This window comes from Pholcus phalangioides, unplaced genomic scaffold (assembly GCF_987345545.1).
Source record: "Pholcus phalangioides strain wild (caught in Gottingen) unplaced genomic scaffold, Ppha-v1.0 ptg000024l_1, whole genome shotgun sequence".
Taxonomy (NCBI): domain Eukaryota; kingdom Metazoa; phylum Arthropoda; class Arachnida; order Araneae; family Pholcidae; genus Pholcus; species Pholcus phalangioides.
The window spans coordinates 31951725-32020717 of NW_028301616.1; the positions used below are offsets into that span (position 1 = coordinate 31951725).

General features: G+C 37.8%; 4 protein-coding genes across 4 annotated transcripts in view; 1 reads left to right on the top strand and 3 right to left on the bottom strand.

The window, feature by feature from the left end:
* Positions 1-3675, bottom strand: part of bug (thioredoxin domain-containing protein bug) — a 10970-nt gene extending 7295 nt beyond the window's left edge. The window contains exons 1-2 of the mRNA XM_089250722.1: positions 3583-3675; positions 1874-1984 (exon numbers count right to left, since the gene is read on the bottom strand). Of these exons, the coding sequence (XP_089106848.1) occupies positions 1874-1922 (49 nt within the window). The 5' untranslated portion in view covers positions 1923-1984; positions 3583-3675. The remainder of the gene's footprint in view (positions 1-1873; positions 1985-3582) is intronic.
* A 16169-nt stretch (positions 3676-19844) lies between these two features.
* On the top strand, positions 19845-34657 carry LOC149069233 (uncharacterized). The gene is made up of 2 exons (XM_089250723.1): positions 19845-19966; positions 28402-34657. Exons 1-2 carry the CDS (start codon positions 19946-19948, stop codon positions 30865-30867), a joined length of 2487 nt encoding a protein of 828 aa, XP_089106849.1. The 5' UTR covers positions 19845-19945; the 3' UTR covers positions 30868-34657.
* A 7700-nt stretch (positions 34658-42357) lies between these two features.
* On the bottom strand, positions 42358-60109 carry LOC149069234 (uncharacterized). Its single transcript, XM_089250761.1, has 5 exons — positions 59858-60109; positions 48075-48631; positions 47155-47607; positions 44361-44675; positions 42358-44261 (listed from the first exon to the last, which is right to left on the bottom strand). The coding sequence occupies exons 2-5, from the start codon at positions 48611-48613 to the stop codon at positions 44093-44095; spliced, it is 1476 nt and encodes a 491-aa protein (XP_089106887.1). The 5' UTR covers positions 48614-48631; positions 59858-60109; the 3' UTR covers positions 42358-44092.
* A 6462-nt stretch (positions 60110-66571) lies between these two features.
* Positions 66572-68757, bottom strand: LOC149069235 (uncharacterized). Its single transcript, XM_089251017.1, has 2 exons — positions 68665-68757; positions 66572-68054 (listed from the first exon to the last, which is right to left on the bottom strand). Exon 2 carries the CDS (start codon positions 68048-68050, stop codon positions 66647-66649), a length of 1404 nt encoding a protein of 467 aa, XP_089107143.1. The 5' UTR covers positions 68051-68054; positions 68665-68757; the 3' UTR covers positions 66572-66646.
* Between the last annotated feature and the right edge of the window lie 236 nt (positions 68758-68993).

The window sequence follows — 68993 nt, forward strand, 5'->3', positions numbered from 1 at the left end:
TACCCCTTCCACTGGTAAATTTGATGATTTTATAATAGAGGTTTTTTTTGTTCCCTTAAAATTGACCAACCAGGGCAGTTGACCTTAGTAGCCATCTAGTTCCGGACATGGACAAAGTACCATATTTTCCTGCAGGAAATTCCCGTATTTCCAAAATGTTTTCAACTCCTACAACCTCTTCAGTCACATGACTTGCAACACTTCTAACACACATCACACGACTCTATGACATTATAAAATACATTACAAATACACATACATGTGGCATTTCCCAGCATGCCCAATTTGTTGAAAATCGACACAGGAATGAGGAGTAGGAATTACCCGAGTTTTTACATGAAGCTCGCATTGAGCATTAGAGCACGGGTCTATAACACTTCCAACACCCTCGAATTTATACAAATACAGGCACAACAGGCAAAATGCCCAACACGGTGGGCCCTTCACTTAAACTGAGGTTTTAGATTCTAGCACCATGCACAAATCAGTGACATGGAAATGAAATATCAAATAAAAAATATGAAATGAGAAATTAATTCTCAAGTTGAATCTTGTCAAAAATAACTATTGGATATATTACTGCAAAATCCCGAAGTTAGCCTCTTCGCAAACTGGCCGCCCCAGTGAACCTGGCTAATGTCCAAAATTCGGGCTTTGGCCAGCCCCTATACATTGATCCTTATATATCCCTACATATATCGATCCCTATGGTTTGGGGTCATTGCCAAGTTGGAAAACTTTTTGTGATAATTATGGCCATTTATAATTAGCCATAGCTAACCATAATAATTATGATTAGCTATGGCAACCCCTACAAACTAGAATGTTTTGCATTGATCTGCAATGAACCCTCGGCTGACTGGAAATGTGCTGACAGTAAAAATTCCCATAAGTGTTTCTTCACATTTCTTAAAATTCTTCCAGATTGTTCTGTGGTAGCACTGATTGCCCTGTGACATACGTCTCAGATTTTGACATATTCTGCTCGCAATCACACCTGAAAGTTGGGAAACACAGAAAAACAACTTCAGCCAACCACCACTGTGGTGGCAGTGGAGTTCGAACTCTGGACCTCGCGATGCGAGTCTGTCACTATGGCCACTTGACCGACCTGATCGACTAAGCCGGCCAGTTTGCAAAGTGGCCAACTTCTACTAAACCAGACACAAGTACCTTGTCTATATTCCTCTGCGAAACTTCTAACAAATTGGTAGCTGTTGGAATGTGTGTGTGTACATATAGTGAACCTTCCATGAAGTTTGTTTCTGTGTAATGCTTGTTATATGTAGTGCTGCCATCTGCAGTCAATTTTTTTAAACTATAAGTTTTTTCTCAACTCATAGTAGTGGCCAAATTCTGGCTTTGGCAGTCCTAAAGGACAAATAATTCTCTAAACATTCACTGACATTTCCAAATAAAATGTTAGCTAACTCTCTACAGTTTGCCGCAGAAAATGTTAGCAAACTCTGCAATGCTAAATAAATTGCTAAGGAGCTATATAATGTCACCTAATGTTGAATTATTCTAATATACATTCCCTTCAGACAAATATATAAGAAGAAAAAAGATTTGTGGGGAAGAAGCATGGTTTTTTATTCACTCCCAGAAAAGGTTCATAGGGTTACTTTGTTTTCTCAAATCAGCGCACTCTCTCCACATGATGGCAATGATGCAACAGTGTTTTGTATTTCTTCCATAGAACTTCTAATGCAATATTACATCGACCATGTTGAATCGGTTAAATCATCTAGAAATAACTTCAAAGATAATAAACTAGTTTTAAAGTTTGTATAAATTATTTCACCTCTTTCTAATAAACTTATTCATTCACAACACATACATAAAAATGGAACAATAAAGGAATTATAGTAACCTATATGCCAAATAAGCGCCAAAGTAATCGCAGCAACAAGTAGCTTCATTTCTTTTCCCTTCTCAATAGTCAAACGTTTTTTCTTCCATCGATTCTGTAGTCTCAAGGAACCTGAACAAATGGGGAAAAAACAGTTCGTTTAACAATACCCAAAACCATAAAGCGTTCCTTACATGTTGTACTCGCAAAGAACTGATAAAAAAAATTAATGAACAATAGAATGTTTTACTAGTCCCTTAATTAACCCATTTTGCATCTGGAAGCAGAATGATCCACGAGTATATGAAATTTCACGATCGCATGCGTGTAATAATCCACATACAGTCAAAGGTGGATTTAGGGTTTGGTCACTTGTGGGCTTTTCAAATTTTGTTGTTTTTTACCGATGATATTCTAATCTTCATATGACCACCGATTCCTTAATTTTGCTGCCCCTCAGTACAGCCTACTTAGCCACCACCCCCTCCCCCCATAACATAATATGTCTCTATCATCTTTTTGTCATTCCGATACTTACACTCTCTAGGCTCCTCTTTTGCTTGCACAGCAATCTGGCCTTTTGCTCTGTGTCTTTTTTTTCTTTTTTTTTGTCACTCGCATACTTTCGGTCCTTTACTGACCAGGCCCTCATTTTCTTCACTGTTTTGGTCACTCTGATACTTACACACTCTCTAGGTCAAACTTTCGCGTGATCACTCATGTACCATTGAATCTTGTTACAGTTCCCCCCGATGTCCCACCAAGCCCGCTTCAGGTGAATGAATTTTCAGTGAATGAATGTCCCATTCCTAGGCTTGACATGTGTTAAACCGTGATTCAATATAATTCAGACTTGTTAGGGCGCTAGAATTTAGCGAAATAAATGGTGGCCTGGTCCAACCATACATATTACAAATGGGAAATATTAAACAGCGAATCAATCACAGCCCGGAAGTTGAAAAATACTGCTGTACTTTCCCTCTTGCACACTGACTTAATCCCTCACTCTCTAGGTCACTCACGTTCTTGTACACCATCTAGAGGTCAATCTTGTGATTATTCGTTAACCTGATCCCTCGCCTTTTTTAGAGGCCTATTGATGGTTTTGCTGCCCTACTCGCATTAAACTCTAACTTTCTTGCCCACTCATTCCTCAAATGTGCCCCCGCCATGAATTTTCGCCACCCTGGGCTATAACCCACTTAGCCCTCCCCCCCCCCCCCCGCACTAGATCCGCCTTCGTGCACAATTATAAAAAAAAATGTTTATTTACCGATACGTGGTGATGGTAGCAGGGACGTAGTGTACCTCCTCGTGGCCTCAGGACAAACTTTTCCTTGGGGAACTTCCATGGGCAGAGATGGGGGGGGGGGGGCAGCGTCAAAAGTGGAGTGGGCAGATGTGTATATATGAATTGACATCATCGTGCACCCCCCCCCCCCCAAACTTCCAAGTCTATCTCCGTCTATGAGAACTTCTTGAAATTATTATTATTATGCAAAACAAATGTAAACATTTGCGGGGGGCCCATTCTGCTCGGGACCAGTGGGGGGGGGCAGTGTCCCGGTTGCCTCAGCCTATTTACGGCCTTGAATACTTGACAACAAAATGATGAAATTAATGCCAGGCTTGCAAAAAAACCAATAATTTATTTTCCAACTTAAAGATATATATTCTTAGTTATAACTATAATTCCATTATAATTATCCTTCAATTATTGATTTACTCACTGATATTTATGAAATAGTTTGAGAGAACTGCAATATGTAATTCAACATCGATGAAAAACCACGGGAAAGAAGAAAATTGGGAAATAAACAATAAGCACCAGTCAAATCAGAAGGAGCAGTTAAAGAATGAAGCACTGAAAAAAAATATTTATATATATATATATAATATAAAAATGCTTCGAACGTTTTCAAAAGTCTTGCTTTTTCGTTAAAAACTGACTTAAATCGAAAATTACTCTTCAGTTTTCCTTTTCTTTTTTCTGATAATTGCGAAAACGGCAAGCTAGAAAAATCAACTATATATGTGCTGACGTCTATTGGCAGAAAGTAAAACTAAAATCAGATGATTTGTTTTTTCCTGTTTAATTGTAAGGTTTGTGCTGTCATCTGTGAAAAACAGTATGTAACTTCATGTTGTTTGAGTTTCAGTTTTTGCTAGTAGATGGCAATAGTGATATCGTATTTGAATAGAGAGCGCGAAGTTTAAACCTTTAATTTTTGATTGATTGAGAAGAAAAATGTGTGTGAGATTCTGTGTGCTAGCTTCTTTAGTTTCATCCATTAATTATGAATTTTCATAAACTCTGGAACTATTTCTTTCATAAGTTCTGTATTTTCATTGCTGCTGAATTAATTCTCTTATATTTATTCTCAATTTCCATCAGTTCTGAAAAAAATTATTTCTTTCATAAATTCTTCTTTTCTGAATTATTTCTTTCATTAATTCTGAATTTTCATAAGTGCTGCACATGGGCGCAGATACTAGCTTCAAAGGTGGAATCGACTGACGGTGTATATGTGTATGAATTGGCATCATGATCATTATCGTGCCCCTTCCAGACTGCCATGTCTATTTCCGCCTATGGTGCTGCAATTATTTCTTTCATTAATGGAACTATTTCTTTCATTAATGGAACTATTTCTTTCATTAATGGAACTATTTCTTTCATTAATGGAACTATTTCTTTCATTGATGGAACTATTTTTTTCATCAATTGAACTATTTCTTTCATTAGTGGAACTATTTCTTTCATTAATGGAACTATTTCTTTCATTAATGGAACTATTTCTTTCATTAATGGAACTATTTCTTTCATTAATGGAACTATTTCTTTCACCAATTGAACTATTTCTTTCATTAATGGAACTATTTCTTTCATTAATGGAACTATTTCTTTCACCAATTGAACTATTTCTTTCATTAACTCTGAATTTTCATAAGTACTGCAATTATTTCTTTCATTAATCGGAATTTTCATCAGTTCTTAAAGTATTTGACTCATAATTTGTGATATTTCATCAATTCTAGAATAATTTCTTTCATCAATTATGTAATGATTTATTTCTTTAATTATGTAATCAATTCTTTCGTTAACTATGTAATCAATTCTTTCGTTAAGTATGTAATTAATTCTTTCCTTAATTATGTAATTATTTCTCTCATCAATTCTGTAATTATTTCTTTCATTAGTTCTGGAATTATTTTTGTCATCAATTTTGGAACTACAGTTGTTTCCTTCATTCTGAATTTTCATTAACGCTCGACTTATTTGTTTTATCAATTCTGAATTTCCATCAATATTCTCGAATTATTTCTTTCACTAATTCGGAATTTTCATCATTTATGGAATTATTTTTTCCATCAATTTTGGAATCATTCGTCCAGGAATTTAATTCTGAAATTTTCCATCAATTCGAAATTTTCATTTTTTTTTGTGATAATTGACATTTAATTTCCACATTTTTGTCCAAATTTTTATGTATAGATATTTTTCAGCATTCTGTAACAATGCGTACTTTTTTGAATGGATTCCCTCCCCCATAAAATATATAAAATGGAGGCTAAGAGTTCTCGAAATTATCAGGAAGCCTCTGTGCCCGCTATTATTTTCGCACCGGGCCCTCCGTGTCTTATTAGGGCGGGTCTGAGTATGATCTTATTCGCGAAAAATAACTGGAAATTAGTCAGCCTGAGATTATGCAGCACAAAAAGTAAAATTTTTACTTTCAATCATTTATATTGGTTTTTAGTGTGGTCGGCAAAAGTTCAAAGAGATTATAAGAATATTCTCGAAACCTCTCTACTTCCAATCGGAGGGCCATCGTTTCAACAGGTCTCAGTGTCCCTATTCACATATTTATATCCACCAGTGTGTGATTTACTTCTAATAAGTGGCGTGAGTTTTAGATAGGTGAGTTTTGTAGCCAAACCAAAATCAAATAGTAATCCCTCGGGGTCTATTATCGTATCATATTTATACCCAATACCGCCAGTTTTCAAGAATTGCTGCACTGCAGCAGTAAATTAAGCGAAGTTGATTTTCTCTGAATTCCGTTTTTCTTATAAACCCAAGTGAGAAAAAGGGTCGAGTTCATACCCAAAACCCTTATGTGGCAAATGCTGTAATTTCTCAGCGTTGAGTATTTCAAACGATTCATGACAGTGGCGCAACTGTTAAACTGTGAATATTTAAATATGCTCATGTCTGTATACTTTAGAGACAAGCTGTTTGTGTGTTTCTTTTTTCGTTAATTTAGTTCTTGAGGAAAATTCTGTTAAACTACAGTGTAATAACAAGCATGGGATTCATCCATAAAAACATTTACCTTCATATCATATACAGTAAAAGTCCATTAGAACGGCAGTTCACAACCACGCGGAAAATTATTACAACAAAATTATTACTCGCTATGAGCGTATTTCCAATTTTTGCTCTTTTTGGTTATAAAATTGTCGAAAGTTGCTGCTTTATCCGCATTAAACGTCTTTAGATAATTTCGTTCTGATATTAACGAATTCACAGGACTCGTCATGAAATTTTTGTCTCACAGCTGTAGATTCTCAATTTTACATAGTTTTGTGTTATCAAAGAAATTTAGTGGAAAAACTAAACAATTGAAATTCTCAAGTATTTTGTTATCACTGTTTGTTTGTATATCACTGTTATTTATTGTTTTGTACAGGGTGGGCAGAAAGTCCGTACAAACTTTGAATATTCATAAAAAGAAGAAAAATAACCAAAATAAAAAATGGTTTGCAGGGTTCGCTAGGTCACGGAAATTTTTTGACAGGAAAAAAAATAACTAAAAAAACTCTAGAGAACGATAGGTGCCGCTGGTACGAGCGACTTCGATGGAAATATGCAAATGAGATGGTTATACGAACTTGCGCTCCTAATCCGCAACCAGTTCACTGTTGTAAACCGTGTATGTGGACCTGCTACACTCTGTCGTTGTTGGATTTGAGACTCGCCTGCAATATGTTACACGTTATACTCTGTGGTGGTCATGTGGCACACATACTGCTGTAATAAACGATTTGGAGGCATTCTGTTCGTTATTTGCTTATCTTTTCTTTGACTTGCGTAAGTCAGTGCCACCTATCGTCTGTTTTTTTAGGTTTTTTTTTCTGTCTTAGAAAAATTCCCGTGACCTAGCGATACTAACCCGGCAAACCGTTTTTTATTTCGGTTATTTTTCCGGTTTTTATGAATTTTTAAAGTTTCTACGGACTTTTTGCCCACTGTATGTCACTGCTCACTTGAATGACTTCATGAACTCGTCAACATTTTTCCTCTGATCGGAAAGTTTGAACAAGAGAACGTCTTTAAAATCGATGCTGGGTGTGGAGAGGCATTCACGTCCAAATGGGAGACAGTTTTTGTCGGACTAATTTCAAACGTTCATAAATTCATCAAAATTAGACATAGCACTGCCATCTTGGTCTCATTTTGAAGAGGAAAAAATTAAGTTTGTGCTAATAATTATTTTGATATTTGTGGTAGCCTGATGTCAGGTGCTGCGCACGCGCAAAGTGAGGCAACCATTATCGAGTTTTTAGATTTTACAAGTGTCTATAAACGGAATCATATCTCAGAAACTACTTATCCAATACCAGTGAACCAAGCGTTACTTTGAAGAGGATTATATGTACTATAACTCATTCGCAGGTTTGAGTTTGTGTCTTAAACACTCAGAAAGATACAAGACTGTAAACTTAAAATAGTAAAAATTTTGGATTTTTCCAAAATGTCATGATACATGAGTACAAAGTGCAACCAAAATAAAAAAAATCGGGTGCGAATGCATAGAACACAAAGTGACGAACATAACGACACCAAAAACTCCGGGCCCGAACCCAAAACCAACACGCAGTACTCCCGCGGCGAATATAGACAACGTAAGCGCACTCGGTCATATCCGGCGGCATGTAACGGAGCTGGATCAAGTATGGTTACTACTACTACTTAACCATACATGTATCTCGTACTCATTCCTGTACGTAATTTCTTTACACATGCCAGAATGTGCGCGTACGTGTTGTGAATCTAACGTGAAAATTGTTTCTGTGTAAATGCTTGTCATGTGTATAGTGCCAAGTGAAGAATCAAGTATGGCTGCGTAGATTTCGTTGCCGATGAAATGTACAGTGCAATGGAGGTCGGCCCAGTTCCCAGACCCATTGAACCCACTTGGCATTCCCAATGCGGTGGCCTGAAATCGGACTTGCACTGGGGCCACGACTACTTTAAAAAACATTCTTTGATGTTAAAATCGATGCCGGGTGTGGACATCGATGGTTATTTGAACTATAGTTATAAAAAATTACAATTCAAATTAACTATAAACGATTGACATTTTTTCACGAAAATATCTGCGGTAGTGTTCAACACTGCCTAACCTTTTTCAGCACATTTTCTTTCAGTTATTCGGAAACATCTTTCAAATTCTGGTCTCGTTGTCTCTTACCGAGAGAGACAAAAGTCGGATAGAATCATCACACATCCCATATGTATGGTGGGGAAGTCCTAAATAACAAGAGGGAATTTGACTTCTGTGTCTATTCTTTGTTAGAAGCAGCTGAGAGTGATTTTTACGAGGAGCATGTGCCGTATGATAAGAGTCATCATGTTCAATTCTTGAAAAGAGATAAGGAAAAAAATGGAATATTTTAGAACATTTAGGCATTATAGAGAATATGGCTTCCTAATTTTGAACTCGCTGTAACCAAAAGTTTTTTTTATCTTTTATATTAGCCATTTGACTGTTACTTGCAAATCACTCGTTATAGCGAGATTCTAGCTATAATACGTACTCCTTATAACGGAATTTTTACTGTATCATAGTGTGAGTCAAATTCATCGACAGAGTGACATAATGAGTGAGTGAATAAGCATGTGAGTGAGCCACACAGCAAGTGTGGTGCACCTACTAACTCGCTCATTCATTCGTTCGTTTGTTTACTTGATCACTTACTCACTGTGAGTAATTGAGCAAGTAAGCAAACGAACGAATGAATGAGCGAGTTAGTAGGTGAAAAAATGAGTGAGTTAGTAGGTGAGTAAATGAGCGAGTGAGATAGGTGAGCAAATGAGCGAGAGAGTTTGTAAGTGAGCAAATGAGCGAGAGAGTTTGTAAGTGAACAAAATGAGCAAGTGAGAAAGTGAGTGAGCAGGTGAGCGAGTCACTCATACGGTCACTCACTCGATAACTCGCTCACTCACTCGGTAACACTCCCCCCCCCTCTCTCTCTCTCTCACTCACTCAATCATTCAATCGAGAACTCACTCAATCATTCAATCGAGAACTCACTCGATCACTCATACAGTTACTCACCCACTCACTCGTTTACACATTCATTTACTTGTTCAACCACTCGGTCACTCACTCACTGGTGACGAACTGTTATCGGTGAATTTCGCGGCGGTGAATTGTTATCGATGAATTTTCCGTGAATCATACATCACACCAGCATTTCATGCATGAAATCTTTACCAGAATGAGATTCATGAATAAAAAGTTTGAGATCGAAAAGTGAAATGCTTAAAAATAAGCTATCTCTAATATAATTAATGTTTCTAGTCTACATATGTCTAAAAATAACTCTGAAAAATCAGAAGAAAAAAAAATCATTTAAATATATTTCCATTTCCAGAATAAAATATTAGACATGCTTCTACCTCTATAATAGAACTAATTATTATTCAAGCTTGTAGAAATATATGCATTAGAAGATTAAAAATTTCAGTACTTTATTTTTTAATATATATTTATAGTAAAAAAAATGTAGTAATAATAATAAATATCTGTGTTAGTAGAACATTTCGATGTCCTCCACTTTCTGAACATTGGCTCTCATTCAGGGGGGTCAAGTGTCAGCGTTAGAAAGCTGAGCTGCTTCAGGATTTTTATATTATACTATATACGAAAATCATTTTATTTTATTTTTTTCCCCTTCTGTTGCTTTTCGATGACCTCAATCTTGGTACACATGACCTTCGCTTGCCATTTCATTACCACTTTTCTTGCCTTTTTGGCCCTGGTTCAAGCGCTACTTTAACAAGATGAGAAAGACAACAGCAGTCCGAGTTCAAAGCGGAAAAAGCGAGTTGAACTTATTCTTTAATCGACGGGTCATCGAACTCTGATCATTTTCAAACTCTTATTTTAAATCTTTGATGAGATTCTGCGGCTTTATTCTAGAACGTAAGCGATTTACATTATTTCGATGGGTAATGAGTACGGCTAGGATTTTTATGCCCTAAAAACTTTTAAAAAATTCATTTATGAACTTAAAATACTATTAATATGCCCTTGAAATACTGTTAATATGCCCTATAAAGAATAAAATATGTACTAAAAAAAATGTTCATTCCTATCCCATCAGTTTTAGCAAAATAATATGATAATGATAATTGTTGATGTAGCCTAATCTATTTTGAACCATTACTTATTGTATGAACAAAAATTTTTTATTTTACTAACCACTACGAGTATCCGAGAATCAATGAAATGGCTTTCAATTTGTTTTTTAAATCTTTTTTTGCCGTTAATGTATCAAACACAGAAATTTAAATGCTTTCTAAAAAAAATTATCTATATGAAGAGAAAGAAAATGAAACAAAACAAAACAGAATTTTTCTTCAGTTTCTGTGAAGTCTGAAGGCTGAAATTGATCAATGTCGACAGAACCTGGGTGGTGTACTGTTTAAAAGTAAAAAAGTAAAGTATCGGTTAGTAGCCACTGTGGTGGTCGAGTGGCCAGAGTGACGGACTTGCATCGCGAGGATCCGGGTTCGAACCCCACCGTCGCCACAGTGGTGGTCGGCTGAAGTTGGTTTCCTGTGGTTCCCAACTTCGAGGCGCAAATGCGAGCAGATATCCCCGTTAAAAAGCAGAGAATATATGGACGAGGTGCATGTCTGGTTTAGAAGAAGTTGGCCACTTCACGAACTGGCCGGCTTAGTTGATCCGGCCGCAGCTATGGTGGTCGAGTGTCCATAATGACAGACTCACATCGCGAGGACCCGGGTTCGAACCCCACCGTCACCACAGTGGTGGTCGGCTGAAGTTGGTTTCCTGTGGTTCCCAACTTCGAGGCACAAATGCGAGCAAATCTCCCCATTAAAAAGTCTCGCCACAGAAAGCAACAGGCCTACAACAATAAATTATTCAATCACTACACTTCGCGCATAGTTAGAAAAACTGATGGCAGCACTACACATAACAAGCATTACACAGAAACAAACTTCACGCCAGGTGACAATACACGTACACGCACATTCCAACATACACCAATTCGTTAGAGGTTCCGCACAGGATTATGAACGAGGTGCATGTGTATGGTTTAGTAGTAGTATCGGTTAGTAAGGGACGATTCCAAGTTTGGGTGTCGCAGGGAGTTTTTTCTGCAATAGGGTTGTTAGCTTACCTCCGGGGATAATAAATGGAATAGCTTACTTATCTCCGGGAGTCGTGAATTCAAACACAATAGACATGTTTAAAAAGAAGTATGATAAACGTTGTAGGACATACCAGGAAGCTATCCATACTTAGATAAGACAACCATAATCTTTTTATATGGACAGTGTATTTATTATCTATTATTAATTATTAGTTTTTTCTTTCGTGATACATGCTTTTATATTGGGTTGCTGTATTTTTGTTTGCCTGTTGTGGTCTTTGTGTTCGTATTTGTAATTAATTTTAATTTAGCTCGATATCTTTACTAAGACCATTTGAATTACAGTCAGATCTTGACTTGAAAAAAAAAGAAGAATCATTAAAAACCATTTGAAGCTATTAAAAGTAAGAAACAAAGATTATACAATTTTTGAAGTTTGAAAGATTGAAATAACCTGTTGTATGCGGCAAAATGTACGGTAGTACATGTATATACAACAAGTAAGACGTTTATGGTGAAAAGAAACCATTTTTAGTTTCAATAAAAACTACCTATCAAAGAAAGGATGATCAGTTCAATCTCTGTCCTTTATGGCCGATGTCACAGCCCAGTACCAGGCCGGGCCGGATATTGATAGTAACTAATGGAAATATTAAGTTTGAGGCCCCCCTCTCTGTGCACCCCCAATATTTCGAATTACTTTACCCCTATGTCTACTGGCTACATTCCTGCTTCTTTTGGCTCTGCTGGAGTGTAGTTAGACATCTTAATTCCACTGACGTTTAATTGGGAAATTTCATGAATTGTTAGTATTTATCTGTTTCGATTGCACATCATCTATTCCACAATGTTCTACAAAAAAAAAAATTGTAATTGACACTATTCTTATCTTTCTCTCTGTAACTTCCTCATTAACTTTCTTATTTCACCACCAGGAGTTGTTGAAATCATTTTTAATAGATCCGGAATTTTCATGTTATCAATAGATAGTTTCTCCCCGACCCCCCAACGTTCATTTTCGAGGACTTCAACTGTAATGAATTTCATCGCTGATTTATTCCTCCATTTTTTTTTAATAACTATCAAAATTCTGCAGTCTAATTATATGTTTTATAAAGGTTTTGTAAACTTTGTTTTTAATTTTTTATAACTAATTTTCAATTTTATGAAATTTTTTTTCTTCAATTTTTGTAAATTTTGTTAATTACAGACTGTTGCAGACAATTTTTACCAGCACCTTTGTTTCCACAATTTTATAGTTCTTCATTTTGGCGTTGTGTTACTGGAGTTCAGCAAGTGTGTGCCATAAAATTTATATTTTATGATATAAAGTAGACTCTGGACTATCCGGCCTAATGTGCTGGAAGGGTGGGCCGGATAACAGAAAAGCCGGATAGGCCGAAGTTAGATAAATGCTCACTTCCTACCTAACACCATCCATACCATCAAAAAAATACCCTTTTTTATACCAAAATCCGCTCCTGTTCAAGTTTTTTGACCTCTAAGTACAGACGCGTAGTTAATAAATGTTTATCATGTACTGAACTATGTATATACAGGATTTAAAAATTTCTTACAAAATTACTGGTACAAGAATAAAAACATTGGGCACATTTCAGGTTTTAGGATAAATTCTTTTATGTCTATCTTGATTAGAGGAAACATGAGGAATCATCAACACTATACAAATATATTATGAACACATACTGTCGCTTTTGAAATAAACGAAACATTAACGTAAAACGTATGTTTAATTCTTAGAAAAATTATTTAAAGTTATTTCACTCTTCATTGATAAATAATAACGCAAATGTCAAAAGGTAGGCCTAAGATGAAATAGTCAAAAACTCAGTTTTTAGTTTTTAAATTCGATTCCCATTTTAACGAATATCGTTATAGTGAAAATCTCGTTTTAACGAAAACTTTTCTAATTCCCCGGATAAGTTTACATAGGAACAATGTATAATGAAATTTCGTTATCGCGAAGTGATTTGTCCGGTCTCTTGGAGTTCGTTATAACGGGAATTCGACTGTACCGACGTCACACAGCGCATTAATGGCGGATGATGAATTGTCTGGATTTATCCAGTGGCCGTATTGGTGGACAAAGCACTGTTGGTGAAGTTGTATCATCTCAGACAAGAATCGCCGTCTGAAGCTTTGCGAATGTTTCGGACACAGAAGAGACTGAAAAATGGTTCAGGTCCAGAATTTTGTTACCTTTTCTCCTACAGCCCCTTCTGTCAACAAAAATGTGAACTTTTTTTTCTGTTCCAAAAAATCCCCCCTGTTCGAGAATAATTCTTTCGCAAACCGCATTCAAATATCCTCTTCACACCTGAGACAAAACTGGTCACTAAATAAACTTTTTTTTTAATTCATTCGTGTTTACCGCACGTCAGAATGCTCTTAAATTAAACAATTTGGGTAGGAAAATTTTCACTAGGAAAATTTGAGTTAGGTATACATATGCGGTCTTGAGAAAGAGTCATAAAAAACAATTTAAAACCGTTTAAAAAAGCAGGTGCACATATGCGTACCTCCTGAGCGAAGAAGTTACACCAATTCCTTCAATTTTTATGAATTTTTAATCCATTTATGAATTTATAGGACACTGTTACAGCATTCGAAATCATTGGTGGTCCGCTGGTCCGAGACTAGTAATTAAACAATCGGACCACCGAGAAAAAAATTGTGGTGGTCCTCGAGACCAGTAACCAAAAAACGTCACCAGTCAGTTTGACAGTTGCAAATGTATTATTTTTTACTGAATATGCTAAAAAAACGCGTACATTCATGTGAAGCTATTTTGTTTTAATTATTTCGTAATCAATGTTGTTGCTGTTTGAATCTTATCAAAAAAAACTATTCAGTATATTATACTTTCTTAGTAGTAAATCTTTTGTAAAATGTTTTCTGAAAATGTAATTTAAGAAAAGAATGCCTCTTCACCTCCATACTTGTTTATCGATAAAGCCACATATCAACTTCATAGGGTTTGACAACAACTCTAGTTGTTTTTAATGGCTTTTCGCACCCATGGGTTGTATATCACTCTTCTAAATAGCAATATATATTTAGGAAACAAAATTATTATTATTCAGAAGAAATTTTTCGTTTAGTGGATTACTCATTGTCTGCAGATCAGTAGGTTCTCGTATTCACTGGTCCGAGGGACGAGCGACTTTTATTTTTCAATTCTAACGCTGCTGTGTTTCCAGGCAGGTATGTCATAGAATGTTTAGTGGCAGTGTTACATGTGCGAAAGGTTTATGGAAGGTAGGAAAAAAATTAATAGGATCAATAATGAAACTTTCTTGCTGCTCTATAAGCATTATGAAATGACTTTTTATCAGCAAAATAAATTATACTCATGTATATTGTTGCGGCTACACCGCCTCGATCACCTAAGCGTTTACAAGATGTATGAACAAATTTGCATGTATAAATCATATCTTCGTGAGTAGGTCATGAAGATCATGACCATCGGTCAGCGCACTTTCGAAAGATGCCACGACCTTTTAACGTAAGTTATTATATATTTCTACCATGCTTTTTCTAATGTTAAGAAAATTTCTAAAGACAATTGCATACGAGTGGCGATAGACTTTTCCGATGGTTAATCTACTTTGTAAAGAAACGAGAAACAAATTATATTGGTAAAGAAAAACAACAATAACACTTGCTTATACATATATACAAGATATTATTAGTGTAACTTAATCCTCAAAATGCGGTAGCGGCATTCATTCAGCTACGAAAAATAGGCTTCTGTGTCAATATTGGAGCGAATCATTGGGCCACAGACCTTCAAAATACGTCGCACGACGCAGCGTTCATTTAAGTAACCGTATTGTTTTTACTTCAAAATAACAATCTCTCTCTCTTTGTATCCTCGTGGCTCTGTCCTGTCATCGTCCACAATGATTTCGGTAATGTTACAGCCGACTACTTCCTTGACGTGACATGAGGTTGATCGTGCTGAGTCACTTCATATTGTTAAGCTAACAAATCACTTCCCATTTGCCGCATCGAGTCAAGTGTTTGGCGATTCAAAAAATAAAAACCTAAATTCACGAGGGGAGATGCATGAAAGGCTCAGAAAAAAAAAATGGAACGTATTCTCATTCCATTTAGTCCATATTCATTCATTAGTGCTATTAGCGGCCGCAAAATGCACCAAAGGTTGAATTTGAAACAATGGCCGCTTAGCCCTCTAGTTTGAAGTGTAATTAACATCGGGTTTTCCCCGTTCGGTTTGAAGTAAGAAAAATTAAATAGAGGTTTCTCTGACATTCCTTCATTTTAATGATTATAAAAGTGTTTCTCGATTAGGGTTCTGCGAGAAATAGTAATGGATAGGCAAGCAGCACAATAAAGAAGAACGAATTCAGAAAGCCGTGTCGGTGTTGCAGCAATCCAAATAAGCAAATTCTTCATGCCAAACGAAATTGCCATCTGTACATACAAGTCTTCAACTTTTGGAATCAAAAGATGCAAATACAAACACCAAACCAAGCTCGGCAGGCAAATTGCCCAGCGAGGTGGCTGAAAAATATGCCCCTAAAAAATATGGATGCGAAATATAATTAAAATATAAGAGCATATATCACAAAAAAGCTAATAATTAATAATATATAATGCACTGCCCATAAAAAACAATATAGTGGTCGTATCTTAGCTATGGATAGCTTCTCGATTTGTCCCATTATATTATCGCACTTCTTTTTGAACGTGTCTCAGTTGTGTTAGAATTAACGTCCCCCGGACGTAAACTATTCCATTCATGAACAACCCTATTGAGAGAAAAACTCCCTGCAACATCACAACTTGGAGTTGTCCCTTACTGAATGATACTGGTCTCCCAGTGTCAAAGCAGATGATTGTCGGTGTATTAAGGCAGTCGAATCCTGTTATAATGAACTCCAAGGGACTGAAGAAATCACTTCGTTATAACAATATTTCGTTATAAAGAAATTTCCGCTTTTTAAAATTTTGAACAGTCACTGAGAAAATTTTGTTGTAAGAGAATTCGACTTTAGTGAAAAAATTGCCATTTACATCCAGATAAGAGAGCCTATTGTACACTGGCATCCAAAGAAGTATTTTGATGCTTTGGTCCCTATTTTTTGGTTCAGGCAGGTGGAAGCCTGTTTGAAGATGGAAAATGCAAATTTGGTCAAGAATTCGGCAATGTCCATCAAACTTCATCGATGCTTCGTGAACTGGTTTTGTGACAGCTGATGAGTGTACTGATTGTGCTAAAAGAACAAAAAAGGTGATTAATTGCAAACCAGCTGCTATATCTATCTGCTATAAAAGGCGACAATGGGAATCATGGTTGAGGTCCAATCCAGATCTGTGCTGGAGATTCATCAATTCAATTTTTTGGTGCATAAAATCCATAGACAAGGTCCAAGATGGGCACATTGCAATGCATTCGTAAGATATCAGCACGCCTTTTCTCATACTGCACGTAATTTCGCATTTGCAGAAATGTGCCGTTTTTCTATACTTACTGTGAAAATTGAACTGTTTTAGGTCAGTTGTTTCCATCGTATGATCTCTCGTGGAACCCATGATGGTTATCAGGCTGTTCTGCGGAACTTTGTGGATGTTCCACGGAATCTAAACGAATTCTGAGTACTTTTTCAATACACAGGGTGTCCAGTGAAGTTCACGTTTTTTGGTTTGAGAAACCTCACTACTCCTAAAAGAAAAAAAATTCCAAAAAAAAAGCCAATCTTTTTTTACGACTTATACATATATGTGAATGTCCCGTTAAATACTGGACATATGATCACCTAATGATTCCCAAGTAATATGAAAAATGATATTTGTGTGGAATCTTATCGTCACAAGGAGTTGGAATCGGCTTCTGGTTTGTAACCAAAATAATAATTTTCGATTTTTAATCTCTCATATTTAATAAAAAATGCGAAAAATTTTAACATCAAACAAAAGAATGATTTGATGGAAAAAATAATTGCAGTGCAGTGTTTTTGTTCAATTCTTTCCACGGTCGAAATTCCGCTGTTTTGTGACCGACGGGGGAAGAAAAAACTACTGGAATTACTGTTTCTCAGTTTTTTAGTCATCGAAATGGTCTGAATTTGTTTAAATAATACTATTTCGTCGAAATTTCCGGATAAAGAACAGCTCATCAGTATTAGTCATCAATAAAAATATATATTTTTTATTTATCTACAAGCTCTCCGGGTGCTGGGACTTTCAAGGGGTTCCATTACGTTTGATTTCACGGAGCCCCAAATAAGCTTATAAGGAACCGTTTTGACGGAGCCCCAAATAAGCTCTTATAAGGAACCGTTTTGTGCCGTCCAACACCAATTGGAAATCTATGTTCTAGGTTTACATACATAACCAGCGAATACGTGCAGCACTAATTCGATCAAGTTGATGTAAATTTACCTGAAAATATTCATGTAATAATCCAATTTCAAGTTTATATGCTCTAATTTTACAAATATGGAAAAAGTGTTTGGCATTTGCGGACGCATGCAATCTACTTTATGCACATTTATTACCACGATACGCTCAGGTAAAACCTCTTAAAATAGGGAAACGCACAATTCAGCCATTGAGCATTTCATTAACCGTGCGCATAAATTTCTGGGACGTTCCAGTTTTTTGGAAACACGTGTACTGTTGTTGATGATGGAGATGCATTAGAAGAGAGCATAGATAGGGTGCCGGATAGTTCGAGGATATTTTCCAGGTGATATAATACACGAGTAGAGATGGAAGACTGTCTTAGGATATGTACAGTATAATGCTTGCTTCAAGAGTTTCCTAGAACACTAAATCTATTCTAAGGGTTCCCTAGAACAGTGTTTATCCATTTCTCTGAACTTAAGCATCAGTAAAATGCCTGAACAATCAGATAGACCACTAAATGATGGAAATTTACACGAAAATGTTCATGTAATAATCCAATTTCAAGTTATATGCAGGTAGGTTATATTAGATTATATTAGGTATGTGTGCCTAATCTTTTATTAAATCTCATGTAATAACTACTACCAATATAAGTAGCATACAATTGATCAATTTTCCTTTGATTAAAATTAAATTTCCACATCACATCTGCTAACGGGTCACCCGTGGTCTGCGGACCATAGGTAGAAAAACTCTGCAGTACAACATTGAAAATATTTTAAGGATGCCCTAAAAAACGGTTCTTAACCAGTGCTCCATGTACACTAACCAGAGGCTCCATGACGGCTCGAAGGAAATAAAATAAATCAGTAAATTTGAAAAATAAAAAATGAAGCCAACGGGCACCACCATAGAAATTACATACTGAAAAGGGCTCTGCGAGTCACAAAAAGGTTGAAATCACTGCCCTAGAACATCGAAACTATTTGAAGGGTTCCCTAGGAAGAAAATGGAAATTTTTTCAAAGTTTCCGTAAGAGAAATAGATGAAAAAGAAAAAAATGCAAAAATAAGCTATACGTAGGGTTGGATTGAGAATCCTTCGAGGCCTTGCCAGTTTATATAATATTCCACACCTTAGGGCAGGGAACCTATCACACAATATTCAATGCTACCCTTTGAACGACTCAATTTTCGAACAACAAAATGCATTACAGCAGTTTTTATATTAAAAGAATGTGCATAAGTTCCGGATACAAACACTACATCGATTCAATAATTCTGAAGGGGAAATATGGAGAAAAAAAAATCAGAATAAAAGAAAGCATTCAAAGTTTATATTTTATCGCGTAGTTTCATAAAGAATTTGCATTACGAAAGAGCGATTCTTCATTCATTTTCAGGCATGAGGAAAATTCTACAGAATAAAATACGGTCTTGTTATTCAATTTAAAAACCCATCCAGAATGGGCATTGAACTCTTCGAATGACTAAATATTAGAATATTCATGATTGAACATTGAATATGTCGAAGAGGAAAGTTTTTTTTTCGAAATTGCTCTTCTTTTGAATTGAATAATTCAATTTTTTATGGGAATTTTTCTAATTGCGTGGTGTATTTAAATATCCTTTCAATGTCAAATAATGCGCAAGTCTTTCCTCTGAATCATCCTCATGGATCAAAATAGACAAAAAAAGAGGTTCAAGTTCATAACTGAGTTCTTTGATTGGAGAATGCACCACAGGAGGTAAAAAATATATAATAATTGTTATCAGTAATAATAATAATAATAATAATAATAGGAGCAAAGAAAACCGCATCGACCATCTTAGAGTTATTCGGTTCGGGAAATAAGGTGCAGATGTGTTTACCGTACCTGTGGTAAATGATGTGGAATCAATTGGTAGGAATAAGAAAAAGAAAAATGTATTACATATAATATTGAAGAATAAGGAGATAAGGAGAGAAGAAGAGGATCTTGTTAATGGGGGAGTAAGAAGAAGAAGAGAGAGAGAGAAAGAGATAGGGTAGGTAGGTAGGTACGTAAGATGAAATAAGAACCAAATCTTGGTCTTGAAAAGGGGGGGTGTGTGGTGTGGTAATGACAAGCCGGGAGGGGTCAGCAATATGTTTGAGAACCTGACCTCCATTTTTGAGGTCGTTTTTTTATAAACTCGGTCACGTGTACCGCAGCCTTCAGAACAACGTTGGTCAAATTTGTTGTCGGAAGAAGCGACGGACGGCGTCTCGAGGCGCCAAGTAATAACGTTACCCGTCGAAAACATGCGACTTCCAATGTTACAGGTAAGGATCCTCTATGTGAACATCGTTTTCATATTATAGTAGTTTCCTATACATTTTTATTTTGATGTATGTTGATATGAATTTTTTTTAAAGTTCAATTTTGTGGCGTATTTTCAAATTTTAAAAGGCACAAAATACGATGGCCTATTATTGTGATATGCCGTAGAAAAAGATGTGATTAGTGATATAAATTATTTCCAGAACCTAAATTTCCGAAAGGTCACCTAGACCCGTGTTTTTTTAACTTTTATTCATGTGTGGCCCCGTAGGGACTATATTTTATTTTTCATGTGGCTCCACGTGTCTTATCTCCTGGGATAAGATATTATATATCATCTTATTTCAACATCTTTTACTTAAATGCTTCACATCTAGGTTTGTTTTTTCCCACAGTTCTTTGTGCCCCTCAATCACCTTTTTTCCCCCTTTTCAAACCACGCACAACTCCGGTCTATCGCCATGGGCAAATTTACTACCGACTGAATTGTGCCGGAAGTGTAAGTGTGTGTACCTTACGGTCTAAATGTGCGTATATAGTGTTGTGTATGAATTTTTAGAGGTGTCATCTATATTACAAAGTCTGAGTAAAGTGTGATATTTGAATACTTGCACTGTTGTAGGCCTGTTGCTCTCTGTGGCGAGACTTTTTAACGGGGATTTTAATCGGCTCGCATTCGAACCTCGAAGTTGGGAACCACAGAAAACAAACTACCAGCAGCGTGGTGACAGTGGGGTTTGAACCCGGTGCGAGTCTCCGCCCCCCCCCCCAATCACCTGCCATGGCTCCCCTTTTACTTAATTTTCATCCATCGCTCTCTTCAGACCATATTCTCTTCTTGCGACCTTCTGTTTTAACCAGGAATGAAAAGTTAATTACTTTTTCACTATTTTTGCATAACCCTTTCAGATCCACAAACGTGTGGGTTGCTTTTTCTTCACTGTAATTTTTTTTTGTACTGTGTAAGTTTTGAAATCGAGGTATAGTGAATATGAATGTTGAGACCTTTCAGAGGGCAGCACTTTAAGTTGAACTTTCTGGGTGTTTTTGAGACCGCTCCCGGAAGAAAGTGCCTCCAGGAAAATTGTGATTTTTTTTTTCGCATAAAATTTATCAATGAAATTCTACAAAAAAAAGTTGTATGTGAAAATGAATATATCCTGCATCATCTTAGCTGAAAAAATTTGAACACGAAGTGAATTATTTCTTCACAAAAAAAAAATTTTAAATTTGAAAAACATTTTTTAGGAAAATAAAAATTAGATGACAGTTATGTTTTTAATGCATTTTTTTAGTACAAAAAAAATGCAAAAATATCTTTATGTTATATCTCTTTATATAAATATATTTCAAATTCCAGAAAATGAATGCTTGGGTCTAAAAGGGTTAAATATGCGTTTTTCTTTTCATAACTCTTAGTGGCCCCCTTAATCACCTGCCATGCCTGCCGTTTTACTTGATTTTCATTCATAGCTCCATTTAGACCAGTGATTCCCAACGTGGGCGTTAACGCCCCGTGGAGGGCAATGGAATGTCCCAGAGGGGCGGTAGAAGCTACGGGTATAATATAGTATCCTATGGATTATATTGTGTTGGGGGGCGATATATATATCGGTTAATATATAAAATTTCTGAAGAAGGGAAGCGATGGGACAAACCATAGTTTCCCAACCTTTGTTGTCCCATCGCCTCCTCTTCAGAAATTTTTTTCTCCTACCGCCCCCAACGCAAAATAACCCATAAGATCCTATGTTATACCCGTAGCTTCTACCGCCCCTCTGGAACATTCTATCGCCCTCCCCCAGGGGGTGCTAACCCGCGTTAGGAAGCACTGGTTTAGACCATATTTTCTTCCTATGCCCCCCCTCAATAACCAGGGTAAAAAAATGTAATAATTTTTCTCATCATTCACTTACATGCGTTTTCCTTCACAGCTCTCTGTGCCCCCCCCCCTCCTTAAGCACATGCGAGGGTTCCCCGTTGCACTTGATTTTCATCCATGGCTCCCTGTAGACCATATTTTCTTGTGTCCTCTTATCCAGAGATAAAAAAGTAAATTACTTTTCCTCACCCATTTCACTTACATGCTTCACGTCCACTCACACTCACGTGGATTTTATGTGGCGGGCATCTTCAACTTGTTGCTTGCAAGGACCGCGTTATTGGTTTACACCCAATGCAGAGTCGATTCTTATCAAGGATGCTCGTCCCTTGTTTCAAAAAAGCTCTATCCGAGTGGTTAGTTCGCCAGCCTTCCATTCAGTAGTTCTGACTTCGAACCCAGCTAGTGCATTAATATTTTTGTCAACAACTTCTGTCAGACACACGACCATCACCATCCAGAAAATATCATGTGTAAAAAATCAAATATTTGGATAATTTCTAATCGGGGCTGGAAAAATCTCCAAAAATTTGCATGAACAGGTCGAGCATATAACCAAAAACAATAGATGTCCAAATCAATATTTATCATGCCCGAATAATATCATCTCTGGATTAACTTCAAAAATTGGGGGGAAATTTATTTATTTGCATGTGTGTGTGTGTGTGTGTGAAAATATCGGAAAATGTATAAATATTTTTTCTAATTGAAATTTGGAAAATTACCATAAAATTGTAAAGAAAATCTAAATTCGAAACTACATTTATTTTTTGTTTTTTTATGTGTTCATGTCGAGCATGGAGTCAGGTAAAGTGCATGCCTGGTTAAAACTTTTAAATGCCCCGGACATTTCGGGGAAAATTCCTGGTTCCAATCGGTTCCATTGAATCCTCTGCCAGTTTCTTCGAAGTTTTGTTTTAAATTCCAAAAAAGGGAAGAAATAGATGTGTGTGCGTACAAGAGTAGAAGAGTGGATTAACACGCCAATGTGGAATGAGGAAGCTTGCTTAACCAGTTCCAAAGGAGACAAATGACCTCAACCTTCAACGAACTGAAGGCACGAATAACCATAATCCGAAAGTTCATCCTCTCTTTGAAAGCGATTTGTCTCTCTCAAAAATTCTAAAAGAAAAAAATTCACATAATTATTCATCAGCGTAAGACAATGGTCAGTGTGCTTAATATCTGTGTATAAAATTACTTAATACAGAGGAGACACACACACAGAGGAGACTTTACGGGATTAATTGGTTCCGCAAAATTGTCGCAATCACGCATAGTGAGTTGAATTTAACATGGGAAAGATAGGGACTGGGGGAGGGGGGTGGGGTTCTTGGATCTTTCTTCAGAAGGATTAAAAAAATTGAACCAAACAGCAAAGGATCTTTTTTCAATAAATTAATTATTCAAACTTATGAATAAATCCCGTGAATTTAGGAATGAATGAATTGAACTGGTCTTCACTACTTCTGATTGATTCTAGTGAGAGTGGATGTAATCCCTTCCAGAAAAGGGCCTGATTTCCTCTTTTAATGAAATAGTCGAGATTTGGTTGACAAGCAGCATTTTTCGTCGGTTTATAAAAACTTTAGTAGCAAAGCAAGATAATTCCGCACATTTCTCGTAAATATAAAAATTCTAGTTTCACTGAAACCCCTTTTTTTTAGATTGAATTTCTCATGGCATTATGAATATGTTACCAAACGTTGTTCATCAGTGAGATCTGATGGGATGTGTTTGAGAATTTCCCTCATATTTGTCTCCGCGACATCATAAAATCCAACGTATTTGTCATCAAAGGATGTGTGTGTGTGTATATATATATATATATATATATATATAATATATGTAGCAAGCGTTATAAAAGAGCAACTGACAGAAAGTCAGAGTATAGCGTCAAAAAAGGCAGCTTTATACACATAAATTGAAATTATAAAATTAGAAAATATGGGAAGACGTAAAAATTAAAGAAGACCAAGAAATTGAAAAAATTGATTTTTGTAGGATTAATATATAGGCTTAAATTTACCATCAGTTCCCCCGAAATTTTTGCGATAAACAAGCTTTTGTAGTCAAAAACCAATGTGAGAAAATATGAAATTAACCAAAAGACGTGAGAAATCGCATGAGTAGCACAATGTTAATTAGATATTTACTAAAAAGTATGTTTCAAAATTGATATTATAAAAATTGAAGAATGAAATAAAATAAAACTTACCAAAAATTTGACATTTCATAACACGGGGTGTGAGCTAACAAGTTCATAAATTTGGGTGAAGTTTGAAACCCATAAAAGAGAAGACGGAAAACCGTTGCCACTCAAGATATTTACAAATTCAGAAAAAGCTTCAAAAAAATCTTTAGCATTATTACAAGTTTTTTTAATGCTTGATATACCATTATTAGAAACATTTTTGCAGTTTGGAGCAATGGGGGGGGGGGGAGGTTCCCCCTTGAGAACGGCCTCCTCATTGATCCATATTTTTCCACAATTTTTTCAATTTCTTCTAATTTTTTTACGTCTTCCCATTTTCTCTAATTATATATATATATATCTATATATATAAAATTGATTTTCTGTCTGTGTGTGTGTGTGTGTGTGTGTGTGTTCTCTATACAAATCTACAATTTTAGATCGATCGCAGCCAAATTTTGCATATATACCAAATGGGACCCGACTTGAACGATAGGCTACTTTAAAATTTCGTCAGACCAGGGCAAATGCTCCAAATGGGCAAAAAACTGTCCGGCAACAATGGTTTTTGGGCCTCAACAATCACTTTCCGAACGTTTACTTTGGTTACCATGGTTCCCTAGCAATGCGTTTCAGACGTGTATATGCCTTTACAACGGTTTGTCACTTCTTTAATCCTGTTAGTATATGTATGATAGTTTATGCCTTTATAATGGTTTGCCACATTTTCAATATACTCTCAGTAATGAGGCTTTTTGAATAGACGTCATAATCATCATCAGCATCGCTTTGAGAGTCAGAAAAAGGGTGATCCTCATAGAAATCAGTACTAAAATTGTCGATTTTACTGTAGAAATGCGGAAATTAGTGGGATTTTCCGCCACATCAATAATTTTAAAAAATGTATTGAATTCTCGATTTTTGAAATATTCAGTTCGCTTAGAGATATACGAAGCCCAGGAGATTAAATACGAAGTAATTAGCCAAACCTATACCTTTGAGTTGGATATTCGAGCAATATCATTGATTTCATTTATATCTTTTCAAGTATGAAAATTAATGTCTCCATATTGTCTCTTTTGATATTTATTTGCATAAATTCATGTGGGTTAGGATATTTTAAAATTAGTTATGAGCCCGTGAAAAGTGCATCGAAAAAATTCCACAGCTTTAACTAAGGATTTTTTGAAGCTGGAACAGACAGATGGATAACTTGAAGTTCAGGGAGGGAGGGGGGTGGCGGGATCGAAATACCTAGCGCTTCTTAAAAAAAGAAAAAAATATATTCATTTCTACGTTTCTGTGTAAATCTAGATTTGTTTATTTCATGAATCGCGCAGGTCGCCATATTGGTTAACTTGGACACGGTTTGTATGTCCCTCAAGAAAAAGAGAGGGAGATATCACGTGATCCAAAAAAAGCCTCATTGAAGAAAACCCGGGCAGCGCCGGGTATTATAGCTAGTATATATATATAATTGCAAGCCATTTAATTGCAAACCCATTTCCTGGATTAAAGTTAGCGGGAAGTTTTTTCTATCACGATTTTTTGTTATTCGGAAATGACTTTAAAACTGCACTTCTTTCACATAACCTAAAGTTCTTTCACATAAACTTTGTATGGATAACGGAGAGTGACATCATCCTCGGATAACCCATGGAAACGGAAGCAAGGAAGCCAAAAAATATAAGGAAGGGAGTTAAAACGGGACTCCGTGTCCATTCTTTGTTAAATGCACCTCAGAATAATTTTTATTACAAGGAGTATTTGTTATGTTAAGAGTCATCATGTTTATGTCTAAGAGGAACAAGGAAAAATTAGCATTTTTGAGCAGTATTTTGAGAGTATAGCGAATTAACTCGCTGTAGCCGAATAATTTTTGTCTCCAACATTGGCTATTTGACAATCAAATGCAAATCACACGTTATAGTGAGATTCTCATTACAATGAACTTCTACTGTACAAGTGTGCCTTTTTCTGATTCGTGAAACCCTCCATCTCTTTTGCAATCCGCTATAGGTATGACGATATGAATTACAATGAAAAAAGATAGAAAATTGAAATTCGATTAATAGAAATGATATTTTTGCCGAAATTTTGGGTTCGAGTCAAAATGAAAACGGCATGCGAAAGTCGAAACAAGTTGGAGTCAAAAATGTAAAAAAGAGTCTGCGCGATGTTTTTTTCGATAAATTTATGCAAATAAATAAATTTGGATGGATTTCAAAAAACCAGAAAAAATTAAGAAATTGCCATTCTGGATTGCACCCTCGGACTTATCGAAGGGAAAAACATCTAAATTACCGCAACTTCACCATTTGTACCTCCTCCTCGTAATCAGCACATGGCCTGAACGAAGAGTTACAAGCAGATGATCAAGGACCACTTCATACTTGAAAATCCTTTTTCCTTCCAATGTCATACTACAAATCTTATACGCTTATATCGGTTAATATAAGGGCTGCTCACAAATCTCCAAAACTTTACATGAGCGAAAATACTATCACTGGATTTATTTCCGTTAAAAATTTTTAAAAGAAAATTGATTTATATTTGCGTAAAAAATATCACAAGCAATATGTAATATTCTTTATTAAATACTCGAAATTTTGAAAGAAATAGAAAAATTTGAAACCCCACACACACACACAATGTGGTCACCAGCTCATTTATTATTATTATTACATATATCCTTCGTCTGAGGTAACTATGTTTCTTTGATTTTAATAAAACTTTCCGGATACACCCATCCTTCAGGAACGCTTTGATATCTCTCTGACATGGAAAGCGCGGGTAGTGTCCACCAAACATACTCCCGCTCTGTCTCCATGGCAAATACAGTTGAATCCCTTAATAACGAATGCCAAGAGACCGGAGGAATAATCCCTTCGTTATATCGAAATTTCGTTATAAAGGAATTCCAGGTTACCTAGCATTGTTATTATGTAAACTTATTTGAAGGACTAGAAAAGTGTTCGTTAAAACGAGATTTTCGCTATAACGGTATTCGTTAAAACGGGACTCGACTGTATAAGAAATCCCGCCGAGCCGAAACCAATGAAGCTACAAATGTGAAATTCTGCACATTTGCATCAAAGCAAGCATTTTTGTGAGATTTCACGCGTGTTTATAAGAACACTTACTTTATTGTCGATGAAAAAATTAAAAACAAAACGAATTTGTTCTATGGTTGAAAATGTTCGATACTTTTTTATTTGTCCGCGTCGGGCATGTAGTCAGAAAAAATACAGGCCCAGTAAAAATTTTTACATCCCAGGGCATGTCAGGCATGATTTGTCCAGTCCTGGTTGATATTTCATGATTTCCGCAGCAATGATTACAAAAAATGGTTTTGCGGCAAACATAGAATCAGATGTCTTTGTTGTATGTAATTTAAACTGGTGTGCAGCATACAATTGAACATTATATAGTTAGTAATACCACAAATTGTTCATTTTCATGCTGCAAACCGGTTTAAAACCGATAACCAATTTCACTTCAAGAGCTATCACAGATGGTGGCAGCAGGGGCCCCAGCTCAACGCTCTTCTCTTCCTCGCGTGTGTAATGGAAGAATTAGTTGGAGGTTGTGGGAAATTTTCCTCTTGTTTTTTTTTCTCTCCAGTTCACAAATTATTTTCCCCATTTATGCCGGTCCGCGAAATAGTTTACTTAATTTCCCACGAAGCTCGTGGGGCACCGACTCATATAATTTGATGACATATTAATTGAAGGAGGGTCAATGCGACCCCGAGTTAAATAGGTAAAAAAAATAATTTATGGTTTTATTTTCTCTGAAATTATTTCTTTTATTAATTATCAATTTTGATCAATTCTAAATTAATTGTTTTTCACTAATGATGAAAAAATCTGATTAATTACTGATTAAATTAATCACTTCTGAGATTAGTTTCGATCTGAAATCACTTTAAATGATTCTTTGGTTACATATTTTGGTAATTCTGAAATTATTTTTCTTCACTATTGAAATCACTTCTTTCAATAATTAGTATCATATTAGTACTGTACAAACATTTCTTTTCTAGCAGAAGTTACGAAATTATTTCCCTCGTTGATTGAAAATTATTTTTTTTTTCCTGTTTCTGAAATTATTTTTTTCAGAAAACTCTAAAATTATTTGTTTTAGTGATTCTGAATTTTCATCAATTCCGAAATTATTTCCTTCATTAATTATAGAAAAAAAATTTTTCCAATGCTTTCAAACATTTTCTGAAAATGATCGGTGGGCCACGGTAAAAAGCTCCAAGGGCCAAATGTGGCCCGCTGGCCATGCGATGAAGACCTTTGTGTTAAATGATTGAAAATGAAAAAAGTTCTGTTTTCCCCTTTTCTTCTTTCTAGGTTACATTCGTAGTTTCGTTCTGCTGCTTGATCACTGCTGTTGGACGAATAAATGCGCAGCAAGGTGACGAATCAGTGGATGAAAGTGACGGCGGCGGTGGCAGTGTTTTCGTACCAGAAAGCACAAAAAGAACTGACTCGAGAGAAACAGATCGTGAGTCCAGTTCATCCTTCCCGAAACTCTTGGACTTGAGGAGTATACAGAAAATGCCTCTAGTTATCCTACAGCCTCCAAGACCCGTACAGCTAGACATGCTGTCCGGGCAACACATCAGCAACTTACAGAAAGCTTTGAACATGGCGAACATCAAGAAGATTATTCAGGGTGGCAACAACTATGGTGTTGCCAATGAAGCTGGAACAGCCCAGAAATATTCCTATACCCATCAAGAGGAAGAAGTTCCAGCTGAGTCAGTGTCATCAATAAAAGATAATATGTACGCGAGTGTTCCGTTTCCTTATTCGAATGTCGCAGTGGATCACCCGAAAACTTCCAAATACGGAATGCTTCCTCCGCAGTTCATCGACCCTAGACAGATCCAGATCCCTTCAAGAGGTTGGATGGATAAGATAAGAACGTCTTTCTCTTACCTTATACCAAGAAGACGACCGGCACATCCACCACCTGTGTTCTACCCATCACCATCAAACAGCAGACCATATTTTGTCCCTGGTGCGAGACCTTTCGGCCACCTGTTCAACCCCTACGTTGCTGCACCCACTTTGGCTTTACCTAGTGCCGCAGTTCCATGGAGCCAGTTCCCCTATGCCGGATCTGCGATGGAATTCCCCGAACTCGCTCCAATCGCTTCGGATAGGCTTCCGGTATCCACAGTGCATCCCGATAATCCCTACAGACCTTTCGCGAGACCTTATCCTGGTCTAGTACCTCCTCATGGTGGTGGTGGTATGGGAATGTACGACGGAGGAGATCTTTACACTGCGGCATCACAGCCAATACCTTCAAAGTTACCTCCACCTAAAGGATTCAGATTCACCCGAAAGTTGTTCGCCCGACCGTCTCGGTATGCGCCACCGAAATACGTCCTTCCACCAACATCAGACTTTCCTGACTACGCTTCTAAATTCCCAAAGCACAGGCCACTCTTCAACAGCGTTGAGGGACTCGGAGGAACGAGTTTAGAAATCAGCAACGCGTTCGCCGACTTTGCGGACTCTCCCGAGCACGGATCGGATGTGACTCAGCGTTTTGGGTCGGTTGGTGACTCAATGAATAAGTTCCTGCACATGATGGGACTTGGTGTCGCTGGTTTCAGCTCGCCAGATATAGGAGCCTTCGGCGGAGGCGGTGAGTACGCCTCGATGGAATCCACGCCAATCGCCAGGTCGATGGACTACTATCCCGGTTACGGTAATCAAGCGCACCTGGACCATTACGATGATATGGAAATATTCGAACATGATATCACCGATCTATTTAACCAAAAAATCAAACACTTGAGGGAGCCACCAACCGGACAAAGCGAGAAAAAGACCACGACGACGACAAAAACTCCCGAAACAACCCAAAAACCTACGACCGCAGCACCAAAGTACACCGAAGTGGTGAAACCAGGTGACCAAAAGATGGCAGGAAAACTGATAAGCCATGACAAAATGGCTCCGATGGATATGATGACAATGCTTCAAGGGAGTAAAGGCGACGCCAAAATGTCAGGTCCGGTCAAAATGACTTCGATGGACATGCAGGCGATGCCCGAGAGTGACAAAATGAAAACCGAAAGTGACGCCAAAATGTCAGGACCGGTCAAAATGACTTCGATGGATATGCAGGCGATGCCCGAGAGTGGCAAAATGAAAACCGAAAGTGACGCCAAAATGTCCGGTCCTATGAAAATGATTTCTATGGATATGATGGCGATGTTTCAAGGGAGTAAAAGTGACGCCAAAATGCCCATGAAGATGCAGATGATGTCGAAAGAAAATCTAGATACACAAGCAGTCGCGAAACCAGATGCAGAACAGAAAAAGATGACCACTCCCACCACTCAAGAAATACCGAAGATGCAGAGAGTGCGTGAAAAGTCTACTTTCCATTACGCACCTGCCATGGCTATAACCGAAAACAAGAACTATTCAGCCGCCAAGCACCAGGAGACTCGCCCTAAAAATGAACCCGAGCAGCAGCCTTATCGACAGCAGTTACCCGTGGTCAACTACAATGTCCCACCGACCTGGCCGACGGCAGCGCCCAGAGACCACAGACAGCCGATACTAATTTACCAAAACATCCCGGCACCCATCAGGATATACCACAAAACCACGACTACGGAATCCGCAGCTCCGGACAAGAACGCGACGGCGTACGCGTCCGCGCAATCGCTACCCGAAAACCACCACAGGTGGTCGTCGAGTGGTGAGCATCAGACAAGCGACGTCTCGTCCAGGAGGTGGGTTCCTGTCGTTCCTGCGCACAAAAAAACCGAGGCGGACAAGACGGACTGAAGCACTTCAAACAAGAGGTTTTGCCCTTCTTCGTTTAACCGGAAACACTTCAGTTAATGAAAGTTGTTATTCGCGATCCCAGGATCAACGGGGATCCACAGATTCCAGAGTCTGTTTTGAACGAACTATGCAGAAAGTCTTCGTATATAACCGAAGATCTGGTAAATTATTTTACACATCCCAACTATTGTACCGTTTTTTTAACTTGTCGTGTGTTGAATGACTCACGAACAAAATTCGTACAGGGTGCCCCGAAAGTTACTACATACTTTAACGCTATAATGACCAGCACCTAATAATATACCAGGTGCATAAAGAGAGCTAACTCCTCGAACAGCAATTTATGGTGAACCATTGATCCTAGAGGCATACTTCCAAACAGAAAAAGTATCCAAATAACGTGTGGATCTCAGATACGTCATTCATATTGCAGTGGAGGGGGTTTGTATAGTTATCGAAACACAGGGTGTTTCAAAAAGAATCACCCGATTTGAAATGCGTATATTACGAAAAATATTGGATATATAGACACTTAAGATCAATTTTATATTACATGTCTAAATTAAAGGTGCTCTATTAATAGGACCTCTCCAAGGTCCACCTTGGGATGCACGGCATATGTTTATACGGTAGTCAAATTCGTCCCAAACTTTTGCGAGCATGTTTGCATCCACTGCGAGTGGATGTCTGTGGACTATGTGCGAAACTCTGTCGGAAGAGCTCCACATTTTCGTCTGGCATTCGGAGACTGCCAAGAAATTCCCCTTTACACAGACAACCCGTGTCTCGGAATTGTATATACCATCGCCTAATGCTCTGAGCGGTAGGAAGTTCAACACAACGGTGTGGTCGACAAGAAGCACGATAAACGGTTGCTACGGACTCACACTTCGCGAAGCTTAGAACACAAAACGATTTATGTTGTGCAGTCGCCATCTTGAGAAACACTGAAGCTGCGGCCTAAGGAAGAGCGTTAGCGCTACCTGCCGGCAACTGCATGAAACTCGAGATTTCCCTCTTTCTACTTATACAGTATTTGATCAAAACAGATTAAAAGCGGATTAAAGTCCGTATAAAAACTAACATTTCATACGGACACCCTGCACCTAAAACACCCCAATTAGAAAGCTGTTGCACTACCTCTCCTGAGACCAACAAAAAATGTTCCATGTTTCCAAGTGCAATATTCGCTGAGATATTCAAATTCAAAGAAGAATTGGAGAAAAATGGAAAAAAAACCCAGCCTGAATAAGGGAAAGAAGCGTTGTCCGATAGCTTATGCTGTTCTTTCCCAACTTTTCTCCAATTTTTTAATTAAAATATCGCAAGGATTTTTTTTTTCTTTCTTTTTTGCCATAAGGAGAGACAGCGCAACAACTTTTTGAATGGGTTTTTTGAGGACAGGGTGTCCGCATAAAAAGTTATTCTCATTTATTTCAATAACTATACAACCCCTTGCAACACGAACGATGTAGCTGAACTCATTTTTCTAATTGGAAATATGCCTCTAGTTCACCAGTAAACTGCGGTGCCAGCTGTTAGCTATATTTGTGCACCCTGTATATCTCTAGGAGGTGTTGATATGACGCGTGTTAAACAACCAAACACAAAGCGCATTAATCAATTTACCGCAGGAGCAAGGGGTGAACAACCTTTACAGACCGCCGCCGGCAAGAAAATGGTACGTGTCAGGTGACCATATGACCCATATTTCAAGGGACATTCCGATAATTCTGGTTGTCTCGACCTTAGAGGAGGTATAGTTGCCTCCTGTACCTACTCTAAGGTCCCGAATATTTTTTATAAGAATACCCCTTTTTTTTTCAACCAAACTCACTTTAATTTCTGTTCTTCACTGAAAAATCAAGGCTTAAGATTACTCTCATAACTTAACTTATACATTATATTATGATAAATATATAATTATAATTATCATAATTAGTTACAGTCATACGCATATTCTTCTCGTTATTTCACAAATCTGTCAAATCAAACGGGTTTGTTTTTGCATGAATTAAGTTTTAATCAACTGTGATTCTCATTAGCACTTCATTTCCAATCAATTCGCAATTTTCCATTGATAAATGACAACTTTTATTGTGGTAATTGGCGATTTCCGTTTTTTATGATCAGTCTGAGTGCATACAGGGTCATACCCTTGCCACATTTTACTGGTTAACCGTTGATTCCGGAGGCATACTTCAGATTGGAGAAAGTATCCAAATAACGAGAGAATTCAGATACACATCAATCATGTTGCAAGGAGTTGTATAGTTATGAAAATTAAAAAAAAATTAATTTTTATATGTATACCGTGCGTCCAAAACCCAATAATAAAGATGCCCTGTCTCTTCTGAGGACAATAAAAAAATTCCACGTTTTCAAGTGCAATATTCGGTGAGATATTGAATTCAAAAATCAGAGAAAAATTGAGGAAGAACAGAATAAATAAGGAAAAGAAGCGTTGTCCGATAGTTTTTAAGCAATTCTTTCCCAACTTCTCTGCAATTTCTGAAATCAAATATCTCAACGAATATTGCACATAGAAACTTGAAATTTCATTTGCTATCCCCAGGAGATACAGTACAAACAGCTTTCTAATTGGATTTTTGAGGACGGGAGATTTCCGTATAAAAGTTAATTTTTATATTTTAATAACCATTCAACCCCCTTGCAATGGCGTAATCTGAGTTCTACACGTTATTCGGTTACTTTTTGCAATTAGAAGTATGCCTCCAGGATCAAAGGTTCTCCAGTAAAATGCGGTAAGGGGAATTATGGACTCACCCTGTATATTATTCAATGTGTATTATTGATGTATTATTTTTTTACCGGAGCGCACCTTTTTGGTGGGCCGGATGCAACCCTTTAACGGACCGGCGTTTATGAAACGCTACCAGAGAGATACTAATTTTCTTTCCTTATAACACGCACTATAGCGTGACGCGTGCCCCGATTACAAGAGGACCGAGGTTCGAATCTTGGTGTTGCGCACATCAATTCTTTCCCAAGTTCGTCTCGACGTTTATCATCCATAGACAGGGCAGCAACTAGATGGTTGGTCAACCGGGACAAAAGCGCATCTTGACGCCCCTTTGTAACATTGAAGGAGAGGTTTCGGAATGAAATTTGCGCCCCCTCGGGACTGGCGTCCGGGGTACGACTCCCGCCTGCTCCCCCCCCCCCCCAGTTGCGGCCCTGTCCATAGAGACTCTTAACGAGATGAGTTTTGAATTATTTTCTTCAGTTGATAGTTCTTGGTGGATATAAGGACTGTTATCGAATTATTAAATTATTGAAATCTATATGGTAAAGGATCATTTATATATGAACTTGCAGGGCGAGTGCATATTAGTTTGAAACCAATTGAAAAGAATTTCATCTCACCGTTATTACACACTGTATGCATAATTTCAAAGTTCCTCAGAAGATTATGAGACTTGATGAACTTTATTGATTGGGGAATTTTCGAAACCGGATTTTCATACCCGAAATAATCTCGGGGCAACTTTTATGGGAATCTCGTTATAAACGAGGAAAATAAATTCTTATTTTAAAATTTAATTTTTTTTAATTCATGCGTATCGATGTGTGTGTGAAAGGAAGTTGATTATATGGTGTTATATATGTGATATATTCGTGTATGGTGCAATTTCGTGTTTTATATGGTGATGACAAATTATTATTTTCAACAGAGGGCTATTGAAAGCTCATCTTTTAGAATTGTGTATTTGTGAGTGAAAAATGTAAATAATGGTTTTACATGATAATAAAGTTTTTTTTTTTCTTATTATTGAAAAAAATTCATGATATAACTGTTCTGTCATTACAAAAAGCCATGGCCCACACCATAAGTGGGTACAGGCTCTTCAAGCGGGGGGGGGGGGGGGGAGGGAGCGGTTGTTTAGAGAAAGGGGGGGATTTTCAAGCTCCATCCTCCCTCCTATGCTAGTAATGCAAATATTTTTTTTTTTGTCAACGGGAGGAGTGGTTGTCCCTTCCGCCCTCCCCCTGCATCCGCCTATGGGCCGCACATCCTTTAGCCCCGATATACGGATAATTAGCCAACAACAACTCACTGAAATAAAAATTTACCGATGAGAAAATTAACCAACGGAAAAATCACCGCTGGAAAAATTCACCGATAACAGTTCACCAGCGAATGAGTGACCAAGTGATTGAGCGGGTGAGTGAATGAGTTGATGAGTGAGCTAACGAATGAGTGAGTGAGTAAGCGGCCGTATGAGTGACGAGGGGAGTAACCGTATGAGTGACCGTATGAATGACTTACTCATTTGCTCATCTGCTCACTCACTTGCTCAGTCACTAGCTCCTTCGCTCACTCACTTACTTGCTCAATCACTAGTTCTTTCACTCACTGACTCCCCTCACTCACTCATTTGCTCACCTTTAGTCACTACCACCTCTCACTCACTCATTTACTCACTCACTAACTTCTTCACTCACTCATTTACTCACTCACCAACTTCTTCACTCACTCATTTACTCACTCACTAACTTCTTCACTCACTCGTGTACTCACCTGCTCACTCACTAACTCTCTGACCACTTGACCAATGCCTCACCTTCTCACGTTTCTGAAGAACGGGGTTGTACAAGAAAAAAAATTAGGAAATTTAATTTTTAAGTATATTTGCACACGCTTAGGAGAGGCTTGCGTACCCCCTAGAAATGCGCATAGAAGGCGTGTGTAGTGTGTACCTCTCGAAATGGACAGGAGGCTTGCATTTCCCCAGAATTGCATGGCATATACTTGTTTATCCTTAATATGCATGTGGTTTGCGTATAGCCAGAAATGCGTACTCCTTGGAAGGCGTAGGAGGCTTACGCATCACTGAAAAGGCCCAAGATGCTTGGGTATCACTTGAAATGTTATAGATGCCCCTAAAAGTTTTAGGCTGGGTTATTAGTGATTCGGGTACTCCCCAAAAACGAGGTCGTACGCTAGTGCTCAACAGGTAGTGCCATTATACTCAAAAAACATTGTTAGTTCCTTAATCAAAACAGAGCTGCTAAAACTACTTTTTCGACCATTGACCTAAGGTTACCAGATTCCGAAACTTACAATTGAAGACACATACAAGCACACTCTTGACAGTCACTTACATATTTTCACAATAGCGGCGCCTCTGTATCAACAAAGTACAACAATTGTTTTCCAACTAAAACAGAGATGCTTTTAGATATGTATACAGCATTGTTTTTGGGGAGGGGAGAGATACTTTTTTAATGGAGGGTAACTACAGCCTTGGGTTTCTTCTTAGAGAGTGAACATGTGTGAAAAATAAAAATCAAATAAGCGCACACTGATGAACAGATATTTTTGTTATATACACAGTGCAATATTTTTCCTGAGAAGAAGAAAAAATGAAATAAATTATGGAATTCTGAAAATGAGGACAAAAGAAAGAAATTTCAAAAATTTATGAGGACGCCTAAAGGGACATCCAAAATTTATTATATATAAATTATGCAAAAACAGATATTGTCACCCGATTCGCAAACACCAAAATGAGAACCTACGCTAGTGCCAGCATAATAACGACTCACTTACCTTTGTTCTCAACAGATGGCGGCACTATACTGAAAAAAAATCCATTAGTTTCTCAGTCACACATACAAAACAGAACTGCTATTTCTTTCTTCCACGTTTCACTAAAAACATGCACTCATGCTTTCGGCTATGTCACTTACATATTTTTACAACAGATGGCACCTCTAAACTAGAAAAGAATAACATTATTGCGGCCCTACCAAAACAGCGACGCAAAATTAAACAAAATTTTGCGTTTAAGAAAAGTAAACAAAATTTTTGGGTAAGGCGAAGTAAACACAACCTGCAAACAAATTTTTGTTTCAGGATGCATATTTGTTTTTTAAGGACAAAAAATAAAAACTCCCGGGAGCCTGAAAATTAGATTAAAAGAGAGGAATTTCGAAAACGAATAAGAACGTTTTGAATAACATCAAAAATCAGGACATGTCCTCATACAGCGTTATCATGCATTCTCCTTTAGGAGGACATGTTCTCCTTTTTTGATGTCATTTCCAGCGTCTTTCTTCCTACGCATCGGGAAATTCCCTCTTTTGTCCTCTTTCTCCAGGTTTACAAAATTCTTTTTCCTTTGGGGAATTATTTTTTTTCACTCCGAAACATGTCTCTTTATTAATATAAGTGTTTGCGTGCTTTGTGAAACACATTTTTACACGCTTTGACCGATCGCCGACGAAATTTCCAGCATACAAAAACACAAGTTGCCTCCAAGCAGGGCAAATACTATTCTAAATGGTCCAGCTTGCCCGGATAATATGACAGAGACAGTCCGAAAAACAGCTCTACAAGAATTAAAACCGCGACATCCATTTTCGAAAAATACCATTGTTTGCAAACAACAACTAATGCCATATACTTGAGTGAGAAGAGGGGGTGTTGCCTCTTCCATCCAGAAATATAGAAAATAGAATGCAAACAACACGCGCTGCTGATTCCTAGGGCAATTTATCAATTCATAAACTGCTTCTGGCAAAAAAATCTATAGAGCTTGTCACGGCTATATGTGAAAGCTTTCAAAAATGTCAATAAATGCAATGAAAGACAAGATTCTTGGCCAAAGACAATCACTCGCTATGGTCCAGGCAAAGCAATAAAATTCACCAGACGCCAAGACCAATTCATCGTAAGCGAAGAGAGATGGAATATTATTTGTTCTTGTTTTGGTTTTTCAGCGGCTTTTTTTTTTTTTTTTTTTGTTTCAGTTCAGAAAGAAAAATTGCCGGATGGAGATTTTGTGCCAATATAGCGGCGCTATCTGTTGTAAAAATTGGAAAAATAACATCGCTAAGGTTACGTCTGTACGTACACTCCTTTTTCAGATTTGGAATCTAGTAACCCTATCCTCATAAATAAAGATGTCTGGTAACCCTAATAATAGTTACGATATTCAAAATTTTCTTCTTAGTGCTGCCATCTGTTTTGTAATTATGAAACCACACATTACTATAGTTATAAAATACATAATTCTCCAAACTTTCTGCTCCATCACAGCCTTCTTAATTTTTTTTCTCTCATCGCCACCAACCCGAAATGGCAGCACCAACAATTTTTATTGCATAATCATGTGTATATTTGTGTAGTTTTCTTTTGTTTATAACAGATGGCGCTGCTTTTTTTCTTCAAAAAAAAAATCTTTTCAGTTTCGTCTAGTGCTAATAATGCACACAAGGTGGCCGGCATGGGCGGAGATACGCGAGTACGGGGGGGACATGGTAATCAAAGTTATCAAAACATCAAAGGTAAAGCCGACTGATCTAATGTATTTGTGTATATATGAATTGACATCACACATCATGTCACCCAAGAAATCATCGCGCCCCCCCCTCGCAGTCTTTCAAGTCCAATTTTTCTTTTGATGAATGGAAAAAAATGTTCAAAATTTCACTCACAGACGACGCTGTATCTTAAAAAACTCCACATAACGTGAAATTAATTTTTGTAATGCAGCAGCATGTGTGAATGAAATTTTAAACTATCCTTCAAAGTCAAGGGCGTAGCGGGGGAGGACTTGAGGGTCTGTCCCCCCCCCCCCCCGAAATGTGAGAAAATGACCGAAAAAGGGGCAAAAGATTGTTCTATCACTTTGGTCCCCCCCCCCCCCCGCCCCCCGAAATGAGAGTGGTTCGCTCCCCCGAATGAAATTCCTGGCTACGTCCCTGTTCAAAGTTATTACGTATTTGAAAAAGAATTTCTAAGCCATGATAAACAATACGTTTATGAAGGGGTTTCATAGTACTTTCCCTTATTCGATTCTTCCCGAAATTGACTTGCCCGAGCGTAGCAGCACGCGAATTATAATCTTTGCCCCTAGGGAGCGCTAACAAAAAGTAAAAACTTTACTAAATACACAAACGCTATTTCTTCATGCAACAGGAATAATGATGTCTATATAGATGCGCAATAACCTTGTAATCTAATAATTACATAATCTAGTTCAGTTACATAACCTATCTTAAAACTAGATTATCTATATTCCATTCAAAAAAAAATTAAAGTAAGAGCTTTTGGAAAGAAAAATTCTCAAATTTCAAGTTAAGTGAAAATCAAAATTTTAAAATTTTTTAGTTAAATATATTAAGAATGATTTTCTATGATCGCCTGTTATTCCTAATCATAGGCATATGAATAGAATAAAAAAATAAAAAGGCCCGTCAGACAAAAGTGGTTAAGTACAAAAAAGCAGAGAGATCAAGGAAACGGATATTTTCACGATATTATGCCGAGATGAACCAACACCATCTTACAGAACAAGGCCTCCGCACGAAGCTTGTGACGTCAATGAAGAAGGCCATTTCTCCTATTGCCGTTGGATATATACTGCGAAAAAAGGTAAAGATATCGCATGCGTCGGCCTGCTACATCTAATGGCAATAGGTGGAAATGGTCTTCAGTGACGTGACGAGCTTCGGCGGAGGCCTTGTTCTGTAAGGTGGTGTTGGATGAACTCGGAAAGAAAAATTACCTTCTCCGAGAATTATCGTGAGTCCTCTGCCGGGATTCGAACCCAGGCCCTCTTGCAAACTGGAAACGCATGCTAATATCTACACCACGGGAGAGCGACACAACCCTGCCATTATGCTTAAGCCGCTGTATAAGAGATTGTTTTTCCATCAAGGTAAAAAAATTAATAAGGGGTCATTCAAGTACTACGTCAGCATCAACGGGGTAGGGGTTTCGGATTTGCTGACTTTTGATGGCAAGGGGGACGGGGGGTTTGAAGGTTGCTTACGTCATCAACCGCCTCTTTTTGAAGATATGAAATATTCTAAGCTGCTGACGAAATTGTGCTGACAGGGGGAACGAGGATCAGTGTTTTGCTGAAGGGGCGGCGGTCAAAAATGGCTGAAAATCTGCTTACGTAATACTTGAATGGCCCCTAAATAACTAGTATTTTACTGGCAACAAAGGATTACAATCGTGAAATATTATGAGGAAAGTTGTATAAAACCTCCATAAAAACACACCAAAGGAAAGTGCAATTTGCACCAAAATTGTTTATCATGGCGTAGAGTTTTTTAAATGCGTATATATAATTTCATAGAATAGTTTAAAATTTCACGCACAGATAGCGCTGTATTACAGAAACTCGAATTAAATTTATGTGGAGTTTTTTATGATACAAGTGATCTGTGTGTGAGTAAAAATTTGGATGTGTGAACATAATTCTCTAGTTGTCAAATAAAAGATATGGTTTGCTTAAGCTTGAGTTTTCAAAAGCTGTCATGTCTCCACTTGATGACAGAATAATTTTCCATGAAGCCCGAAGGTCAACAAGCTATATTGTGGCACCTAGATTCACATAGTAGAGTCTTAACGAGTGAGTGGGGCCCAACCGCCTCGAGGCAGACAGCGTCCCTTATCATCGTAGAATTTTATTCATTCTGAGATTAAAATATATGAACTTTCAATTTTTCTGAAATTATCTTTTCATTAACTATGAATATTCATTAATACTGAGAAATTATTTTTTCATTAAATACAAATTTTCATAAATTCTAAGAAATTATTTTTTTATCAAATACGAACTTTCAAGAATGCTTCGATTATTTTTCATTAAATATGAATTTTCATTAATTCTGAGAAATTATTTTGATCATTTTTGTCGCACCACGGTCATTTTCTGCAAACGAGGGCAAATTAGACCGGGACCTACAATTTATTGCCGATTCCGAACGGCAGGCCTGTTTTTATAATCATCGAGAGGTTGGCGCGCTAACCCCTCGATGAGGGACTCCCTACGATAGCAATTTTTTCTACGGTCATGTCGCCATTTCTGTTGTACCCCTGTGTCAGGAAAATTTTCTGACAAGGATGAACCGGGTATCGAACTCACGACACCTCTAAACATCCTCTGGTACTTCAGGCGAGTATCTTATCGACCTGGGCTACCACAGCCGCGAAACTATTTTTCTATTGAATCTTCATTATTTCTGGAAACATTTAGCATTTATTCTGGAAATATTTCTTTTAATAAGTCTGGAAATATTTTTCATCATTTATGAATTTTCATGAATTGCGAAATACTTTTTTTTATCACATAGCCAAGAGCGTGGGTGCATATTTCCTGATTTCCAAGTTTTGGAATCTGGCAACCTTAGTCAAAGGTGGAAGAAAGAAAGAGCAGTTCTGTTTTGTATGTGTGACTGAGAAACTAATGGGTTTTTTAAGTATAGTGTCGCCATCTGTTGTGAACAAAGATAAGTGAGTCGTTATTAAGCTGGCACTAGCGAAGGTTCTTATTTTGGAGTTTGCGAATCTGGCGACCATATCTGTTTTTGCATAATTTTTATATACAGTCGAATACCGTTATAGCGAAAAATCTCGTTTTAACGAACACTTCTCTAATCCCTCAGATAAGTCAAAATAGGAATAATGCTAAAACCTAGGAGTCCTATATCACGAAATTTCATTATAACATTATTAAGTGATTTCTCCGGTATCTTGGAGTTCATTTTAACGGGATTCGACTGTAATAATTAGGGTTACCAGACTTTCTTATTAAAGAGTCTTATTCATAAGACTATGTATAAAAAATCTTATTTATTAAACTTTATACTTTCTTATTATGTCCTTATTTTTAATGTCCCTTTAGGCGTCCTCATAAATTTTTGAAATTTCCCTCTTGTTGCCTCATTTTCAGAATTCCATATTTCTCTTACTAATTCTGAAACTATTTCTCATTAATTCCTAAATTATTTCTCATCGTTCCAAAATTATTCTTTCAATCATTCTGTGTGTGTGAATTTTCTTTTTTCTTAAAGTAGTTTTGAAATTACTTCTTTGAATACATTTACTTCTTACCAAATGAATACATTTCTTTACTGAGGTTCTTTCTTTCAATATGTTCTGTAGTTAAATAAGATTTCCTTCGGCAATTGCAAAAAAGAGGAAGACCATATGGTGCCACGGGTCATGCGATAAAGATCCGTGGGTTAGACCAGTGATGGACAAACTTTTTCAGGAGCTGGCCAAAAAGAAAAAAAATTTGAGGGCCGTTACAATTTACTGTAAAACTCTATATTCATTATTTGCAAAAAAAAAATTCTCTACTATTACTTTAAAATCTGCGGCTGGCAGGAGAGAACCTCTAAGGGGGCCGTTCAAGTATTACGTAAGCAAATTTTTAGCCATTTTTGACCCCCTTCCCCCCCCCCCCGTCAGCAAAGTTTCGTCATCAGCTCTTCCCCTCTGAATCCTAACTCAAACTTTCATAAAGGGTGGTTGATGACGTAAGCATTATCCAAACCCCTCCCCCCTTGTCATCAAAAGTCAGCAAATCGGAACCCCCCCCCCCCCATCGATGACGACGTAATATTTGAACGGCCTCTAAGCGAGGTGCATCTGGCTCTTGGGTCGTAGTTTGCCCATCACTGAGTTAGACAAACACATGGATTGAACTTGAACGAGACAGAAAATTCATCTACAACTTCTTTTTTTAATTGGAAAAACCACAATATACAATAACTATATAAATGTAATGATAACTATACACGCATACAGAACACAATACTCTACAAAGAACTATGAAAATACGAAAAAATTCTCATTTGTGAAATACGAAACGTGCTTCAAAGAGCTTCTCTCAAAACGCTCGCCAATTCAAGTAAATCAGAAGTTCAAATCTTGGAAAATATACAAAAACTTGCCCTAACACAAACACACCAAAAAGAGGGGGGGGGGGAAGCCTATTATTTGAGGAATTTCTATATAAACACTTTGCGCACCAGTCAATATAAAGATTTTTTTTTTCTTGTACAGCGTTTGACACAACATTCACCTTAAAAAACGATTTTAGTCCACCCCGTGGAAAACTGGTGAGTATCGATGAAATAATTTAATAGAAGAAATGTTTTTTTGGTACAGTGTGATTTCTCATAGGAAAGCTCATCACCCTGTCTATAGAAAATGCGATACTCGAGGATTGATCATCATAAATTGTACATGACAAACTCCCACGAAGAAATTAAAGATGGGCATAAAAATGTAAAGGAAACATCAGACACAAGTGTGGATTCTAGAACTGGCCCGAGGTATAGTCGAAAATATTAGTGATGGAGAGGAATTTCGTAATTTATATCCACGGGGGTGGAGACACCGAGTGAGACAAAGACAACAAATTTAAGTACGTACACAACACATTTTCAATAATTCATTTACGCTAGACGGAAAACTGTAAAGCTGCTCAGCAGCTGGTATTTTGCTAATGAATACGTTTGAATATTTTTTTAACTGCTATAGGTGGCTACACACGTAACCGCAAGCTTGACAAGAATGAATGTTCAATCTTTCATGCTTGAGCTTCTGTAGATGAATTTAGCGCAATAATTTGCACAAGCGGAATAAGGTAATTATGCAATTTACAGGCAGCGCTTATGAAAGAAAAACTGAAGATGTGTACCCTCACCAGTGGTTTTTACAAGCTGCTATAAGTCTTCACTCTTCAGTGACATCTGATCAGTGTTGGTATTTTTTGTAGGAATTTTTCCTTATGTGCACAAGGACAAAGGCAACCGAAGTGAGCGCATCATCGCCAGAGCACAACATATCCCACGTGCATACGTTTACCGTGTAGTGTCGAAGCTGTGCATGTTTGTATAAAAAGATTGAGCATTCTTGCTTGCTTGTCAAGCTATCAGTTACCTGCGGCGCCTAAGCCACATGTTACCTAATCAAAATTCATTGAATCTTCAAGCCATTTGCACAGTCAAAATACTTGCACAAAACTCTCCTTCAGACGCTCAAACATGCTTATACAAAAAGATTGGGCAAGGTTGCAGTAACATGAGTAGCCGTCTTTTTTAACAAGAAGGAATCAGTGACTGCCATTATGTATTTTGTTTAAACAGCTTTCCTTCATAGGATCCTGCCTAACAGGAATTTATGAGAAACATTGCAGCCCCTTAATATTGGAGGCGTTCTGAAGTTTGACATCTAAACCCTACATCAGTAACCGGTTATGTATGACGTAGCCCCGAGCTCTTACCGGTAAGAACAAATTGATGAGGAAGCTATCGACAACTTGTTCATTGACTAATTTATATGTGAATTCTTCAACATACGTTGCGCACCAGGCGCAAATATGAAAGAATATCATTGAATGATGTAATATATCTTAGTAAAACAAAATGATCAGAGAGAATTATAATTGGTTCACACGGCGTGGCAAACACAGGCTGACGGGAAGCGGTAAAGTTTCATGCTGGGGCAAGACTGCAGGTTATCGGGATCGATGCTCAGCAGGAGGTGGTAGTTGTACTTCTGTAAGCACTGGCTGTTCAGTCCGCAGTCGGCCAATTTCTTGCAAGGGCTGTTGGTGTTCCTGCGGAAGAACAATAAACAAGCCATTTTTTAATGAGGTATTTAAGAAGCCATTTACTGGGAAAAAAAAAACCAAACAACCATGAACTTGCTCGCTCACCTGCACATCTCGATGGGGATCCTCTGCCTTGCGTTATCGGCCTGAACTATGAGGTTCCATTTCCCTTCGGAGTCTTTCGCTGCTTCGGGCCTAAGGAAACCCCTTTCGGCATCGCACAAGGAACCCTGGTGGTGATAAGCGGCCCAGGACCAACTCTCGTGGTTCCCGCGTTCCTTGGCTTCTCTCGTCTCGTTCACGTGAAGGTGGGATTTGAAGTTTGACGCGTCCGATAACTTTTCGAAATTGTGAGGGATTTCCACGTGCGTCCTTTCCACGACGTCTGCGCATTGCGTCAGTACTTCTTGCACCAATTCCCTGCAGAAAAACCATTAATCTATTAATTAGAAAATTTGAATGAATGTGGAATGTATATTAGCATTTCAAGATTCCTCATGACCTCTCACCCGTAGGCGAGACTGGCAGGGCCTGAGGCCCAGGATGAATCTTATCGATTATTTGTTCATGCTACAAATTACCATAGAAAGGGTTCGTGAAAACTCCTGGAAAAAGAACCCACCAATGATTTTATCCTTGGGACCCGTTGTGTTGTTTTTCTGGTCATATTGACATAGGGCGACTTACTACCGATTGAATTCGGTAGAAATTCTCTCCTTCTGGAGCAATGATTCTTAACTACTCTGAATAACTAGAGGCTGGATAAGAAATCGATTAGATTATTGTTCTTGTATTATACCTATGTATAATACAAGAACATGATGGGGATATTATTCGGTAAAGGGGTCCATGATCTTCATCTTACTTGTGAAGGGGGTCCTTTGCCTTAGTCTTATAGCATTATGAGTCCGCGGAACACTGTAGGTTAAGATCCTCCGCCCCGCTCTTGTGAATTACTTTAAGAATGAAGAACTGTGTAGAACTAACTATAGAATGTTTTTATCCCTTTCAATTACGAGAGGTGGGCAAGTACTTCCGTTCATTTCTTGTGGAGGGAGGGACTTGACACTGATTTAATGTGAATGCGCCATTTATCGGTAATCACCTCAGGTCCAGAAGCAGCAGATTTCTTCTTTGCTAATCCCCGGGATCGAACCGGTGGTCCCGAAACTTCATTCATTTCCTGAGTCGTAAAGACTCGACTGCAATTTGACCGTACCTGCACTTCGTAAACATTCCTCTAGAGCAGGGCTGCACAAACTTTTGAGTCCGCGGGCCAGAAATTTGTATATATGGGGTGATCATATGACCCTTTATTTTACGGGACATTCCAGGGTAATTGTCTCTTCTCTTCCCAACTTATTCATAAAATGTTATTTTCTCAACGAGGTTTGCTTGAAGTTTTGAACAAAAAGAATTTAGATTATTTCCAACGACATAAATTAATGCCTGTGCCTGTTATTGGCAACTTTACTTGAATTTAACAATTTTTTTTCCTATAATTTTCAACGTCACATGCACTTGATCATTTATTTTGGTAATCGGTGATATTCCGTATGGATCCTGATTTCCCGTATTTTTATGAAGAAAATATGGTCAGCCTAGGCGTTTATTGTGAAGTGTGCATTAATAGTTTTTACCGGAACACTTTTCGATGGGACCTTTTGGCGGGCCACAGGTTGTGCACCCATGCTCCAGGGAATTTATTACAAACTAGTGCATTCCAGAATGTGTTGCGCGCGTGTGCGTGTGTCGCATTAACGTATTTATACTGTCAGTAATGTGTGTTTCGCGTTCTATTGTTGCCATTTTCTATATTAGAAGTTAAAGTGGCAGATGCCTGAATTTTAGTGTTGCGTAAGCTGAAGGTCTGGGGTTGGAAACTGAATCCTCGCGATGCAGGTCCACCGTGATACCCACACGACGGTACAGGGGCAAGGGGGACTCGGTTGCAGAATGTGGAGGAAGGGCTAGGGGATCCCTAATTTGTTTTTACTGTTTAAAAGATGATGTGATCTTTTTGGATTGTTGTAAAGGTCGGAACTGATCTACGGAAAATTCAGCGCCACGCAATTTACCGGAAGGAAAAATCACCGCTGTGAAAATTCACAGATCAACAATTCGCGAACAGCAGTTTGTCCCTAGTGAGTAAGTGTACGAGTGATTAGGCAAGTGAAGGAATATGTAAACGACTGAGTGACCAAATAAGGTGGTGTGAATGAACTAGTGAAAAAACTACTGAGTGAGTGGCCGTATGAATGACCGAGTTAGTTGGCGATTGAATGAGTGACCGCACGAGTGATCAAGTGAGTAAGTGAATGGTTGAGTGACGCATGAATAAACCGGTGAATTAGTAATCACGTATGAGTAACCGAGTGAGTAGCCGTATGAGTAACCGAGTGAGTAGCCGTATGAGTAACCGAGTGAGTAGCCGTATGAGTAACCGAGTGAGTAGCCGTATGAGTAACCGAGTGAGTAGCCGTATGAGTAACCGAGTGAGTAGCCGTATGAGTAACCGAGTAAGTGAGCGATCGAAAGATATGAGTGACTCACACACTTGGTCATTTGCTCACTCACTAACTTCCTGACTCACTTGATCAATCACTCACTTGCTCTTTTATTCGCACACTTGCTCACCGGCTCACTCACCTGCTCATCCACTCACTCATTATGTCACTTTGTCGATGAATTGTTTGTCGGTGAAATTGCCTAGCAGGTGCAATTGCGTGGCAGTGAATTTTTTCGGTGGTAAATTTTCCTAGCTGTGAACTGCGTGGTGATGAATTTTTGGAAATTAATTTTCCGCACACATTCGGCCGGAATTTATTTAAATGAGTGAAATTCATAATGGGGCAGCCATTTAGAACCACTCGTATTTTTCATGTTTAACGGGACTCACCTGGGATATTTCTCACCCAAATCGCACCATCCGAGATCTTTGCTGCCCTCACAGTCAAGATCGGAGGACTTCCTACTGCTCTGCGAAGATTCGCTCGCTTGAATCGAGTCCCGACGGCCACCACCACCAACGGGACCCGTCACGACCCTTGACGAGACGCTGGAGCCGTAAGCCACCACCGGTTGTGAAAAATGCGGTGCGTTATTGTTGCTGCCGATCACTTTCGTGAATTTCTGGACTGGCACAGCTAGGAGTGGCGCAGGAGGTTGCGGTCTGCCGTGAGGAGCTGATGACGACGACGACGAAACGCCAGTTGCCTCAGACAGCAGGAAAGGTTCGTGTCTTGGTGGAAGTTGCTGCTGCTGCTGCTGTGACTTTGGCGGGTTCGATGGAGCTAGAGACGGAGGCTTGATCTGATGAATGACTTTACTAGAATCTATTGGCGATTGGAACCTGTGGAAAATATAAGACGTTTTAATATATTGCAGCGAACACATTAATGCATTATGTAATTAAGGGGTGCACAACCTTTTCACTCCGCTTGTCAGATATGCGGTGATTCTGCCGCGCGCGGTCGAAGACTTGGGTCGTGCTGGAAAAGTGTGTGTATGTGTTGTGAATCTAAAGTGAAGTTTGTTACTGTGTAATGCTTATTATAGCGCTGCCATCTGCCATCAATTTTTCTAACTATGAGTGAAGTGCAATGATTGAATATTTGTACTGTTGCATTCTTGTTGTTCTCTATGGCGAGAAAAACTTTTCTGCCGGACACATTTCGCGGACCGTATGAAACCTCTTGGTGGTTTCATAAGGTCCACGATAATTGGTTTCATTTGGTTCACGGGCAGGAGGTTGTGCACCGCCTGATGTAGATATTCAACTATGCACAATCAAGATCATAACTTCATGAGCACTCATACCTCGTGGCTTTCCCATTGATGATAGGTATGAATCCGCTCTCCAGGGCAACAGGCGTCGCCACTGACGGCGAGTAAGCGATGTTCTGCCCAACGATCTTCTCACTGGGAGAATGAGGCGGTGGGAAAGGTGGCCTACGATCGTTGATAGGGTTCCTGAGCCCGTTCACGGGACTCGGTCCGCTCTTGACTGCTTGAGAAGTAGATGCCGCGAATTGCAGAGGCGGTGGGAAAAGAGGCTTCCGCTGCTGGGCGAAGTAATTGGCTTGCAGGAGCGGCTTCGTTATCCCACCAGGCTGACCAGCGTCTGAATATATAGGCGGTACCTGCTGCCTCAGCAATGAGCTCGCAGGGTAGACGCGTCGCCTTCCGAAACCGAACCCTTGGAAAAGGCCGAAGCTCCTGCCGTCCCGATCGTCGTCGCCAGTTTCGTCGATGACTGAGACGTCTTCGCCGTCGTCGTAGACGGTGTCGAGCTCGAATGGCTCTTCCGCTGCACCCAGTGAAATCAAAGCCACCAGCATCAGTAATATCGGCTGCATGATGCTTATTAGGTACGACTGAAAGATAAAACATTTATATCAATTGATATTAAAAATTATCATTTTTTTTATTGGATTCAAAACATAATTCTCTGCAGATTCTGTATTTCCAAATTGTGATTCAATGAAGCTCATTCTGAAAAAGAGATACATAGAGTCTACATTATATATTTCCGAAAGTCTCCCGTTTTGGAGTTTAAACATTTTCCCGAATTTCTAGAAAAATACTGAGCAAATCGTTAAGAAATTTCGGTCACGTGAACCCAATGCTTTTACTCACAATTTCCAGTGAAAATTTAGTCACGCGCGCATTTAGGGGACTGACAAAAAAGTTAAATTGGAAATAAAAGATATTTTTGATTAACCCTGTATGATGAAAAAACTGCAAATGACTTATATTCTCTCTCTCTCTTTCTTTCTTTCACAAAATATTATGCTAACTTAATGCAATACTTGTGTGTCTTTTTCGTGAAAATTGCATGTATATTCAGGAATATATAAATTTTTTTCCATAAAAATTCCAATTTTCATCGCATGCTTTTTGCTTATAACATGCAGAGTGTTCGACCAATTTTGATGAAATTTAAAAGAAAAATTGCCACTGTTCATGTGTGAGACACTCTGTGTGCAGGAATTTAAAATGTTGTTTTTTTTTAACTGGAACCATACTTCTACGACAGCGGTACTCAACCGGTGCTCCGTGTGAACTTCCAGGGGCTCCGCGGCCCCTCGAAAAAAATATAAAACCCAGTAAATTTGAAAACAAATAATTATTAATATTTTTGAAAAAATTAAATAAATAAAAATAAAATTTTAAAAAATAATTATTAATATTTTTGGATAATAAATCAGAAACTTTGATGAATAAATAAAAAATAGGCGTCTGGGGCACCGCCATAGAAATTACATACCGGAAAGGGCTCCGTGGGTCAAAAAAGGTTGAGAACCGCTGCTCTACGACAAACGGTTTATGAGATAAAAGCCGCATTAGCACTTACGAAACATCCTGTAATATGGATATTTATATAATGATCATACATCAGTAGTCTTGATTTATTGATATTAAGTTTAGTATTGATTATCATTTTGCAAACTTTCAATGTGATTTGTACGTTCTGCTTACGTATGTATTACTATTGAAAAATTCGACTTTCCCTTCATCTCGAAAACTAGAACCAATATGACAAAACACATGCCAGATTCGGAATCAGCGCTCCAGAATCACTGAATAATATTTGACAAGGAAATCAGTGCTGAGCAGTTTTATCAGTGTGAAAGTATTTTTCTAGTCAATTTCACGATTGCAGTCAACCAATCAGCCAATGATAAATGACCAGTTAACGATTTTCGATTCCCTTGCACAAAAGCAATGTTTTGACGGGATTTATCATCATTTTCATGATAGTTCAGGGCAAGCAAAAACAAAAATAACAACTTTTACCCAGGAACAAAGGAAAAGTCGTTTTTCTTTTTTACGTAATATTTATTTAGGAAAGAAGCTTTCTGGATACTAATGCTGGGACAACATCCGGAAAGAAAAATTGGTAGTCTCCACAAGGACCAGGATCCTGGTTCTCTTGCAATCCGGGAAAGTACACTAACTACCACACAACTACTACACTAATATGCCACGGAGACGAGGTCATTATTTCCTTACAACACGCATAGTAGCGTGATTCACTGTATAGAAGCATCACAGCTTCGTTAAATTTATCTGGTAACGTATTTGTTGAATTTCCGCGATTGTTTGTAAAATTTTCTAGCACACAGCATCATTCCCAACTTTGCAGGCTTGTAGCTAAACAGCTCTGGATTCGAAGATAAATTAACGTACATACTTAACTACGCGGAAGCACTATTTCAATTTGGAATGAATTACTTGCTAAGAGTTTACACAATAGTCACGGTGGAACAAAAACAAAAAAACTAACGAGATAAAATGATCTAATGAGTAAGAAAATGCATTGTTAGTACTACATAGAATACTAGGACACACCTACGGGAAACAACAACCTCGTGACCTTCAACTTCACGCAAATGATGACGTACCAGACCCAAGAGACTGATGAACGAACTCTTTCAATGCATATAAACGTCAATTCTTTCTGTTCAGAAATATGTTGGTCAGCATGCACAACATGTCTGTCATCCTACGCGCTTCAGCCCACACTGTTTATCCTCCGATGGATCCTTGAATGAAATCTCAACCCTTTCGACGACCTACGAGAAGCGACTCGATACGATAATAGGTCATTATAGAAATAGGATATTCAGGCTCCACACATGTATATTAGTATGTTTTGGGGGTAAGGCTGTAGGTGGCGTTCTATCCGCATCCTGTTCGTCAAAGACATCTGAGCCGATATTCGAAATGTGTTAATATTATGATCGGAAACCTAAACACGTAAAGCTCAGAAGGCTTGAGGAATAAATAAGCAGTTTTTGGTCTATAAATTTCATATATATACTGTATTTCCACGCAGTTCGCGCAAAAGATGCCAACTTCCCCCACGTTGGGAAACACTACATAGAAGCAAAGTGTCACATTTCGTTTTCTCTCTGTATAAGTCCTTCTTCTTTCATTTCAATATTATTTCGTTCTACTAATTTCGTACTACTAGCAAGTTCCTGTACTAGTCATTTAAAAAAAATTTCATATTTATAACCACTTTACGATCAAAGGACGTAATATTGCGTCCAAACACCAGTGGAATGAATTCATACACAAGTTCACTATTTTCTCTCCTCTCTCCTGATCATTCTGAAGCTTTGTTGCTACCTTATACTTTTTTTTGTTTTTGGTTTTTTGTATATCCTAATAGTGATTTTTTTTCCTCACATATAATGTATCTTTCTTATAAGAAATTTTATCTCAAAATTTGGCAATTTTGTTGACTGTTCATGAATAGAATATGAAATCAACCATTTTATTTTTTTATTCTCAATAAATAACAATTACGTTTTTTACGTCAATTATTTTGACAATTACAGAATTTTTACAACTTTGAACTTAATTTAAAATTCTCAATTCGTAAACCGCACCCTCAGTCATTGGCGAAAATGCCGAAAACTTCAAAGTCAAATTTATCCGTTGCATTTAAAAACATGCAATTTTTTTTTTTTTTTTTGCCGCATTCATATTTCACTAATTGGAAGTTTTAGCACACCGAATGCTCGTGAAAAGTTAATTTTTTTTATTTATTAATGTACACGACTCCTTGGAGAATTTAAGATATTCCGAGTAACCGCACGCCATTTGAAAACTTTTTTGTTCCCAAAAACTTAATAATTTTTAGTTTTCAAAAAAGAATATTCCCAAAGTCAACGGTTGCAAAGATATCCATTATTCAAACAATTTGGGACAGTCTAAACATTTGCAGATGATGAATATGCTACAGTTGCAGAATAAAAAAACTGGTTATATTTTCTCCTTTGAATAACAGTGTAGTAAGTAGCCCGGAAAAAGTACGGTGTTTGTAATGATGAGGACGCCCATAGAACGCAAGTACAGCCACCCAAAATTGACCTTCTCAGTGGCAATTACGAGACATCTCACCTACTTAAAAACCTCTTATTTCGGCAATGATTGACCAGAGACTGTGTTGTGGTTCCTTCCCCCCCCCCTCGAGCATGTTTTCTATCCCCCCCCCTTCAACCTGTCGATTAGCAGCAAGTGGGCGGAACTAGCTTTTGCTAACATTTTAATAGCAGAAGGAGAGAGGGTCTTTGAGATATACCTTTTTTCCGTTTGAGGTTTGATATAGGAATATGCTTACAGTATATAGAATAGAAAAATATGTAGTACTTCCCTTCTCCTCGGTTTATTGTTCTCGTAGTTGGAGGGGGGGGGGGAGTGGAAAGCACTATCACTGCACAAAATCGGATAAAAGTCTTCTTCTTGAAAAAATGTATGGCATTTTACACAGGTTTCAGTTATTTCCACAGCGTCAGTTTTAACGCGGATCAGTGAAAATGTATAAAACTGCGGCGAGGGTTAAGAATACGACAAAGAAATACAAACTAAGAAACTTAGAGAAGGGATGACGAGATAACTATAATGAGAGCTCATAAAATATGCTTGACGTCATGTGGACCAGCTTCTTTATTTTCCCTATCATATACAGGTATCCCCCCTACGCGTTCCGCTTTACGCGATTTCGCTATAAAACGATTTTGAAAAGTTAATTTTAGAAATTGAGACCCGCAAAATTTGGTCTGTAGTTTGATTTTAATCGTGAATATGGGCTTGCGAATTAGAAATATGGCATAATTAGAATAACAAAATCCGTTGAATTTGTTTATGTAGATGAGATAAATACCTTGTATGGAAAAAACGCTCAAAATCCCTCTCACTAATGAGTATTTATTGGTAACACGACGACAAAAACATCATGTTATTAAATCGAAATCGATCCCAATGAATTGTCATATTTGCGAGGAATATTCACAATTCTCTAGCTTTGCCTCTAAAGTTTTTATAAATAGACGAAGAATGTGCTGTGCTTGCCAGCTGAATCTTGACTGCTTTCATCGAAAAAGTTATCAGCCTATCATATCAGGCTCTTAAGGAAAAGCAACAATCACGCTAGAATCAATCAGAAGAAGTGAAGATAGAAAAAGTATTGAAAAATCAGAAAAGTAAATAGTAGCAATCAAAAGTATTGAATTGCCTAAATTCACGGGATTTATCCATAAATTTGAATAATTAATTCATTAAAAAAAAAAGATTCCTATGCTGTTGGGTTCAATTTTTCAATTCTTCTGAACAAAACTCTATCTTACCCATGTTAAATTTAACACGCTTTACGCGATTACGTCTTACGCGATGATTTGTGGGAACCAATTAATTGGAACCCTAAGTCCCGGTATAATCACATTAAACGACGTGGACTGAAAATGTGCATTTAATACTTGCGTAACTGTGATTGAATGACAACCTAAATATGCAATTATACTCAAAGATAGGGACTGAAGCCATTAACCCACAAAAAAAAATTATGATATAATGTGTCACAGAGAAAGAAACAGACATCTATGTTATATGTATATGAGATGGGATGGAAATGTGTAACAACATTTAATATTCATGATAAGAAACCGAACCACAAACGAAACGGAAAATGACTGCACCGGTCGTTGGCCGTTGGAAAGATGGTGACATTGCACTCGCTCAGTCTGGTCTGGTCCGTCCAACATAACCGTATGTATGTTATTGCACCTCGGGCCACACGCTCGACCCAAAAGCGAGTTCGGTAGACGTCGAAGATTGATGGGTCCGAGACGAGAAATCATCTCCAGACGTTTATTTTTATGAGGAAGTCGCGAGTGAAATGAACCTTTTTTGAACTTGGCTTCGATATTCAATTAACTCGTCAGTGATTACCAATACGGGGAAGAAATGGGAGGTGAATACGCGAAACCTTTCTCTAATGATGTGGTTGTTGTTGTTTTTTTCAGTATTGCCTCGTGACAAACGATGCCGTAACTGATAGACGCACACCATGCACACACCACGTGAAGAAAGAGATGGTGATTGATACGCCGTTGGCTTTTGCACCGGCTGCAACATCAACCAGGAAAGATAAAGTGTCACTAACCTTTAAATAAGATGTACCATAAGAAGTAGTATATATTTAGCACTCCATGCTAAAAATACTACTTCCCGCGATAAAAATTCAATTTCGGTTCACTTTGTCCCATTTGTAAGAAAAGAACACGTTATCGCTGAACCTCAGATGTTCCGGAAATTATCTACAGTCGATCCCGCTTATAACGTACCCGCTTAACTTTTTTTCTATATTGATAATGAACTTTTCCCGGATAAAATGTTTAAATTTTTTGCTATTCCCGCTTACAACGTTCGGGAAATTCACATGGGGCTTTTTTCCTCCCTTTAAATCTTTCACATTTTTGGGGGGGCTAGTGGTACTGGGATACTTCAAGGGGGTTACGGAAGAAAATTTAGAAAGAGCCATGACAGGTGGTTTGGAGGGCTGCAGAGAGCCGAGAAGAAAAATTAAGGTGTGACGAAATAAAGTTTTTTGTATTAGTGACAATTATACACTTACAGAATCCAACAAAACCAGGGCCGTCTTAAGGCATGGACCCACCGGGGCCTCACCGCCTACATTTTGCAGCAGGTTCCCTAGGATGGGGTGTTTTTCGCAGGCCCCCAGCTACATTTTTCACAGACCGCCCCCTCCTCTATATTAAATTATAGTGTGAAAAACAAAAAATGATGAAAATCATATCAGGCCCCAGGCTGCAGCTCTGTCAGTCACACTCTTGTGATGGGTCATATCCGGGAGGTCTCATGTCCATAAGTGACCCTACCTTATGATATTTTGTATAGTACAATAAATTTTGAAAATAAGTAGAAAATATGTAGGCTGTATATTTCCGGCTAAGTATCGGACTGATATAGCATCACTTTGCGTAGCGGGCCTATGATATTGAGACGGTCCTGAATAGAACTCGGATTAGCGGGGAGCTCAATAAATTCTAGGCCAGTGGTCTGGAGGCCAATCTTATTTGCTAAATTTTCATTCAGTATAAATTCATTGAAAAAAATCAATTCAATACGCATAAAGGATCTTGCTTCAAGATGAGGGTCGAAGACTCTGGGGGTAAGACAGGGGAGCCACGAAAAAAAAAAATGTTTCAAAGGGGGCCACGGGCAAAAAAAAGGTAAAGAAACGCTGCTATAGACTACTGCATATAACAAAGGAATAAACGACGGTCTTTCTCATCCAGTTCTGAATTTATAAATGCAAAACAACGATACAAAACATACACAACTTGACAGATTTACAGACGAAAGCATCAAGTATCATTCAAAAGCGGCTTTCTTCAAGTAAGTAAAATCGGATTTCCCAACTTTACTTCTTGGAATCCGATTCTTCGCAGAACAGCTAATACGATGCTTTCATGGCCTTTTAAATTTCGGAAAATGAAGAAATAACAGCGTTAGATTTCGCACAGCACAGTTCGAGTCTAAGTGTCTCAGAGCAAGTTAAAAAAGAAAAGCTCTAAGTTTAAAGGGAAAAATAGAAACTCTCTTAAATTTGTAGATGATAACCACAGTCAACACCAGTTGTAACGCTTGCAGAAGCAATTAAAGGACCGGCAACTTTTCGATATTTTGTTTAAAGGCAAGGAAATGTGCCATGTGATTTTACGGAAATTTGACTGTTATAAAAGAAAACTGTTATAGTTTGGCTGGTTATAACAAATAATTACTTCTTATTAAGTCACTATATGTACCTTAATGTTTGTTAATAAATTATAAATAACATAAAAAAGATGTGGTTGGGGAAAAACTGTCTTATAATTCTTATAAACCTTTCCCGCTTATAACGTTTTTAGATGCGTGTTTTTTTAAAAACGTTATAAGCGGGATCGACTGGATTTTGATTATATGCTGCGATACACAGTTTGGGAAACACATAATTAAAATTTTGATTGATTTTATTGAAAATATCAGCTAAAGAGTCAAGGCGGCTGAAATGTTCCTGAAAATTCATTTAAAATTGAATGTTTTAGTGCAGTCCACACCGCTTAATGCGATCACATCGGGACTCGGGGGGGGGGGGGGTTCTGATAACAATTACCGAATAATAGCTATATCTGAAAAGAGTTCTGTTCGCAAGTATGGTGACCATACATCCATTTTGATTGAACGGGCCGTATGGTAAACTGTTATTGTTAAAACGGGACAACTTTATTTTCCTTTCCCACATTAAATTGGTTGCGAAATTTTCGTTCCATTTCATTTTCATTCCAATCATTCCATTTTTATTTTTATTTTTGTACTAAAACGGGACTTTGTTCATCCCTTGAATCAAATCCTGCATTTTCGTTATTTTGCCACCGGGAGGCGTTAGAATGGAATATTACGAATTACGATATTTTTTCAAAGTCCAATACTTACCGGGAAAAAATAAGTTTACACAAACCTTAGCTTCAGAATGCTCAAAAAACAAACTTTCGACGGAAAAAATTTGATAACATTATCCTAAATCCCGATGGCAAAAAATGAATTTTTTCCCATTGGTCCGTCTAGTTCCTTGCAAAAGTGATGTGTGTGTCATTGTTTCTAATCACTGTTTGGTAAAATGTCAATTATAAGCGCATTCTTCTGAAGAAAGAAAAATTATCAAGTGTCATGGTAATGTAGTCGACACTCGTTACAACGACCTCACGTTATAGTGATCATTTCATTACAACGACTGGAAGGATAATGCTTAAAGTCCTAGCGTCCCCTCGGGCATGCGCTGTAGTCGAATGTCAAAACGACCGGTAGGATAAGTCCCAAATGTTTTCATAGAACGACTACCATATACGTTTTACTTTCGATAAAACGACTCTCCCGATATAACGTTAATTTCGATAGGACAAAGGATCGTTATATCTAGTGTCAACTGTATCAGGTATCAAAAAGCAATATAATGATGTAGGAATAACGGAAACATTCATAGTTTGTGGGATGCAAGACTACCTGCTGATGAAGAAATTTTTTTTCTGTTCCAGGATGTGTGGTCCCTACGCATAAGCTCACCGCTATTTAAAAAAGAGGCCATCCATCGGAAGATATCGGGACAACTCGGACCTTTTTAACGAGGCTCGCATTCGCGCCTCGAAATCGGGAACCACAGAAAACCAACTTCAGCTGACTACCACTGTGACATCGGTGGGATTTCGAAACCGAGTCCTCGCGATGCGAGTCCGTCACTAGCGTGACTGGCCTTGGATCTAGGAAGGCGATGTTGGTGATCATCCCCCCCCCCCATAAGAGCCAAATATATAAGAGAAAATCTGGCTTTCCTGTAAATTGCTGGACGGTTCAGCGAAGAAACGTATACAATAAATCACTCCTCTCGACACATTGTTCTAGTACAGTGCCTGGACGTGGTAGGGGGGGGGGGGGTACTTGGAGATTTTTCCTACGCCTTTCTTCAAATTCACGAAACGAACCTCTTACATAGAATTATATTTCTGTGAAATTTGTTATTTTTCTAAAAATCCAAATCTCAATGTATATTTTTGACGACTTGTATATATTTGGACTCGCATCGCGGCCAATACACGAAATGGCCGAGAGGTTTAGTCAAAGTCCGATTTTCAGAATTGATACCGACTTTGGCCGGACAATTCACGAAATGGTCGAAGATTCCTGCTCAAAGGTCGATGTGCACTGTCCGGAGAGTGCCAAATCCAATTTTTTTCCATTGCCAACATGTGATACAGAGCTATATATACAGTCGATGTTCGTTATAACGACCCCTATCGTTCCACGGAAAACGGTCGTTATACCGAACTTTTCCAAAAGAGTAATAAATTTTATCTTCCTTGCTTTTTCCAACTTTTAGAATTTCCCTTGCCGTGATCGACTACGCGAAGAAGGAGAAAATCCCAACTTTTCTGCTTTCATAATTGAATCACGGTTTTTAATAAACACCCAAAGAGTACAAAATACAGTAAACCGAATCGTACGCGAACTGAAATTGTTTTTTCCATAGGAATCAATGCAAAATGAATTGATCCGTTCTTGGGGGGACTCTGAAAATTTCTAGTGTGAACTTTTACAACAGATCCTGTGCATAACCAATAGTTATCATTAAACCAACACCGAAAAAATTGCCATAATTTCAGAGATGAAATGCAAACGGAATGAAAATTACGCCAAGGCAAAGACTGGTTTCTTGAACATGAATCATCTATAATCTCTCTGTCAAAGCCCTCAAAATCTCCGTTCGCAGCTCTATCTGGCCACAAAATATACTCCAAGCCAAATTGATGGTTCTATGTAAGACACTCGCTACCAAGCTTTGTAAGTAAGAACTATGTAATATAGCACAGTAAAATAATGTTTCTTCAGAGCATACTGACCAAATTTTTTATGCTACTGTTGACATCTTTTCTAAATCGGCGTTGTTAGTACCATCAGAAAATGAGCTTTCCGGTACTTAGTAGCCGCGAAAAATTTGATTGATCAATTTGTAAATAAAATTCAGTTAATTTCATTGCCCCCCCCCCCCCCCCGTAAAGAGGTTTACTGTATTGCACTTTGGCATCTTACACAGAAAGTAGTTAGCAATACCAACAGCTTCTTTAATATTTTCGGTGATGCTTTAGTGCAAAATACCGATGTTATCAGACGCCCTCGGAAGAACGAAAACAAGTGACGAAGTTAAAATCAAATTCGACACGATTTTGAGCGAAATATACGAAAATATCATTATAGTGGTTTTTACAACCTCTTAAAAAATATCTTATAGAAGGATATGATATCCATATTTGTTATGGGCATCTTTTTCCTCAGCCACCCCGTTGGGCAATCTGCCTGTTGTGGCCTTGTATTTGTATTTATAGTAATAAAGCATATCGTTGTATCAAGAGGTGTTTAACATTAGACCATAGGCAAATCCAAACAAGATTTGAAAAAAAAATCGTTGTAGAGGGTTTTATCGTAATATCGAGTATCGATGTAGTGAGGTTTCACTGTAATTGAATCGTGTACAAAAAATATTAAATACGAAAAATTAAATATTAAATACGAAAAATTAAATATTAAATACGAAAAATTAAATATTAAATACGAAAAATTAAATATTAAATACGAAAAATTAAATATTAAATACGAAAAATTAAATATTAAATATTAAATATTAAATACGAAAAATTAAATATTAAATACGAAAAATTAAATATTAAATACGAAAAATTAAATATTAAATACGAATACAAAATGCAAAATATTAAATCATATATTTTTTGAAGAATAAAAATTTTTTAAAGCATCTCATAAAATTTTACACTATCGTCACAATGGAATAAGAAAATCATTTTGTGGATTTTTCGAAAAAATATTCATAAGTCTATTCAATTTTGGCAAAAGTAAGTCCTTAAATTTGTAAGTCTATTTCAGAAAGAATAAGTCTTTGAATGTGTAAGTATATTTCATTTTGGTAAAAGTGGGTCTTTGCGTTTGTAAAACTATTTTACTTTTATAAAAATAAGTCTTCAAATATATAAATACAGTATATATTTTATTTTGGTAAAAGTAAGTCTTCACGTTTGAAGTTCATTTCATTTGGGTAAAAGTAAGTCATTAAATTCGATAGTCTATTTCATTTGGGTAAAAGTAAGTCTTTAAATTTGTAAGTCTTAATTTTGTTTATTGTGATAAAGCTAAAATAGAAAGGAAAACTTATCTTATAAGAAAGAAAAGAGAGAACGACATACCTTGAACTTGATGGCTATTACCACACGAGTAGGTCAAATAAAACTTCGCAACACGAGATAAAAGATACAGATGTTGTCAGTAAAAGGGTTCAAGGATTTTGACAGTTTCTTGTCGAAAGACGCGACGTTTATACGCCACTTTGCCCCAAGTTTTTCTTTTCTTTTTTAAACGCATGTGCAGGTGAACCACGCACATACATACATACACACATACACAAGAAATTAGAACTGCAAAGTTATGGCCCAAAAACAAAAGTTGACCTATTGCCTTACAGAACCATTTCTGGTGCAGCCCAGGCGTCGTTTATTTCATTTCTTCTTCTTCGCCGCGATCGTGTGGCTGGTGGCATGACTATCCAATAGCCCCCGAGAAATGAGAGCAACTAAAGGCATTTACCGAATACTTAATGTCCAAAAGCACCGGTAGATTTCCAAATGAGAGGAAAAAGGACCTCGAAGACATCATCAAAGGGGTAGCAAAAAAAATATATATTAATGACCTTTATAGCTTTCTTTTTTTTATATATAGCTGGTATGGACGCGTGTTTCTTGGGTTTTTTATCTTGAGGTGATACGACGCCTAAGAGTACAATGACTTCCACCGAGATAGTAATTGAACTTTTTCTTTTTTTTATGTCATTATCACTTTTATTTATTTATTTATTTATTGAGTACCTTCACCTGATAGAGAAATCGGTAAGTGAACGTGCTAAAAGTTTGCTGATCTTGACCGTCTGTCTGCATTTTCACTTCCCAGAAGTTACTGACCTAGGGAAAATAATAATAATAATATTAAATAATGTCATAATAAAAACAGTAACGTGTGACATTATCACAAGTTCAAGGGCAGTATCGACTGAAGAAGAAAAAAAAAATCCGAAATTTCCACGGGTTTTATTCTCTCTTTTTTATCTATTCTATAACATGGAAATGGTGCATAAAATATGGACTATGTAGTAATAGTAAAAGATCCGTTTCATTGCTTTCTTTCCACGTTTGAGTGTGTTAAAATGTATCGTATATTAGTTCCAGATGTTTATTATATCAGAAATAATTTCAATAAATGCATCATTAAAAAAAAATAACTAGCTAAGAGGAATAGAATCGTTAATATAAAGATTTGATTAGTGGAATATGCAGCGCTTATATTGTAATTTATATTAGTGTAACTTGTTTAGCTGCTAGTTGCTGTAACTGAAAATATATGGGTTTAATTTATATTCAATACTTGAAATGTCGTAATAAAAACTGTAACGTGTGATATTATCCCAAATTCAAGGTCAGTATCGACTGAAGAAAACAAAATCCGAAAATGTCCACGGGTTTTATTCTTTCTTTTTTATCCTTTCTAACATAGAAATGATGCATAAAATATGGACGAGATGAATATTAAAAGATGCTTATTCGTTTTATCTCTTTCTACATTTGAGTGTGATAAAATGTATTATTAGTTCTCCAGATGTTCATTATATTAGAATTAATTTCAATAAATACATCATGAAAAAAAATTAGCTAGGTACGTGAAATAGAATCGTTAATATAAAGATTTTGATTAGAGGAATATTCAGTGCTTATACTGTAATTTGTGAGCTGTTATTTATACTGCAACTGAAAAAATATATGGGTTTTATAGTCAATACTTGGACTCGAACTGGTCTATTACGTCAGGAAAGCTTATGGGAGTCTTTAAAGATTCGGGACGCCCTGAAAAAACGTATCTGCCACGTTTTGTGATTGTAACCTGAGTGACTTTTACTTAAGTTTTCCATTATTAAGCTACTTAAAATCTTACTAATTTTATTTTATGATATTTTACTATATAAAAATAACAACTGTTAAAATTTTAAGGCAAATTTGGTAATTTAATTAATATTATTGCTTATAAAATATTATTAAATGTCATATTTAGATTTTCTTTTAACTAACGCATTAATCAAAAATTGGTTGCTAATTTCAATCGAAGAGTTATAGCAGCTTTATCTGATAGGTGGCGGAAAGGGTTTCAATTCATTGATGTTTCTCACATGTAATGCAAGGTGATTCTAAATTCATAAGACAAACTTTATAAGTGATATAATATACCTCTTAAATTGAATATGAGGCACCTAAACAAGCATTTTTGATCATAGAATATGCGGTCGAATCGCAATAGCAAAGGCAGTAGAGATTGCCTGCGCATTAGAGAACTTGACTAAAAACAATTATTATATTTTTTCGACGGGTTTGCTGCGATATGTGCTATCAACCATTCGAGGGTGCACATGCGCCTTCGGATTGGATTGGAGTTCGTTTTTTATTAGTGAAAAGCTCTTCAAGGTTCTGCTGCGACAAACAGTGGTCAAGCGGTATAATGACTTGTGGTAGAATTTGCGTTACCCAAGTTGTACCATGAGAGGGCCTACCACATTACAATACCCTGCACCCTGGTTGATTGCGATTACTGCAGCAAATCCGTCGGAAAAATATGATATTTGTTTTTGGTGAAGTGCTATTTGGCATTCTCGAAACATACCCTCTACGACTTTTGCTATTCGACCGTACATTCTATGATCAAAAATGCTTCTTTAGGAGTCCTACGTCATCGCTTAAAGATTATCCCATAAGTTTAGAATCACCTTTATAATACTGTATTGTAAAATTTTTTTAATATTTTCTAGAAGACCGGGATTACACTATAAAAGCTTGATAAAAGAGTTTTAACAAAACTTGAAAAAACAACCAATTACCATTCTAGCCGATACGCTTATTGGATGCATTTTTCAAGTTTTATAAAAAAAAAAAACTTGTCAAACACTATTATAGTGTAATTCCTACCAAAAGCATATTTTTGCTGGTAAAATTTTATTTTTATCCGTGTATTGGTTATGGACAGAAGTACAAAGAAAGGCACCATTTTTTTTTCATGATCAATAAGTTTACAAAATATGGTAGTTTTCGAGGCTGAGAATGCTTCGCTGTGCAGAGTTTTTTCTAACAGAATAAAAATTCCCCAAATTGTATAAGCATGTTATATTGTCGTTCCGCACATATATCGGAATTCTACGCGCAGAGAAACAGTTCTGTGCATGTGAGAATCGTTGGCATGACCATAACTAGGATTTTTGCCGCCCGGGGCAAACATTATTTTGCCGTCCCCAGAACTTTAAAATTCGATAATTTTATAACACGGTGTTCTTTGTTCCCACCTAAAATTGCCACCCCTAAATTTTTCCGCCCGGGGCAGTTGCCCTCTAGTTCCGGCCTTGTTCCTTGGCACCACAGAGATAAAAATTTTCATTCACTCAACGGAATTTTTTTAAGCACTCTGATGTTTAGACTTTTTATATTTCATATAGATGACAGCAGGGGTTCCAACGTTGAGATATTCTTTATTACTTACACACTAAATATGCTATTGAAAGCATTAGAGTATTTACCAGAAGTACCTAAACTTGGACGCGTGAGGACGCATGCCAAAGCATCTTCGACTATATTCCTTGCATATGTTTACAACAGATGTCGCTACTACACCATCAATGAACAACATTTGTTTCCCTACCAAAACAGAACCGCTTTCAAAATGTGCATAAATTTTTGCAATGGTGCTTTCCAACGGGAGGGGATGTTCGTTTATTATCAGGCGTTAAAAAAGGGTTGTTTCCACCCATTTGTTCGTTTCTCAATTGAGGAAGGAAGATATTGTATGATTCTTTAATAAACTACCCCAGGGCCGTCTTAACGCATGGGCCCGACAAGACCACTCGGATGCGTAGAGGTACTCCATGAGGAGTTGTACAATGAAAACAAAAAGCAGATGCTGCTCGTGCAAATGCCTCATTTTTCCACCTGAAAATTAGAGCAATTAACACAGGGCCATATAATTTCAGGGCCCTCCGATGTGATCTTTGTCCGGACCCCCCGTCCCCCGTCCAGAGGCTAATTTATAGTTGCCTCAAATCATGAGCCGCCCCCAACTCCCCAAAGAAAGTGTTGTTCTGGGTTCTTCGTACTTAATGGGAAGTATATATATATATAACATATATAACAGCTCACATAATTACAATCTCGAAAATCATAGCACTGGATCTCTTTGTGTGTAGGTGCCCTATCGATACGAACGCTCCGGGTCAATGCCATGCGTTATAAAGATTACCCTAGATCAGTGTTTCCCACAGTGGGCAATATTGCCCCCTTGCGATGGAATTGTCCAGGGGAGAAGAAGTTATGGGTATGGCATGGGATCCTATGGGTACACTTGAGTAGGGGCGATGAGAGAAAAAATTCTGAAGAAGGGGGGTTGTGGAACAAAAATTTTGGGAAACTATGCCCTAGATTTATGGGGCAGTTTTGGGATTCTGAATGTAGTCAAACTTTATCTCTATATTTTACTTAAAATCTTTACTTCTTAACATCTAAACATTTTACCGCACTTGAATTTCACCCGTTGTTTCCCCCCCCCCCCCAGAATATACCGGGGGATATTACCATTCAGATATCTCAGGGAGCCTATTAGACACCTTCAACCTTTTAGACACTGCAAAAAAGCTTCGAGTCACATGTGGATAGCGACCCATGTGTTGAAAACCTCTGCCTTAGAGTAATAACGCACATACCGACTGCATGCATAAATTAGGTACTCACGCATGCGTGCAGTAGCCTACTATGCAACAGCGGGTTTTTGTTTTTCTAACAGTATCTTTCCTGAGAACGGCATTTCAACAACGAAGGATTCCTATCTATTGTTGAAAAGGAAAATAATGAATACGGAATATTATTTGCAACATCATTCATTCATCAACTGTCCACTGAAACACTTGAAAACAGAAAACACACGCCGCTGCCGTCGATCACCAATCAGTAACCGAACGATAACAGTGCAAAACAGTAAAAACAGAGCCAACCATGCCTTACACACTAGAAACCAGAAGGAGGAGTTTGCGTCTCCTCGGCAAACCACCAGGAACGGACATCTCGAAGCAGAACCTCGGCATCAAGACACTGAGGAAGTTCTTCGAGGAAGAACGTCTAACAGAGTTGAAGTCCTTAGTGGAAGCGGGAGTCGACGTCAGCTCCCTGAGGAACAGCAGGCAGAGGACACCCTTGATAGCAGCGGTCATCGGTCGACAGAGCGAGATCGTGAAGTTCCTGATACGATTCGCCGCCGTAGACGTCAACGTCAAAGACCGCAGCGACTATTCGGCGATCGCGTACGCTTCCCAGACGCGTCAGTTCGACATCGTGGAGGACCTGGTAATCGCCGGTGCCGACGTCAACGTCAGAGACCGCAGAGGACGCACACCGTTGACGGTGGCCATCGACAACAAGCTGGAACACCTGACGAAAGTGTTGGTTCAGGCCGGAGCGGACGTCAACGAGCAATCCGCAAGCGGGGACTCGCCCTTATACATGGCGCTCTCGAACCACATGAGCCTTGAAGTGGCGAAAGCCCTCTTAGACGCAGGCGCAGATGTCAATGTCGGGGCTGAAGATGGAATAACGCCGCTAATCTTGGCCATATGTAATTTCGAAATAGACACGACGAGGTATTTCATAAAATCGGGTGCCGACGTCAACGCGAGGGCTGCGTCCGATTGGGCCGCATTGCACGTCGTTCCGTACTTCCTCGGCTTGGATTACCTCCCGTCGCTGTTGTTCATAGACGCTCTCGTGGATGCCGGAGCCGACATCAACACAGAGAACAGTAGGGTGATTTTAGCGGTTTTGGTGCACAATAGGACTGCGCATTTGCTGCGCATCAAACAATAGGGCTCCCCACTTGCTGCGCATCAAACAATAGGGCTCCCCACTTGCTGCGCATCAAACAAATGGGTGCTTCGCACTTGTTGAGGCTCGCTAGATGGCGCTTCCTATGACGTCATTCCTAAATTATCGTTCTTGCCTATGATGTCATTCCCAAATTATCGTTTTTCAGGGGGGTCATTCCTAAATTAAACTTTATTTCCCAAGTGATGATTTTTTTCAGGGAACATTCCTAAATTAAACTTTTGAATTCATTTTCTGACTTAGAAAAAATTTGCTCCTAAATTAAACTTTATTTCCTGACTTGTTTTTTTTTTTTTGGAGGGATGCTCCTAAATTTTTTTTTTCCATCCCAAGTGATGAGATTATTTCAAAGAGGGGTCATTCCTAAATTAATCTTTTCTTCCACAAATTATTGTTTTTTTACTGACTTAGTTATTTTTCTAATGATTTTTTTTTTCATTCCTAAATTAAACTTTTGAATTCATTTTCTGACTTAGAAAAAATTTGCTCCTAAATTAAACTTTATTTTCTGACTTGGTTTTTTTTTTTTTCTCAACACCCTGGGAAATTTAAAGTTCATTACCGTTCTTTCAACTCTTTCCCAAATTATCGTTTATTTTCTGACTTCCCAAGTGATGAGATTATTTCAAAGAGGGGTCATTCCTAAATTAAACTTTATTTTCTGACTTTGTTATTTTTTGGAGGGATGCATTTTCTAACTTAATTTTTTTCTATCCCAAGATTTTCCCATAACGTCACTTCGAAGATATCACCAAAGAGAAGGATCTTTCCCAAATTATCGTTTAATTTCAGACTTTTTTTTTTTTTCTAACTTGGGGATCTTTCCTACATTAAACTTTATTTTCTGATGATTTTTTCATTCCTAAATTAAACTTTATTTTCTAAACTAAACAAAGATGAATCGTTTCATTAATTTTAAAATAAAATTTTTTTCAAGTCACAAATAAACTTTTGTATGTCCAAGCTGAAAAGTAAAAATAAACCAAAGGAGCAATAAAATACAAAGTCATTTTATATGATTTTCATTTATTTCAAATAAATTTCTTCTATCTTAGATTTCAAAACATCAAAATCAATCGCATTAAAACATTTTTCCGCTACATCGTAATTTTCCGCCAGAGTTTTAGCGACTTCGCGAAAGTCAATCAGGGTTAAAGCATGATCAAAATATTTATAAAACATTAAATTATCATTCAACTGCAGACATTCATGACCCAACTGATTAGCATATCCCATGGAACACCCATGGCAGTCAACAATTTTTTCGATGCTAGCAAAAAGTTTTTCACTCACCAATTTAGCCAAAATGTCGGTGATATCCATAGAACTCGTTCCTTTAGTTTGGTTTTCGCGCACACACACTTTCAGATAGTCCAAGCAGAGCGTTTTCTGCACGAGCTCACTGATCACGGTATGAAGTGGTTTATCATCCTCGCTCCAGAAGAGTGCCTCGATTGCCTGGAAAGTCATTTTGAGGGGGTTTTCGGAGCACTTGAAAATTTTGTTGTCCCCGCGATGTAGAGTTTGAATTAGCACATCATCACCGCTGTAGTCCACGATCAGGTTCTCCGACACTAGGAAAGTTCTATCAACGCGTTGCAGCATAGTACGACGAGAGAATTCGGTTCTCAAACATTCCCACACGTACGGCGAAAGAGTCACTCCATTTTTAGCTGGGTGCATGAGTCCATCGCGTTCGAAAAATTCTCGAATATGTACGCGCACTTCACCACTGAAGATCACGACGCTGACGAAAAAGTTCTCCTTCACGTGAAAGATGTTGGGAGGCGGCGCTTCCTTATTGAATCCACTGCTGCGAGATCTCTTAGCCGATGGTGGTTGAGTGTTCGGTGATGGGCGCTTGTTACTCGAAACCATTTTCCGGAACGTCAGGCTGAGTCGGACGTCTTTTACTTTTGGGTCTTTAGGTATCGCGTGACGCCACAGCTGGTTGGTTGGAGGTAGCATCGTCAGCAGGCTGTTGTGTTCCAGGATTCGGTCCACGGATTGGTGCCCCCGTCGAGAGAACACGAGCTTTCTTTCAGCGCCCAGGGAGAGGCAAGCGATGGGGTAATCTTTGACGAGCTGTGATTCGTCATCGGAATGCGGGGAGATGCTCTTGGTTCCATCAGAGTATCGGTTGACGACAACAAAGTTGTAGTCATGGCCTGAGATGCTCTCGACCACGGCTTTCAAATCCAAGAGGAGAGGTGTCCACGGTTGGGCCTGGAGGGTCATTCCGGAAAAGGTGTAGTGTAGGCCAGCGTCACCATACCCAGCATGCTGTCTGGGCATCGGATAAGTCTTGTCGCCAAACTTGAAGACGCATTCCTCTGCTGGACGGTACACGATTTCAGATTCGAGCTGGTGTAGTATCGCAACGGAAGTATCCAGTACGTTCCGAGCGTATTCATAGCGGAGGCTTTCCATCTGTCTAAATGAAAACAACGCATACAGTCTCTCTCCGCAACTCTCAAGATGAAAAAAAAAAAAATTGCGAAATATATATTTTAACAGAAGTTTTTTTTTTTTTTAAGTTTTTTAAATTTTTATTATTATTATTATTTTACAAAATTAAATTTTTATGCATCTAACCATTCAGCGCATGCTACGACCTTGCTTCTTGCGCAATGCCCTTTTTGCAGAGGGTGAAACCCGCAAGAAGTCAAGGATTTTGGGAAGTTTAAGACTTTCACTGTCTCCAGGTTGAATCGTTGCTCTAGAAATTTTTTTTTTTGCCTGCAGTTCACATAAATGCAACTATATCTGTTATTAACAGTGGTGAGATGAATTTTCATTAAATTATAATCGAAAAGCCCTTCCCCCCATCTAATATTAAGAAGATTTCTGCTAACCCAGAGCATTTGTGGGAAATCTTCTTCGGATAGCTCCTTGCTAGAGAATGGCGGCTTGTAGAGAGAGTGATATACTCTCCCTGTGCTTAAATCAAAGCAAGCCATTTCCTTAACAACATATATCCCACTTTTAAGCAAGAATCCCTCAAAATCTAACACGCAAGAAGCCATAGAAAAAAAAAATCTTACCAAGTTGCGGAGAGAGAAGTGTATCCAAGCGAGCGAGAGAACTAAGTTAAGGAATTGTGTCTGTCCCGCAGTTTATATACTGCAGTTGCAGTTGATAAGCATAAGTATAGGAATATACTGTGAATCTCAAAGTGCACCCAGTAGCATCACTATCTCATTCACGTGAATCACTAATACAATATATTCATGTGAGCATGCATCACTGATACAGTACCAATATCTAATGATACACTATCCAATGTTACATGAATCACTGATAATGATGTGAGTAGCATCACTATCTCATTCACGTGAATCACTGATACAATATATTCATGTGAGCATGCATC

Coding starts and splice junctions, on each gene's coding strand:
- LOC149069234 (XM_089250761.1), bottom strand. CDS start 48,613: ATGCAGCCGATATTACTGATGCTGGTGGCTTTGATTTCACTGGGTGCA. Junction 44,676..47,154: donor TTGGGTGAGAAATATCCCAG/GTGAGTCCCGTT, acceptor GTTTTTCTGCAG/GGAATTGGTGCAAGAAGTAC. Junction 44,262..44,360: donor ATCCCCATCGAGATGTGCAG/GTGAGCGAGCAA, acceptor GTTCTTCCGCAG/GAACACCAACAGCCCTTGCA.
- LOC149069235 (XM_089251017.1), bottom strand. CDS start 68,050: ATGGAAAGCCTCCGCTATGAATACGCTCGGAACGTACTGGATACTTCC.
- LOC149069233 (XM_089250723.1), top strand. CDS start 19,946: ATGCGACTTCCAATGTTACAG. Junction 19,967..28,401: donor TGCGACTTCCAATGTTACAG/GTAAGGATCCTC, acceptor TCTTCTTTCTAG/GTTACATTCGTAGTTTCGTT.